The sequence below is a fragment of the Brachionichthys hirsutus genome, chromosome 8 (genome assembly GCF_040956055.1).
Source record: "Brachionichthys hirsutus isolate HB-005 chromosome 8, CSIRO-AGI_Bhir_v1, whole genome shotgun sequence".
Taxonomy (NCBI): domain Eukaryota; kingdom Metazoa; phylum Chordata; class Actinopteri; order Lophiiformes; family Brachionichthyidae; genus Brachionichthys; species Brachionichthys hirsutus.
Window position 1 is genome coordinate 9,942,999 of NC_090904.1, and position 65,028 is coordinate 10,008,026.

Genomic DNA, 65,028 nt, shown 5'->3' on the forward strand with positions numbered 1-65,028 from the left:
AAAGACTGTGAATGAGGAAGTGTTGGGAACACTCAGTCAACACAAGCCTAACCGTTCACATCCTTCAGCCGCAGAGCACTAGAACACTGAAACACCTGAAATGGTAAAACATCTATTCTTGCCGGGCAGCCACTGCTCTGGGATGTAGCTCGCAATGGTGGTGACTGACGTAATCATTGACAAGCGAGTCCGGTCGCTAGGTTGGGTATTCACGAGGTGGATTGATCAGTTTCTGAAATAGTTTCAAGAAGGAAAACGCTTCTGCTCTGCCTGAGGACAAATGCTTGGGAGACAGTATTTTGTCCACCTACCGTATCTTATCAGTGTTCCCGCCATCTTTATGGTGTTCAGACAGGCTCAAGGTTGCACAATGATGGCTGGACGGGACATCGCCTTCCGCCTTTGTCTGGCTGATTCATTGGCTTTACCGACTGCAGGCAGGAGAATTTTTCAAGAGCTGCGCAGAATCTACCCGGCGTGCGGCGATTTAATGCTTGGGTGCGAGGCAAGGCTGCTTATCTCGGACGAGTTTGTGAGACTGAATGCAGGTGTATCAGCAAAAGCTGAGGTTGCTCAAGCTTCCACAAGGAACCCGAACCCGAACCCATTTCCTGTCAGAGAGGAAACAGCGGCACAATGGGCCGCTCATACCGCTTCCTCCTCATTTGCTTTGAGCCCATCTGTAAAATACTAGCGGACACTGACTGCTGTTGTTGGTTTAATCCACTTCCACAATTGCAAATTCAAAAACAAAAGCTTTAGCAAGCAGAGGTAAAAATACAGCACTACTACTACTACTGTATTTTCGCTTATCCCGTGAGGGGTTGCCACAGCAAATCAACCTTCTCCGCTTCACCCTGTCCTTTGTGAAAGAGATAACCTTTACAGATTAAGCTGTTTATCAGACAGCTTGGTCGTGAATTATCGATAGCTTAGTGTATGATTACTTACTCTGAGCTGTCGCTATCTCAACAGAGTATTTACAGTGCAAGAAAGGATGCTCTTTGACATCTTCCATAATTACCCAAGAATTGAAAAAGCGGCGTCAAATTTGGAACACTACAATACCTTTGTGGAGGGTAGGACCCATTAAATTTGGGTGGGACATGAGCTAGGAAAGCTAAACGGACATGCTGTTTGGCCTTGGTGGTGCTATTCTTATAGAAGAAGCGGCCTGAGAATTGTGAAGAGCCCATTTTGAAGGCCTTGGTTCAAGGATCATTTCGGTTCGCTCTGGATTGTACCGTCTCAAGTTATAACAGCATGTGGCATATCCTGGCTCCACAACACACAAGTCCAATTACATGTTCTGGGAAATCGGCTTCGTGTGAATGAGGCTCTCAGCTGCATCTTGTCCTGTGTGGTTTTCTTTTGCTGTGAAGACTTGACTTGATATCCTCCTCTGCGAGGGCAGAGCATCTGTGGACCATTAAGACCAAATGGTTCTGTGTGTTGAAACGTTCGCAAAGTCTTCTTCCTAACTACCGGTAAGACGAGGCTAAATCAAGGCTAGCAGCATTCTACCGGCGCTACCTCCCAAGAAATATCATTCATATATTTGGTTTTACAATGTAAAAACACGGCGAAGGAAATCATTTCTAACTCGAGAGGATTGAAGCCTCATTTCACAGCAGTTTGAATCAACGTAGGGAAATAAAACTGCTGCTAAGCAGAAACTTCTGACAAACTCATGAAGTTGTCAAGAGACATTACACTCTGACAATTTAGCAATTGTCCCAGCATGGGCAAGCTGTGTTTATCATATCATTATCTTCATCCTAAAGTTTATCATCTTCATCATGATCATTGTCACGTTTACACCATCTTCATGTTTAAACTCATTATCATCATCGTGTTTATTACATCATCAACCTCATTATCATGAACCTAATTTAGTTGGACCTCATCTCATCTCCACAACATGACTTTTTACATTGAATCACAAAATCACGTGACTTTTATTGTGAAAGAGTTGCGCTTCCTGCTTTATTTTGTCTCTTCGGTTTGTTGGAACAAGGTGCTCAGGCCTCTGTAAGTAGCTGCTCCCGGGATGTGACCTCCGATTCCTGCTTGTCCAGTCGGTGAACAAAATCCGATCGGGAAACGCTCGTGAATCCGTAATAAATAAATAAAAGTTATTTGCTTTTATTGCACAAGAGTCCTAGAAGTCGATTGCTGTGTGTTTTAGCGCAATCCATATCTTTGCTGTCTTTCTACAAAACGTTTTCTCTGTCTATCCCAGACTCCTCCACAAATATGCCAGGAGGATTTCATGCTGAGACAGACACACTGGACTGAAATTTACTGATGGCTACTGGCACATAAAGTACACGGGAGTCAAAGTACTGCAAGAGAACACCAATAAAAATACATGTAGAATAAACTAGGTGACTGAGGTATTGGTGATTAGACTGAGATTGAGGAAGGTTTTTGGCAACGGAATGTTCAAATATATATTATTATTAACTAAATCATTATCTAGTTTACAAATTTCCTACATTTCCCAGAAGCTTTTGATTCATTTCAAGTTTTTGCTTCTACAAGGAACAACTCTTTATGTCTAAACCCAGATGATTTTAGCCTGATAAAACTCAAAAATCAATTGCTATTTGGAGATTTCAGGCGTAGGACGCTCGAAAATCTTTGATCATTGCTCAGAAGTCTTGAGGGAAAACTGGAGGGCTTTCCCCAATGGCAGCTTCAAACTATAACACATGCTCCAGCAGGGATCACCACGCTTTAAAGCAACCCCTCGTCCACATGAGGATTCTGAGCAGAGCAATTTATGTATTCAATTACATTTAAAAGAAAACAACAAGGGCCGGACTGATGATAAAGGTTTCCATATGAGGAATGTACGTTTTGCAGGATACGATCCGAGATATTCTCCGGACAGCAGTCGTCCAAAAAGCAGAGAGTTACGCAACAAACGAAAATAACAAAGGGAGTTTTCATGATGAGAAAGTAAAGATTGATTGAAAGGAACCAAGAGAACAAACAATCAGTCAGTGTTTAGCAAAGACAATGATTTGAGACAATTATTAGTCGAGTTTTAAATAAATTTTTTAAAGCGCTTAATAATTTGAATAGCAAAAAGTCGTGAATAGATGTGAATGATAAGAATAAAAAAAGTGGCCAGTGGCTCAAAAGCTCAAACTGAACGATTATTTGTAGATTGTAATTCTTCTGCTGCGTTTAAGGTCTGTAGGCTATAAGACCGCTCCTGCAGCCATAACTTTCTGAACTTCTCCACTGTTTTTTTTTTTGTAAATCTTTATCAGATTCTCTCTCACTCACATTACCAGCTAAAAAAGTGCCTTGAGACAACGTCCCACGAAACAGTAAAAAGGTTCTGCCTGCTGTTCTACTGAAGTCTGACGCGTTATAAAACGATGTCCGACAGCAGTGGAGGGAACGCTATCGCTCGGTTCTGTCGCTGGTTATCAGCGTGTCAACACAGGCTTTACGACACGCCGCCTCTTCGCTTAGATCTGCTCGGTGAACCTCGTACCGCTGACCTGCCTGCACCCGATGACGACAGCGGCGGTGCACTCGGGTCAATATTTGTACACCACGGCGTGTACCGCTGGACCCGCCAGAACCCATCAGGACCTGCCAGGACCAATCTGGACCCATCAGGATCGTGATTCCGTTCACCAACCTAAAGCCGTTGGACTGACAGACCTGCCGGTTTCAGATCAGCCCAGCTCCGTAGAACGGATCATCATCATCTTCATCGTTTCATCTGAAGTAGAAATGAAAGTATAAAAACTGTTTTTCCTTTAATTTTCTGTGAAACTTTCTCAACCAGGAGGAACAAACGAAGCAGAGGACACTCATCGGTTTTAGGCCGGCGGTATTCCTTAATCCCAGGTCTGCCCCGTCACGATGAAGGATCAGAGCGACCCGGCGGCGCCTTCCTCCATCGCTCTTCAGGAATGGGCGTCATCTCACCCCGACTGGATAAGACGGGAATGCACCAAGCTGTTCCCGATCATGAGCCGGTCTCCACGCTCCACGCAATGGGTGATCGGAACAAGATGCCCGTCAGCCAGGAGGGGTCGGGTTTTCTGTGGAATGAAAAGATGAACATTATTAACAGTGATAACATTCACCTCTGAGTTAAACCAGCGTTATCCTACTTGCAGCCACGAATCCTTCCGGTAAAGACGTGTCTGTTGTTTCACATCACTAATGAGGAGAATATTTCATATTCTGGCAGGTGATATTTACATATTTCCCTGTTGCACCTCCTCCTCCTCCATCACACGCTCCATGATCCCAGTGTCCCGAACTCAGGCCAGGCTGCATTCCCTTTCCCACAGGTCAGTGTAAACAGTACGGCATGCACCCCGGCATCATCCAGCTGGGAGAAGGAACCAATTCCAATGTGGGATTCAAGGATCATTTCAGTTCTCCTCTGCTTTTAGTTCATTTCAATTTGACACCAACGAACAGAAATAAGTTAGCAGCTTTGTTAGCCTGAGTTCGCTAATTAGCCTAACACAAAGCAGAGCCGACGGATATGTCGCTAAGGGGGGGAAATGGACACTCCTCAAGCTCCCGCTGGACGACATCATCGTTTTCTTCTTTCTTACTGTGGATGTTTTTCAAAATACCTGAGCTGCAGCGCGGGGGGGTGGGGACAGGCGGGCGTGTTCACACCCAGCAGGCCACCTAAGATAATGCCGTCATTCAAAGCGGATGTCATTTTCGCTTCGGGAAACGGTCACGGTTTGGACTGAAATCCAAACCAAACACAACAATCGGCAGGAAAGTGAAAACTGATCGCGGCGGCTCACAGCGTAGCCAGATCCTTCTGTTCCCCGCCGGTTTGAGCAGCAGAGGTCAAACCCTCAGGATTCTGTCATCCGCAGCAGCAGCTGCTCCGTCCAGGACGCATGTTGATCTTTCAGATCTCAGGAAGCATTCATATGAGCATACAGCAGTCAGTAAACACGTTACATAACGCGTCGTCCACAGGGCTCTATTTCAGTAGCGCCGATAAATCTTCTCCATTACAAGCATTAAGATGAGTAAACAGGCGATGTGCTAACTGCTAACCGCAGGCTGCCTGCTGTACATTAAACACAGAAGAAAACGCTTTCTGCTCAGAACAGGTGACTGTGCAGGAGGCGGGGTTTACTTTGGACTAGACAACATTCATTTCTACAATCCGTTTAGAATCAGCCGTTCTCCCCGCTGCTGTAGGATTTTGGTGGTGAGAGGAGTGATTCTTTCATAAACCTTTAAACGATAAATAAACACACACACTCACACAGAGGAAACAATCCTCCTCTCTTTTCCTTACATAACTGCTGGCTCAGTTTCACCACAGCTTGTGAGAACTGTGCCAAACCCTGCAGACGAGGATTAACACCACAACAATATCCTTACACAACATGATGGATGACGCCAATCAGGAAACGTGGAGTAAAACCAGGAGATGACAGGTGATTAGAACCTGAATAAAATGCACTCTGCTTCGAACGAGCTGACCGTCAATCCAGTTCGATCAGACGCAGAGTAAGCCAAAGGCACCGGTGGTGCTGGGAGCGCTGGGAGCTGTGGTGGGTATCGTGTTGCGGGTTCACTGCTCTGGCACTGCAGAGCCACTGGATATCATATTCACTGTACATGGAAATACAGACCGATGGAAAAGTCATGTTGGAGCGGTTGCTTTTCATTATAGCGAGCGATGCGTTCAAAGACCTGGGACTATTCTATCACAACGCTGTGAACCAACTCAGAACAGTTATTGTGCCGCTAATCAGTGACTGGAACCCAGACGGCCTCCCCAGGACTGTGGACCGGCCCTGTTAATCAGTGCTGAATATAAAACCCGTTTAAATGTGGGTCAGCTCAGAACAACGAACCGGCAGGCAGATCTATGATTCCTACATAAATCTAAGAGCACGACAAATCCACAGCCGAGTATAAAGATCCCACACGAAAGGTCATTGGTCAGCACGACTTTAAGGCTAACCCTGAACCAGAAGTCTTTTTAGAATGTTTTTTAACATTTAAATTTAAACACTTTCATACGTTAAAGTGGTTTCTTATTGTATTCCTAAAATTCAATGTGAGGCTTCATCTCCGTCCAGATTCCCAGGCCCGGTTGGACCAGGAACACTCAGAGCCGGGCTTGTCGGGACTCCGGGTCGGCCTCTGAAGGATGGTCGGTGACCTGGAGAGTGGGAGCAAAGCGGGAATCAATGGAGGTTTATTCTAGGAATGACTTTTTCTCCGCCTGCCTGAAGCAGCGGCTTGGGAAGCAAGCGCCTCATTCTGTCCTATCAGCACAGCTGAGAGAGCCTTAATGAGGCCTCATGGGAGATGTAGTGTTTTTATTAATGTGATAGTGTGTCAGGCTGTACAGATATGCTATGTCAGCCAAGGTTAGCTCCTGTGTGTGTTCCGGGACGGCCTTAATTTGTACTTGCGGCGTAAGCGGGGCAGGAAGATGTTGGGCAGGCAGATGCGGGGCAACAGCGCTCAGGGAACACGGGTGCTGAAGACGTGTCTTAATGGACGCACGTGCGTTTATGTCTGATGATCAGAACAGGGTTTGGGACGCCAATGAGAAGAATCCGGTGTTCCTCGCGCAGCTTTTGGGCTGCTTTGAGGATGTCATCCAGGTAGGAATTTTTCTTTTTTTTTTAGCAAGTCGGTGTTTTACAGGTGCAGAAAAATATCGGAGTGTAGCGGATCACACAGATCACAATCGGGCTGCTGCTTCGATGTCGTCCCTTTTTCCACTGGTCTAACAAAACAACTATATTATCAATAGAATGATGTCACACAGGTAATAAATCCAGCTGAGTCATTTATTAAGTCTTTACGTATTGAAAGTAGTAATGAGAAATCCTAAAAAAGTGCTATATAAATAAAGCTTATTCTTATTCTTATTATTATCCTGGAAAATAAAGACTCATTAAAGAGGATTCTTCTTTTTGCTGCTGCAGCGGGAAGATTCTGTCACGTGTCCTGATTAATGAGCAAATTGAGAAGGACAGAAACTACTAAACGAATCCTCTTTTATTTGAAGGTCATGACTACGAAGCTTCAGTGGAGCAATTTCATTTCACCCCTGCTGCTCCGGCCGTCCCACGGCCGTCACGCCTGGTGTGTGTTCGCTGATGGAGATTCATCTCACAAAGGTAAACAAACTGAATGTTCATTTTCTAATATGGAACATACTCACGCACGCACGCACACACACACACATGCACCCTTATGTGAGTCCAATGACGTGAAACAGAACACTGACTCATTCACAGAACAGAAACAAACAATGACATAAATCTGGCAGGCCTACAAGAATGAATGTGTGTTTGTGTGTGTGTGCGTGTGTGTGTGTGTGTGTGTTTGAACACATTAAAACTCAGGAAGTAGGGCACGACAACTCCTCCTGTAAAAAAAATAATTTGGTACATTTTTCAAAATAAAAGCATTGCATTTCATAGTGATCTCCTTTTCATGTACCGGATGTCAATTACAGAAACAGAATGGAACCGTTTGAACTGAATGCCAGCAATAATTAGCATCACATTCTGTTTCATGAAGGTTTTACAGAGCATCCCAGCTGTTCTGGAATGCAGGCTGTAAAAAGATTTGATGAGCCATATCCCCTTTATCGTTGCCCAAGCTTCCCAGGAACACGCTGTCGTGTTCAGTAATTCCGTCTCGTGATATTGTAAAATTGTGGGTCATTCCAGTGAAAGTAGTGCGAGTGTGGCTGGATTCAAAGAGGAAACAGAAATAAAAGCACATAGTTCTGTGCTGTTATTCTAGAGAGAAATCTTGGGAATATCTCCGCGTAAACTTGTGTCGTGATGATGGAGAATCCAGTAGGTTGATATTTTCATTCATAATATCTAATATCTCACTGTTTAGCATAATAAGTAAAAGGTAATCTTCTTAAACTGAAAGCAGTTGGACTTAAATAATAATTTAAATGGATCTGATGAAACCCTTTGATCTGCCATCCACCAGACTAGACTCTTAGCAACAACAATGTATTAAAACTTCATTCAGAGCATCTTCTCAGGTTTTTAGTCGGGTTTGACTTTTGGTGCGGAACCAACTCGCTAACGGAACATAAGTTCTGACTGAAATCATTACTAATGTCTGGATGATCAAGATGAACCTGGAATTCTTGAGGTACTGAAACAGGAAGTTGATGTGCCTGTCTTTTGCCTTGGCATTCAGAGGACACTGTGATCCTTGGAGCCTGGACGCCGGTGGAGGTGAGGACGATGACGTCTTTGTTACGTCCCTTGTGTACCGGCATGCCGAACATAAGCTGCTGTTTTGTTTGTGTCGGCCTCACAGCGAAGTCCAAGGTGAAATTCCTGCCGCGTGGCGTGAAGGGTGGCAGCTGATCCGCCGGTCACACGATAAAAGAGACTTCACAAATACACTCGGCCATTTACGGGACAATAAAACTGCAGGCAGAGACATTCTGAGGTCGACTCATCACAACGGCCACTAAATGGCCAGCGCTTTGGAAACATTGCCTCCCATTCTTAAAGAACGTGAAAGAATATTTCCTGAATGAGCTGCATCGTAATGTGATGGAGTATTCCATCCATCCAACAAGTTTCTCAGAAGTCCATCCAGTGGGTTTTGGATAATTTGCAGACAAACATGAACACAATTGTCCTGTTGGAGGACATTAGACATTGATTAGATGAAGATATTAAACTTCTGGATGATGTGAGGGATCAGGTTTCCTGTCCTAGGTTGCTGCCCGGCCTGTTACCCTGCAGTGCCCCCTGCTCTGGTCTGATTGGGGGGGTTTAATCCCAAACCCCTGTTAGCCCCACTGTCCCTCACAACAGACTTAAAATAGCCCCAGTCACACAAAGAGGCTTTCTTTGGAGGGCCCGTTCCCTTTTTAATCCAGTATAAAAGAACGAGCTGAGAAAAAAGTGATGTTGTGGAACAAACAGGAGCTGGAGGAGCTGATGGGAAGGGTAGAAGAGCTGATGGAAACATGAGAGGAGCCGATGGGAAGAGCTGAGGAACAGATGGGAGCACATCTGCTGCATGTTCAGAGGAAAATCAGAGACTGATATCATTCCAGGACAGCCTCCCCGTCCACATCGGATCGGAATGTGGAGGAAGGCTTTGGAAATCATTTGTCTTTTATGACATTGATGGAAATGTCAAAAAAAAGATGCAGAATGTAAAAGGTTTGAATGAGATGTTCATTTTTTTATTATCTTAAACTGTAGAAAATTTTCACAAAAAAGTTTTTTTTTTAAACAGCACTCACAAAAACAAAAAGTTGTGTATCAAGCTTATAAAACCACGGTAACAAAAAGATACAGAGCTCCTGACGGCCGCCAAGATCACTATGTGCACCATGTGACCCCCCCCCCCCAATGTAGAGTGACATTATCCACAGGAGACACACACATTTTTACCATTTGTCTCGTCTCATTCTGGATGACTTTCACATTCACATTGAAAACACGTCTGCAGCTCATAGAAAAGCCCGAAATAGAAGTGAGGGGGGGGGAAAGTTGATCACGCTGAAATGTGTGTGTGTAGCGCGTGACTCTGTTATTGTTGTCACCATCCACTTCATACACACACAAGGGCATTTGGAGATCATAACAACTATGACGTTAGAAGATCTAGGTCACGACATGTGCGTTTGGGGGGGGGGGGGGGGGACACAGAACATTTATGTTCTGTGTGTGTCGTCAAGTGTGTGAAGAAACAAACCACAGAATATTGTGTCTTCCTTCCGGGAAAATTACACACACTCACACACAGTCCCTCCACGCACATGTGTGACACGTATGTGTGTTACGTGTCAAGATGAGTGACGGTGCTGCTGGGGAAGAGGGACCCCCCTGCCCCCCCCCCCCACACACACACACACACTTTAAAAGTCTCTGATAATGGAGTTTTGGTTATGTAACAAAAATATTTGTGTGTGTGCGGTGCGGGCTGGATCGCGGCTCGTGGGGACCAAGCGGGGGTTTCTTCTCAGCGGCGCGTGAAGGAATGTCCATAAATCCGAAAACATTACATTTGAGTCCGGTTAACACGCCGTAAAACACAGACTTCCTCTCTGACGTGTCGTCATAACTTTCTAGCCTCGGGCTTTTTATTTCATTTTCAAATCCATTTAAACGACACCAAGCTCCCTTATCTGAAAATAGACTTGCTCGCTGATATTGCGCCTTATAATCAGGTACATAACATCAGGCCTAAACGTGGGGTGTTTGAGCTCTGCAGGATTCGAGAGTGGTGTTTTATTCACATTGGATGCAAAGGGAATTGTCTGCATTGCATGATTAAATAATAATTCGATGCCGGTTTGAGCCGGGAGATGCAAACGTCATGTTATTCACATCTTTGTGTCACCTGGAAACCTTCAAACATCAAAGATTCTCAAGACATCATCTGTCCGAAGGTCCGGAAAAGATAGGCTTCGTCATCAGATAGTCTGAACAGAGTCATCAGCCACCACCACCACCGATATCTAGGCTCCAAGGGAGGACTAATTCATCTTGTGGAATAAGGGGAATTCCTTTTGCCGTTTAGGAAGGATGCGTGACATGACCTACAGTAGGGATCTAATCCAGATGTTTTAAGCAGGTTTGTGAGGATTACTTGTGTGCCGTTCCACAAGTCAACAAGGATCGGGCATTCCACAGCGCCGACCTCTGGGAAGCGAGGAAGTGTGTGGGAGTTCTGTTTGGAAGAGGCAGACAAGCAATCTGCCCCTTGATACACCCGTTTATCAGCGTTCGGCCGGACCTCGCTAACGCTAACCTGCTGAGGTCAGACGGTGGCCTGTTCTGTCCAAATCTCATGAGAATGAGTTGTAATTTTTTTTTAAGTTTTTAAAATTGTGTTTTAAACAAAATAAATCTGTCGGGTCAATCGTAAGGCGATAAACCGTGCAGAGGTTTCACTTCTTTTATTTCAGTTCAAACAAAGTTTGGGACTCTGTGTGTCCCGTTTCTCCGGGGAAGCTAACGCAACTATGGCCGACACAATATGGGTTTGCGTTTTACCTGGAACAACAAGGACTCTGCTCTCACATGACGGCCTCAGGTAATGTTTTCAACCGGGCCAGACTAAAACAAACAGCGTGATGGAGTTTATCAGATGAAGGATAAATAGCAAGTGCAGACTTTGAACTTCAGAGTGGATACAGCTAGATGGACGTCCATCATCTACCCTCCAAAGAGGACAGAGTCCAGGGACACCAGGGGGGCCAAGCTCAATTTAAGGGGCTCAACAGCTCACCGTTTGGGACGTCCCTGTAGAATGAAAGCTTACCAAAGATTAGCCTATTAGCTTTCAGTCTGGGCATCTCTGACAACAAGCAGGTACATCATACTTGTTAAATATTAACATGTTGGGATTTCCTTCAATGCAACTATTAATAAGGTAAACAGCCCAAACTCTGGGCTGCTAGCACTTAAAAACTTAAATTCATTATTCCGTTATTCATAAAGACATCCTTGCGCTTATGTTAGTTTCATTTTTGTACATCGTGAGCAGCTGAGTCCATCATTCAAACATTCTTCTCTGCTAAATGTTCCGAAGGCCAATAATTCTTGCTGGATCTGTGAAAGCGCTGCAGAAAGCAAACACCTACGTAGCGGCGAAGCTACGCCGAGGCAACGGTTCAGCTTTCAGCAGCTTTTGCATGATTTAGAGAATCAAAGACTCGCACTAAAAGAGACAAACAATGAAAGTGTCAAACAAAAGAGGCCGATCTTCTGCCAGCTTTGACTCACAGCTGAGGACAATCACATGTTTGGATGCATTCCTTAACAGCTAGCCCTCAGTGACACAGAGAATTCAAGTCATACTAAAAAGTTTTTCTATTCAGTATTCTTATAGATGAAACCCATGATTTATGTGATTATATGTTGTTGCTTTCCAGACATTTTCATCCACCGTGTCACAAAGCTGTAAATCAGACCAGATCAATAGTTCCAAGCAGCAGCAGAGACGTAAATCTTCCTTCCTTAGCATGATATTTTAGATAATATGCATGTAATATTTTCTTGCAGGAGTTTTCTTCATTCATCTGCAGACATGGAGCTGAGATCAACAGAAAGGAAGAGAGGCCAGGAAGTACCGAGACAATAAAAGCATGAGAACATATTGATGATCTTTCAAAGTCGTATTTCTTCCAAGTTAACCTAGCATTGCAGTAACCTTTGCAGTAATTATTTTGTTATTTTACTAATATGCTGATTACTCTCACGATTAACAGAGTAATAAATATTGTGTGTGTGTGTGTGTGTGTGTGTAGTCTTCTTGGATTTAGAGAAAAATGCAAATACATAAAAATGCATAAAATAAAATGCAAATCATTTTTCAAATTACCTCCAAAATTGTAGGTGTAAATGCTTCAAATTTGGTTTATCTGGCTTCTTCTGTCATTCAGTGTTCCCTGTCAAAACATAGGAAGTTGGAGGCGCTAATATTTGACCACAGAAGCTTCAGTTAGTTACCTTGAAACTAAAAGATAAATAAAAAGCACACATTTCTGTTTGCCTCCATTCGTGCAGCTGAATGCAACAGTCATAGCGAACATGAGCAGCGGAAAAACAAGGACGCTGAGAGCAGTGGGAATAACAAGGTTATGTAACACCCAATAAAAAAAAGGCCCAGGCTGAAGGAGCAGAGGAGCGAGGGAGGAGGAAGGAGGAGGGAGACAAGGAAAATGTTATTACACCTATCAGGGGATTCAGGGTGAAAGGTGATGGACTTTCACCCTGATCGTCACTCACCTTGAGCTAACGCTCCACATTGAAGCTGACTTCACCGGGTGGTCGTCACTCACCCGGTGACCTCGCAGGACGGCCCGCCACGAGGGAGCGATAGGTCGGGCGGGAATGATCTTCAGTTAATTCAACTTCAAACAGAGAAGGAAACATCCTGAAGGCAATGTGTGGAATGTTTGTCGGTATGTACAGCCCACACCTGATTGGTTAATAGTTCAGTGACATCATTAATCTCCACTTGACTTCACCTGCAGGCTAAACTACACCAACACCCAAATGGGAAATTGGGAGTCAGGATTCCAGTCTGAATGCCTGAACCTGACCTGCTCCGGATAAGGTTAGGCGTGCAGCATATGTTGCCACGGTGAGTTATCCCGGGAGGAAACCGCTGCGTTTGCACAAAATAAAGATGTGTTTCCTGGAAATAAAGTGCAAACATCGACGTACACGGATCGGATGAACGAAATTCACATCCGAGTCAGCTTCAATGTGGAGCTTTAGCTTAAGGTTATTCAATCTCAGGTGGAGGCGCTCGTAGCTTAGCTGGCATTAGCAGCATCCACCTTTTTTGTCCATTATTGGATGTTTTTAGGTGAAATCTGGTTAAGGTATTTGCCTAACGACTTCCCTTCATTGCACCAACAGCTCCAAGCTTTCATCCTCTCTTACTCCGATGATTACATGCTAACATTAGCATTCAGGGTTCAAGCCTGAAATTTGTTTTCTGAAGTCTGACCTTTGCTCTGTGCAAACAACGACGGCTTCAGGATCCGTAGTCGTTCACTGATTGGACAGCAGATGGAAACCAGAAAGAAAAGGAACTTTTATTTAGAACACATAATATCTCCAAGGTTTCCGATTGTGCAGTCAAAACACTGTTCTGCTTAACGGCAACATAGAACCGACAACAGCCAACCAGAGAGGCTTAACCTGCTTTTAGTCTCAACGCATGTCCAGGAACGTCACCAGAGAGCAAACGTTCCAGATGTCATTACAGTCCTTGAACTCGTCGGCGGGTGTCACACGCCACTGATCTTTAAACGCCAACAACGGACAAGGACATCTTCCTTTTATGGCTTTTGCCTTTCATTTATTCATCCTCCTAACCGCTTTGTCTGTTACCGGGTCGTGCTGGACCTTTCCCACGTGCGAGAGGCGGGGCACACCCTGGACAAGCCGCCAGTTCATTGCTGGGCCACACACAGACAGACAATCATTAACGCACACACTCACACTGTATGGACAATTTAGTGTAACCATGTGGCCTAATTTGCATGTTTTCGGAGGCAGGAGGAAGCGGGAGAACACGGAGAGAACCCATGTAGACACGGGGAGAACATACAAACTCCACACAGAAAAGCCGCAAGTTGGATTCGAACCTGCAACCTTCTTGCCTTGATCCCATTGATTTCTCCAGTTTGAGCACAAGCAAATTAACATTTATGTTTATTTTAGATTCATGCTGGTTAACGTCACAATACGCTTCAACATGCGAATCGGTTCCGTACCGTGCATTTATATGGCCCGCCGTGGTTATTTGATTTAAACGCTCCCAGGAAACAGATGGATGTTTGTTATGCAGCTCCCAGTTCGAGCCAATGTTTGTTTGAGCCCGGGCGGCGGGACGGTCCAGGATACCGCTGATATCAAACCCCTCGGAGCTGTCCTTCATCCCAGACTGGACCCTCTGTCCTGGCAGAGAACCGCTCTCCTGTTCCCCCCTTTATCCAGCCATCTAGAGCATGAGACGGGGGCCGGGGTCGGGGGGGGGGGGGGGGCTACCACTAAACCCAACAAGCCCCAGGACCGTGATGAATCGCCGCTTTAAAAAACACGGCTAAAGCAGGCTGATGTTGGTCTGTGGCGTCGTCGCGAGAGACAGACAGGCCGGCTTGTCAGAGTCCGTTTGACAGGAAACAGTGTGCGTACTGTTGGTGTGCTGCCTTTCACCATGGCAACCCCATGTATGATGTCACGTCTCGTTGACAACTGTGAAAGGCTGGTTTTACTAGTGAAACTGAGTTTGGACCCACTTAGTAATGGATGGTAAACACTTTGACATGTGAGCGACCCACACGAGACGGATCTTTGACGCCGTGAACAATAAGAGCTGTGTGTCCTTTTCCAAGGCTGGAAACAACAAGTCTAAGGGTGGCAGATGTGTGTTTACAGTCAGCGCCCTTTTCCGTCCCTTTCCATTCTTCACGATGTGTGGTGGAGGTTCTTGGATAAAGGTCCGGGTAACTCTCCTCCGAGGAATCGATTTACATCGGTTCCACCCGGCGAGCTGGCAGGGGCGGGTCGTGCTTTTTTTTTTTTTATTCCTCTGCCTTCCGTGTCACCAGAACGAGAATTAAACCAGCTCAGACTAATGTCACCACAGCATAACAACTGGATGCTGCGTCAAAGCCCAAATCAATGCTGTTACCATAGAAACAATAGAACGCTCCAAACAGACACATTTGCACACGACCGCCAAGCGAATCAAAACGCTTTCCATCAGCGGCTCGTCCCAACCCGGTAGCAACAGCAATGAAAAATAAAATGCATCCTGAAAGTAAGTGGCAGAAGAAGAGAGTCCAATAAATAAAGGAGTGAACAGAGAATAGACATTACGCAGTAATTCAATAAGAGCGAGGAGAAACAGCCGAGACAGGCGACAGGGAAAGTCAGCACCTCATTTTCAAGCGGAGTTAGCACTTTAGCATGCGAGCTCACCGGAGATTATCGAGTTTGTTGTAAAAATTGGGACGGGAAATTCTTGGTCGGGAGTTTCAGCATGAGCCGGAGTGTGTTTTATCCCCCAACCGGACCCGACCGGTCCCCATCACAGCATCGCGCCGCAGGGGCTAAAGTAAATCAATGAAATTGTAAAAAATAAATAATGTTATTCTCTTCACTGGGCTGCTTCTCTCCTCCCCTTGTCCTTTTCCTCTAGTTATTCCGTGCTTTGTCTTATCCTGTCTCTGCGACACGCTCATCTCAATCCCAGTAATGTTCTCCAGCGCCACCTGGAGGATCCCTGGAGGTTTTAGCTTCCTAAACCTCACCAAGTGGCTGCCTTTGCTCTTTGCGTAGTTAGGGTTAGGGCGTCGGAAGAGTTTGTGTTGAAACTCTTTGAGATGCTACCTGGCTCAGACCTGGCTCAGATCCATCACACACGAAGCTGCAGCAGCATTAGCCTGCTCGCCGTCCACATCCTCGTGGTGGAGCATACCTCCGGCACATGGCTTCCCGGGCTGGAGTGCAATAAATCCATCGGCTCGCTTTCATCTGAGAGCTGAGCTAAATTGCCAGCAAATGTTGCCTCGCTCTTCCTCTGCCGTTTTCTGACAAAGTGTTTCCAGAGAAATGCCACAAATGGCCTTGTGTCCCGAAGGTTCATATTTATGTGCAGAGACATCAAATGAACGGACGCCTGTTCAGAACCAAAATGCGGGACTCTGCAGGCCCAATAGTTGAAGGTTTGAATCCCTTCCCATCGGCCAATGGCCTGGTATTAAATCTCTTTTCTCAAACATAAGGGTAAACCATGCCTGGCTCAATAAAATGTGTTCCTCCCCACTTCAAACAACTTTTTTTTTTTTACCATCAGAGACCTGTTTTTAGCCCGGCAAATAATGAACACGTTCTAAGAGTGTGGTGGAGTACTGGGTCAGAAAACAAGCTGAAGGTGAGTTGGAGAAACATCGCTGGGTAAATCTGGAGCGTGGAAAACGAGGTTGGTTTAATGAGCTTAGCCAAGCAAAGAACACATCACAGCAGCGAGGCTCGATTCACTGCATTTTTGGGGGGATGAATTTCCATTCCAAAAAGGACTCAGTGTCCACAGATATGTGCGCTGAAACCATTCGCCAACTGACCGCAGTCCAACTGTGTTATTTAAGGCTTCCCACCAGGCATGTGGGGCATCATTTACTAAGCTGTCCTGTCTCTACACTTCAAAAAACAACACAGGAGGGACATTGTGAGGACTTGATTGATGAAAGTGTATTTAAACATCGTGAGGGAAAGCGAAAGGACATTTATTTTAACATGGTTAAAAATGCTAGTTTATGCAAAAATAGCTGCAGTGATCAACACAGATAGAGCCAACAGCCATGTTGCCGTTGGTAACGTATGTTGTGCGAGTGTGACAGGTGATACTTTTGCATTTTTACGACTTTCTTATTTCGTAAAATTACATTGATAAAACAAAGTTTGCTTTATTTTGGAGAACTTTTTGGGAAAATCTACTTAATTTGCTTTTTTTTATTTTTAAAGATAATGAAATTGACTTGTACGAAATTCCCCAAACTACAGGGAGAGCATTTTTACTGTCTCAAAACGCCTTTCTTGCACACAAAAAGTTGCACAACATCGATTTGGAGCAATCCCGGGTCAGTCAACAACAGCCCAGTCAAAGTCAAAACACACACACACGCCACTTAAAAAAAGGGATAGTTTTCCCCCAAAACGCAATGTTCTCCTGCCAAGCAGTGAGAGCAGGACAAAAAAGACTAGAACACTTTGTCCAGGGATTCAGAACCGAATCGATGCTGCAGAGCCTTTGGGTTCAACCCTGAGATGTCGGTGGCACATCGTCTACACATCCCTCGATGTCGTAATGTTTGATACCAAATATACATATATTTGAACAAATATAAATGACATGTTAAAGCCATCATATGAAAGGATTTGGTCTTTTGCAGGTAGCAAAGCATGAATATGCAAGGCTCATTGTACAAATTACAGGAAAAAGGTCAAATGAATGAGGTTTAATTATGATAAATTTTAATTAAATTATATAATTTGGACAAATTTGGCGAGCTGGATTAAAAAAGCCCAACGTAGTTTGCCCATGCCTGGATTAGGGTCTATCCAGCAGCGGTTCTAGCTCTGTGACGTGCAGGAGGAAGTGAAAATAGAGAAGAGGTATTTTCTAAAGCCAAGTATTTCATCAGCAGCAGTCGTCCAGGCCAGCGGGCTTGGCTGCCATTGCTTCAGGCATGAGGCTCTGGCCGAGATGTAACGCCCCCCCCCGGGAGCTTCAGCAGAAAGGAGAGGGAGAAAACACACAATCCACTCGACAGACGTGAGTCAGACCAAAGAGATTTCTGAGGGAACATCTCATAATTGCGTGTACCGAGAATTCCTCGCTCCTTGGTGGAGGATTCAGAGGATCTACAGTCGAATCCGACGGCCTCCCGGAACCACAATCATCTTAAATAATGGATGGTGTGTAATCCACTTTCTCTGCTCTGACATTTGGCATTCAGGTTTCTTAAATCTTTCTGCCACAATATGGCCAAACAGCAACTACGCATTCTTTATGTTACTGGGGCTTTTCAGCGTCGTCACTTCGACCAAGCAATTCAGCCACTGGTTAACCACCGGAATCCACCATAACTGCTACATTCACGATGGCCGCCATCCTCCACAGACGGCTAAGCTGCAATTTCTGCCGAGCCACAATTCAAGACAGCGAAATGATGGCTGTTTGGATTGTTTGTTGAGCGACACCTCCAGTCTGGAATATTTTGGGTAACTTGGCATCTTCGCTGCCTTTTTGGCGCCCTTATCAAGTTTGTTAGCAAAGCAAAGCCGAGACAACCCAAGTACCAACCCCATCTCTTCCCTCAACACTTAAGTTAATGAAATCAAATTGTAGCTAAAAGCACAAAAGACAAACATCTCCTTGTTCCTTCTTTCTATTCTTTGGCAACTTCACTCGTCCAGGTTTGGCTTCCTACGCGTTATCATTTACTCCTCATGTTCCCAGCTACCTTTGTGCTTCCTGTAAATTGGAATCTGCTTATGTCCTCTTAGTAAAAGGTTATTTTTGGATCGTACATTTAGGAAAATTGACCAAACATTACCCTAATGAAGGGAGTGACAGCAAACCCAGACGACTGCACGTTCTTGTGATAATAAACCAATCATCCTAAACCCCTGGGTTTTCCCTGAGGTGCACCTTCTGCCTCTGTATCAGGTGTCGTTTTTGGACCTAGCTATTTCCAATAGTCCAACTTTGACGCATTGAATGGTGACATTTAACAGTCTTTCCAAAGCGTCATCCTTTATTGGCCCGTTGTTTAATGCATCTGGAATTTCCATTACTTGACAACAAACCAATAATAAAAATTCCAATACCAGATGATGTCATTCCATCAGGCTGCTAGATATGTAAAAATAATATTGTTGTTCAAAAGACACGGTTTCGCTAAAGCACTGACTTGCAGATAGCATAGCGACTTTCTGCTAACACATAAAGCACGTCATGCAGGGACCCTGAACGCAGCGCTGTGTGTGATGTAATGCATCTCTGCTTTACAAACAGCATCTTAAAAATGCTCTGTATGCAGGAGCAGCTCCTCCAGTACATTTTTCCCTCATTGCATTCCAGGACTAATGGTTTTTCTTGGCTCGGCCCTTTAGGAATAACTGAATTGTCTCTGTCTCCCCTAAAACAGCCGACGCAAGAACTTTCTGATTTATTCTCCAATCTAAAATAAATTGCGTTGCTCCAGAGGCTTTGACTAACCTTGTTTCCTGACTCCTCGTGGTGCGAGTATGACGGTAAGATGTCTCCATGCGCGACAAACAGCTGATTAAAGCACATTTACCGACTGTTTCTTCACTCTCAACCACTTGCACAGTGTGATGCAGGTGGAGACTAATGGGACCAGCAGCTGTGAGATGGTGGGAACACTGGGAAGGGAAACATCTGCTGCCAAATGGAGGTGAAATCAAATCTGAACAATCATGCAAAATGTCTTCTGGATCTGATGCAGAATGACGTCAGGAAAAAGTATTACCGGTAAATTTTAACATTAAAACCCATTTATGCATTAAAAAACCAGTTGAAAATACGCATCAACTCTGATTCACTTTGACTTTTCATGGTTGGTGTATAAAGATACTAAAGAACAATCTAGAACCTTTTGTTGCTGATCCAGATCACCATGTGAATCCAGTTAGGAGGGGAATGAGCTGCTTGGGGCAGGTTTGAGCTTGCAGAAGGATTGTCTAGTTTTTTATTATCATGACTCTAAGGTTCGACTTTTATCCTCAGGTTTAGAAAGTTTAATTTTTAAACCTTCCTGTCTCTGCTCCCTTTGGGACTTGATTACATAAGTCTGAACTCCTGGCAGCTTCCTGGGAGTTTTAGTAACTGGGCTATTTATTATATTGGGCCTCCTGGTTCTGCCCGCCGTGCCATCCCATTGCCAAAGTCAGCATGGACGGCCTGGACTGGGCAGAAAGTCACTAAAGGCAAATGAAATATACAAACGTTGGAGCTGACAAGCAAGAGTTTGATCACCTGCAGCCGACAGAGGTGGAAATGATGCTTTTACTCCAACCTCCTCTGGTCCAGACTTCCAAGTCCAAAGTTCCAGACACAGACCCGGATCAATCATTCAGAGAGAGGCGGGGAACGGTTTATTTTATTCTATCGCTATCATTTTCAGTTCCTCTATTTTCACTTGAATTGACGTCAGATTCCGGAGACGCAGCAACGGAGTTTGTTGTCAAAAAATATTTTTCATGTTTTGGAAAAGTTACCTGTTAGAGTGTGTGTGTGTGAGGGTGTGTGTGTGTGTTTGTGAAGGGGGCCAGGTGTTTCAGTTTTTTCCAGGATGCGGTATGGGGTGTATTTTTAGCCGGCGATTCTCCAGCTGTTTGGAATTTGGTTTGGAAACACACTCAGACGTCCCGACGCACGACGACCCCAACGGAGACGCGCTAATGACAGACAGGCGCAGGTTCTAATTCTAATGTGGATGATGGGTGTGAGGCCAGAGCACAGAGCATCCGCTTCACTGCCAGGAGCCTGTTCACACCACAAACACATTTAGATACAGATGCACTCGTCTGCGGAGAGAGGCGAGGCAAACACAAGCGACCGGCCTCAGTTTCGACGGTTTAAGAGATGATTGAGCTGTTAGAAGCTCCGGAATGATCCGAGGTTCACCAAGACTTCTGAATGTATTATGTCTTCACAGAAAAAGTACTACTACTCTGAGGATTAGTACAATTAACACAGCTTTGGACCTTTAAAGTGTGCAAAGATTGACTTTCTCTGAAATGAAACGGTTGCTATGACGGCCTTTCCTCCAAACAACATCATTAAATTCTCACTTTTACGCGAAACCCCACCAGCAACTCCTCTGGCCAGATGACAGAAACAGCCGAGTCATCAGTTTGATGTTCTTGACCTTTGACCTTTCAAGGTATCACAGGACAGCTACAGGGAGAGGGTCAAAGAGATGAACTAAAATACCTTCATGAGTTATATCCTCCTGAGACCCAGCCAGTTAGCATTTGTTCATTACAGATGACATGCTAACTGGCCTGCTGAGTCCCAGGAAGATATAAAAACTGTCGTTATGGCTCCATTATTATTATTATAACGGATACGTTTTATGATGTGGTGCTGCCCTCTGGTGGATAAATGCAGGAACGACAGTACAATGATTAAAATTTATTCTGTCATTCTGCTGATGAGATTCTATTTGTTAAAATAAATAACCAGGCAACCAGCTAAAATAGTATTCTAAAAATATATAAACATGCATTTAAAATTTTATGTCTAACTTTAAAAATTGTATCAACATGCCATTATGCGCTGCCATTTTATCTTTGTGCAGTTGTGTAAATTCAGCTTCCGGGTCCATTTATTGTTTATAATGCATATATTGTCACTATGGTTACTATTCCACCTGTTTAAATTGTGTTTTTCCTCTTGTTTACTGATTTATTGTTTTATTGATCTGCAGGATAGATGTTTTACGGATTACTGTGTTCTGAGTGGATCATTCACAGGACTGATAACCAGGAATCAGAGTTTACGCAAATTCCAATCCTGGTTCAAGATCAATCTGGAGAGAGAAGCTCGTTGGAGAGGAGGAAGAGGAGACAGAAGAAATGCGATTTGTCCCTGGTGAGGTTTTCTCATGCACTGGAGATGTATTCTAACATTTTAGGGAATTTTAATCTTTCTCTTTCTTTCTTTTTTTATTTTGAATATTGAATATTAACAGGAATTACAATAAACAATCACAAATGAGTTGTGCAAACCACAGTTTTCAGTTCTCTTTCTGCTCAGTAAGCAAAATCGCATTGCTGGGAAGAAAAAAAAACACCTGTCTTACTAAATAGTGAGCTATGGTGACGTCATATCTCCCGCGTTCATTGGAAGCTGATTGGCCGCCCCTTGCAGCCTTATGGCCGGTCCCGTCCAATCACTCTGCGTTTCTAATGTTATGTAATTGGACAGCCTGCAAGTGTGACCGGTGGGAGCAAATTAAAGCAACCGGATCCGTGCGGTCTCTCTTTCCAGGCGGCGGAGAAGCACCGGTAAGGAGTCGCGCTTTATTTTACCTTTACTTGTTTCACACCTGTTTGCGTGATCGTAAATGGAAGCGAACGATGCAACGCGAGTCGTTTGTATTTACGTGAACCCGTTTTAAAATTAAAACCCGCATTGTGTTTACACAGCCTCGTAGAAACCCCGACTCAAAGCTTGCTGCGTGAGTTGCGGGTCAAAGTCGTTCACGCTCTCCTCTTGTGTGATTGGTCAACACCGAAGGAAAGGTCCCGCCCCCTCAGGTCAATAAACAGGCCAACAGACTGCTCATAGGAAAAAAGAACAATGTCTGAATATATTCCATGAATGTATATGTTAAATCATGTGAGGCCGAAACTTCCCATGATTTATAAAACCTCTTAATCCTGAGCCTGAATGAAGTGAAGATCGGGTTCCGTCTGTTCATAGCGTTTCATTTACAGAGCATGACTCAAAAACTCTTAAATATTTGTTCATCCAGCTTTGTGCAGGTTAATCGTGACAAAGTCGAGCCTTTCTGATTCTTTGTTTTTCAGTTAAATTCTTTCCAATGGTTGTTGGTTAGAAGTTAGACTGAGGCTCATTTTGGAGGCTGGTTTTATTATTACAGCTATAGTTTTATACTTTTCTCCTCACAGAAGAGATTTGTTTTGCCATTTGGGGAGTTTTTAGTATTTAACTAATTTTCTTAAGAACTAGCACTTAACCGAATCGATGCGAATCAGGCGTTCTGGCTACCCAAAACTTTTCCTGCTTTTAATAGTCAGTCGTTTTTAACCCTTCATGTATCTGGTTTTTAATGCCAAATTGTTGGTTGTGTTACAGTTCATATTATCTAAAGCATGTTAATTGTTTTAAACTTTACTTAAATTACATATTATTATTATTAATTCACTTATTTACAGGTTGTTATTTTGTGGTAAGGGTATTTATATTTTATTTCAGATTTTTTTTTTAGCATTTGTGATTTGTTCAGTAAGTAAATTTGGTGACATGTTACCTTATAAATTAAAGACAAAGATAAAAGCAATGCTATTCGATTTCTTTTGTAAGTGCATATGAATCGCAGATGGAGGGGGGTGCAATCTGAAATCTCACCTAGGGCGCCACGTTGGGTAGAGCCGGTTCTGGTGGACCTGCAGACGGAGCGCAGACACAACGTCAACCCGGGGGAGATTTCTTCCAGACGTGATTACAGACCTACGCAGGATCGACTGGATGGTTTATGTAGCTGTTTTGGGGTTGATGGTGACCCAAACTCACCATAATAGTGTAGAAGCATGGGAAAAGTGAGTTTTTCATAATATGGGACCTTTAAATTTAATTGTACAGGGACTTAATGAAGTTCTTTCTGCATATTTCTATCTCCTGCTTTCCCATATTCTTTGCGATTCTTACCCTTTGATCGCCTGGACTTATATTTTATTGATTTATGGCTCTCATTGTTGCCTCTCCAGAACTCAGGTGTGAGGATGAAGATTGCTCTGATTGGTCAGCATCTGTTCGGCCAGGAGGTTTACAAGGAGCTGCGGAAGGACGGCCATGACATCGTGGGAGTTTTCACTATCCCTGACAAAGACGGCAAGGCCGACCTCCTGGGTGAGAACCTCGCTGGGACTGGAACCTCCAAACTCCAGCTTTGCTACGAGTTCATGACGATTGAAATATTAATAGTAGGATCGATTTGTTTCCGAACAAAACGAGTCGGTAAATGAGTGGGGATGGTGTGAAATGGACGTCATCTCATGTCTGTGTTTGTGACTTTCATCATCTTTATATCACAGAAACAGCCCGCAGTAAACGCCCATATTTGGGTTTACAGCACTGTAAAGAACTTACTGGATTATAGACCTGAAAAGGAACATTTGGATTCTTGAATTCTGCACATTGCTCAACTTTGTGGGTAATTAGGTGTGGCCTGATGAGGTCAGCTGTTCAGGCACAATGTGAACTTTTAACCCCTGAATGCCAGTGCTATGCTAGCTAGCGCTTCACTGCTGTTTCTTAATTGTGTTGATTCCCTTTCACCGGTGAATTCTTTTGTTGCGATTGATTTAGCAGTTTTGTCTTTTGTCCCTTCAGCGGTTGAGGCGGAGAAGGATGGTGTTGCCGTCTTCAAGTTCCCCCGCTGGCGTCTGAAGGGCCAGGCCATCCCAGAGGTGGTGGCTCAGTATAAAGCCACCGGTGCCGAGCTCAACGTCCTCCCCTTCTGCTCCCAGTTCATTCCCATGGAGGTCATCAACCACCCCAAGCACAGGTCAATCATCTACCACCCCTCCCTGCTGCCTCGCCACAGGGGAGCCTCCGCCATCAACTGGTAAGGGACGTTCATCTGGTTGGCGTGGGCGTGGTGGCGGGTCGTTCACCTGCTGTCTCTGACACGCAGGACACTGATCCATGGTGACAAAAAGGCCGGCTTCACCGTGTTCTGGGCCGACGACGGCCTGGACACCGGACCGATCCTGCTGCAGAGGGAGTGCGACGTGGAACCCGATGACACGGTCAACACGATCTACAAGAGGTTTCTCTTCCCAGAGGGCGTCAAAGGAACAGTAAGCGACTTGACGTGTGGGTGGCGGGTACAGCATGGAGGAGGTAGGACTGGACCCCCTCCATGCTAACACGGGGGTTCCTCACTTAACGACAGATCGAGTTACGTTCCGAAGACCCAGTCGCTAAACTATTTTCTCGTTAACGAAACCCCCGTTGACCGACAACTTGGCCCACATTTTGTGTGGTCAAAATGTTTGACCACACAAAATGTTTTAAATATTCGTCTCAAGTCGCTTCTCACGTCCTAAACAGTAACCTGCTTTTATTTTAATAAATCTCCATTATTTTCCAGATCAGTAGAAACACTGAGGGTGATGTCAGTGAAGCTCTTTTAGATTTAGTTCTATTTTAATATATATGTCGCCATATAACAGAGTATCATCAGCATAATGGGGAAACGAATCCATAAATTGCTAATATTAAATCAAAAGTGTTGAAACGGTATCATAAAATATATCCAAGTAATGATATTTTAATATAAATATTTAACCATCAATAATTTGATGCAGTTTAAGTACAAAATACACAGATCATTTTCTCTCATCAAAGCTAACTGGAGATTCCAGGTTGGAGCCACGACCTTTTCATTTGTAAAGCCTTTACGAGTCAGAATGTTTAGATAAACAAAACCAAGAATTCATGTATCAGGTTAAGGATGTTTTTGCTCGTCTACTTTCAAACGCCTGCAGTCTAAGACTAACAGACTCGTAACGATGATGAAGTTGACGTTCTTCTGGTTCCAGGTTGACGCCGTGAGGCTAATCGCCGAAGGGAAGGCCCCGGAGATCATCCAGCCACAGGAGGGAGCCACATACGAGGGGATCCAGAAGAAGGACAATGCAAAGGTGAAAATAAAGACTTTCAGATCGCAGTGTTTGAGAAACCAGTGTTTAACTCGTGGGTGGTTGGATGTGAAGTGACTCGCACCGAATGCAAAGTGAAAGTAATTTTCAGCCTGGTTCATGATGACTCAGGGCTGTGAGGTTTCGTTTGACCCAACTTAACCATGTTGTCGAACAACCGGATGCGTACATTTCCGTCATCGTCTTTTCTTTTGCTCGGCATTAAATGCGTTGAGGCTTTAAAATGCTGGCGGCGACTTAGTTCAGATTATGTAAAAAGCTGTTTTAAAAATAAATGTCCCTGACTCTACAGGTCAGGCCAGCAGAGACCCGGACCCCGGTGACCTTTAGACCGGCAGTGCAGTTTTTAGGATAACTTGACAAAAGGGAATGTTTCTGGCACGTTGGATGATTCTGTGCTAGGAATACCTTGGACTAATACCTGACCAGCTTATTTAGCTAAAAGAATGATGAGTAATTACTTCACGAGTCTTTAATCTAAATTAACTCATTCCTGTCTGCAGATTGACTGGAACCAGCCTGCCGATGGTCTTCATAACTGGATCAGAGGAAACGACAAAGTCCCCGGTGCCTGGGCAGAGGTTGACGGACAGGTAAATCATTCACCTGCAGCATTTGTTGATGAATGAATTTGTTACAGCATTGAGTTTCAGACCCTGTCTTTATTTTGCTCATGATCTTGGTGCAAAATGGAAATAATATTTACATTCCTTAATTATCCACAGTAGATTGACGCCACCCACATCCACACTAGTTTACAGGTGTTATGAACAGCGTACCTGCATCTGATAAATAGCAGTTTAACAGTGGCCCATTATGAGCTTTTTAAGGCCAGAAACTTTACAGTCTAATCACTTCTTTCCTTATTGCATCATCGTGCATCGTTAAATCACATCCAATGCTATTGTATTTTTTATATATATATATATATATATATATATATATATACATATTATATTTCAGATAGAAATGCGCTGTCAGATACCCTTCGTGATTCTGATGGTCCGTTATTGAAGACGAGAAAGCATCACGAGTCATTTGTGAAGCCACAGATGTGGCTGAACTTCTTGCAGTTCACACAGCAGCCCTGTTGAATGAATTATTAATGCATATCCATCAAGTCCCAAAGAAGAGCAGCTCACTGCCGTGGTTTTCAGCAGACGCCTGCTGGAGTACAGGTAAAAGGTCCACGTGTTTGGATGTGGCTTGAATCCGCAGGTATCTCAGGAAGGTGGCGCTTCATGTAACTTCACCCGGATGAGGTATTCAGTTGGAGATGAGTCGGTTTACCACCGGTAAGCTTCAGCTGGGTGTTTTTTTTTGTTCGTCTTCCTGTAGAAAGTCACTTTCTACGGCTCCAGTCTGGTGGACAACGGCCCCGCAGTTCACGGTCAACCCCTTGAGATTCCAGGAGCCAGCCGGCATGGCATCATCACCAAGGCCGGACTGGTGCTGTTTGGCTCCGATGGCAAGACTGTAAGTCAACTGATCACATCCTTTAGTGTGATTTTTAACAAATTCTGAAAGATGTTCTAAATAAACACATAATAATGGAGGGAAATTTGAGATGGCCACATTAAAAAACATTTTTTAGAAGAATTTTGATATTAGATAATGCTTAAAATACAATAAAGACGTCTGTTTATACTATTGCACGTAAAAGCAACCATCCCATGAAACTGACTCCTATATTACAACCTGTCCATAAAATCTTTTATGTCTTTTTATTAATTCAATCTCTGTTCAAGTGTGACAGGACTTTTTATATGCAGCTTCTGTAGAGTTGGTGCATCTGCAATCGAAAGGATCTTCCAGTTTCCTCTCTGGAACGATTCCTGGCTTTGTTTCCAACGAGCCACGTCCAGGTGTCTGTGACGTCAATGCTGTTAAAGTTTACTTTCTTTTCGTACTTTAAGACAAAGAAAACGTCACAACGGTCAGCATTTTGGTGTCTTTCCCATTACTGTCCCACTACTGTGCCATAAATTCAAATTTCACAGGAACCAAACCATTTAAATATCGCTGTATTTGCATACATGGGACCAAAGGGTTACGACAATGAGTGCAGGTGATGCAGCAGTTCTGAAAAACAAACATGCATGAGTATTTCAGAGGAATGCAGAAGGGAATAGGTGATTTATTCATTACTTTATTTCACGTTACACCCAAAACACACCTCAGAATGATAAAGGGACTGAACACTAATCCCATTGTGGTGTTTAACTGCAAAAGGAAGCGCACCCATGTGAACCTGAAGCGTGTCTTACAAATCAGGTTTTTTCTATAGCGACACAATCTGCCATCACGGTGGAATGTTAACAAGAATTCTATTTTTACCCTTGTCATTTAGGGTCAGGTAGACAGACGATTACTGTAAATCTAGTCTCGTTAACCTGTCAATAATCCCTATTCTCCAGAACAAATAGACGATGACATGGATTTTCACCTAACACTTTCTCACCCTGTGGGGTTTCTCAAACTTCCTATTTATGTTCACGTGGTTCGTCCACAACAAGTTTATAATACAAAAAAATACTGACATGTACAACAAACATAAAACCGTGAAACATAGTTATTTCCAGTTGTAAATACTGTTACAGTAACACATTGATTGTAATAAAACTTCAGATTAAAAGCAGAATATTTCATTAATGTGGGCTGCGGGGTGGCGCAGTGAGTAGCACTGTCACCTAACAATAAAAAGGTCTCGGGTTTAGTTCCTTTCTGTGCGGAGTTTGTATGTTCTCCCCGTGTCTGTGTGGCTTCTCTCCGGGTTCTCCTGCTTCTTCCCAGCTCCAACAGGTTGGGTGAATTGATCTACCCTAAATTGACCGTAGTCAGCTGGGATAAGCTCCAGCATCCACAGCTGTTCAATCACTAGCACCTGATTTAAACTTTAAATAAGTGGAGTAAAAGATGGGAAAATGTTATCCTAGCTTTGCAAATGGTGTAGATGTACAAGCAAACAGCTCGGCTAGCTCAGTGCAAAGTTCAATAACACAACTATAAGCACCTTTTATTTGTGTTGTGCATATTTATATTTAAAACGGTTCTATTTCTTTACAACGTGCAGCATATTTCTCAATAGACCACGAAGTCCAGCCGCCGACAGCCGATGGCTTAGCCAAGAAATAGTGACAGCACCTGGCTTTGTAAAAAAACACGTTTCGTTTTGTTCTTGAACTGTGAGCAGGATGAGGCTAGCAGTTTCCATAGGTTTTCAGTCTTTATGCTAAGCTAACCACCTCCCGGTTCTGACTACATACGGCTTGTATTCAAGCCCTCGACATCGTTAAACTTTTGAAATGTGCGGCCTTGTACTGAAGATAAAAGGATTTTGTCATCGTTGTGAAGAACGGATCGTTCTGGTATTTATCCGCTCCCAGGACGGACGCCTCGTCGCCGTCTGCTACACGGGACTTTGACTCGTGGACAGTTTGACGCCGTGAACTTTACGCATGTGCCTCTTCATCAGCAACCTCTCGGTGAACAGCTCTTTGCAGTCCTCACATTTGTACGGCCTCTCCTCTTTGTGTTTGGCCAGAACGTGCTTCCTCAGGGTCGACCCTCTGTTGAAGGATTTGCCGCAGACGTGGCAGCTGAAGGGTTTCTCTCCTGTGTGGGTCCGGATGTGTTCGGTCATGTGCCCCTTCAGTTTAAAACACTTGCCACAGAAATGGCAGCTGTAGGGTCTCTCTCCCGTGTGAACCCGCATGTGGTTCTGCAGATTGCTCTGACAGGGGATTTGCTTACCGCATATGTGACAGTCGAAGTTCCCCCTGCTGTCGTGCGGCTTGCTTTCGTGCGTCTTCAGGTGCCACGTCAGCACAGTTTTTTTGGTGAATATGAAGTTGCATATGTGGCAGCGGTATAAGGTGGTGCTCATCTTTTCTCCCGAGTGCTTTTCATCCTCCTCGGGGTTCTCCGTTGGGTTCTTGCCCTCCTCTGCCGCTCTGGAATCTTCCAACTGCTGCACTGTTTTGATGAGTTCCTTCGTTAAGGAGTCCCCGCCGTCGCTGTCCTCCTCTGAAAGTTGCTCCTCGCTCCCGTTGATCCAGAGTTCTGCCTTCTGCTGCTCATCTCTGATCTGGGATGGTCCCGGCTCTTCCTTGCGCTCGTCTCGGCACCAGTCCGGCTCTTGGTTGTGAACTTTCACCTCAGGCATTGGTGTGTTTGGCCTCTCGGCATCTGCAAAGACGGAATTTGAAATGCGTTAGCCTCGCGGTAAACGCAGGCCTCCCACCAGTCCACACCAGTCAGCAGTTTTAACACCGACAGTTCCCATTGGCTGCATGACTCAGCTATAAATGCAGACGTCGCTGTCCTATGCAGAGATTCATTGATCCTGGGCGATGGCTGCACGCAGTCCCATTAATATTTACACCATTAAAGATGCATTATTTGAACCATACCCATGCAAGCCGATATTAAGTTCATTTTTGTGACCCGAGCGGCGCAGGCTAGCAGCTGGAATAGGTGCCTTTGCTCGTGTAGAGTCAGACAGATCGGCAGAGGCTCCGTCGGCCGAGTTAAAAGAGCAGCAGCTTAAGTATGAGACGGAAGAACTCGACTTCGAAAAGAGAGAAAAACGCCTCCGGCTTCATTGTGTTTGTCGATGAAAATACCAATGAATGATTGCAGGATTAAATAGGTCCTCCTCATGCCAGCGCCTTTAAGCTAATTACACACGCCTACTGCTTTATGTACTCGCCACGAAAATCCAGTGCTGCCGGTCATCTGTCTGTAGGCGGTTTCGAAGTCATGACTGCAGCTCCGGCTTCCACATGCATTGCTCACAAACACACAATGAACACACCCCATTTAACGCAACTTTATTGGCATTTCCATAGGAAGACATCGGTCCTTACAGAATGCTGCAAGTCAATAGAAGCACAAATTAAAAGAAATTCCAGCTATCAAAGTGATTAAACGCATTGGAAAAAAACAAGTTGGTCTAATTATGAAAATCGAGCAGGTGATCAACAATATTCTCAGCACATCAAGTGCTTCAGCATGTTCGACTTCAAGCAGAGTGCAACTCAAGCAGTTGGAAAGAGAAGAAACTAATTTGTGCAAATCCACTGGAAGTTCGGTGATCATATAATCAAAGCATAAAGTAAATGACCCCTCTCACTGATTCACTAGATTAGGTATTCTGATTTAGAGTCAGAAGTGAAACGGCAGTCTGCGTGGCTCCGCCGTCGTCTCACTCGCCGTGATCGTGGACGGCCTTCTTGTGGCGTTTCATCAGCAGCAGCTGAGCGAAGCACTGGTTGCAGTGCGAGCACTTGAAGGGCGTGTTCTCCCGGTGGCGGTTCCGGGCGTGTTTGCTCATGGTGGAGGATCTGTTGAAGGTCCTGCCGCAGACGTAGCAGGTGTACGGCCTCTCCCCGGTGTGCGTCCTCAGGTGCTCTTTGACGTGTCCTTTCAGTCTGTACCTGTTTCCACAGACGGGACATGAAAATGGTTTCTCCCCGGTGTGTGACCTCATGTGGCAGATCATTTGACTCTGGGAGCACGTCTTTTTACCGCAGATGGCGCAGCTGTAGCCTTTTTCCGGGGACGACGGGGAACGTGTTGCCGCATGATCTTCGAGGTGCAATTTTAAATCCACTTCTCTCAGAAAAGGCCGACGGCAAATACGGCAAAACAAAAAGCTTGTCCTTTGTCCGAAGGACGGCAACGCTTGATCGGGCTGCGATGCCGTGATGCGATGGGATGTTGGGTTGTATTCCAAGTGATCGCCAACTGTTGCGACTCGAGCCTGGCCGTCGGGGACTTCGAACTCGTCGTGATGCTCAGCGCTCACAGTGCGAGTTGTATTTTCTTCATGCTCTCCAGCGTGAGTGACGTCTGCGGCGCCGCTGTAAGAGGACTGTGCAGCCGCCTCCACCGACCCGCTCCAGGGTTCAATCCACTCCTCTTTACAGGCCGGGACGACTGGCTCCTCCCGGACCTCAGTTGGAATACATTTCGTCTTTACACCCAGCTCCTGCTGAACACAAACCTCCTGTGTCGGTGTGGACAAATCGAACTGGATTGAATCTGTAACAGTGGATAGGAAAATGTTTTTGGTTGCAGCTGATAAAGGCACGTCTTTGATCGCATATGAACTAGATGTCGGGGAAACTGGAACGATCTCCGGCGGTGATGCGCGTCCGAGCGGCGGCAGAGAAATCGAGCGCGAGGTTGTCGAGCCTTGAATAAAAATGCACTCATGTCAAACGATAGAAAACACAATGAAGTACAAACAAGAGTCCCAGATAAACGCGACTACTGCACACATATGCATTATAATATATTCATAATCGAGCTTCAACATTATCTAAGAGGAAGACAGGACACGCATTTAAACCTGCGGCCCACAAGATACCTGAACAAGTGGCTCCTAAGTGTGATTGCCAAAAGCTACACAACATCTTAACATCGACTCTGAACGGTCTTTACTGTAACTACAAGTGTTTGAAAGCTGAATTCAGCATTTCCTCCTTGGTGTCACAAACTGCAGGGAAAGATGTCCAGGTGGGAGAAGGATCCAGCGCACCGGCTGTTACGTAATGTAATGCTACGACACCCGGTGGCTTGATTGCACTCAATACCCAAAATTATAGCCAAATTCTGCGAATGTTGCGACACAGAATCACGAGTCTCCCTGGATCACAATAGGAAATCTGCATGTTGGGGTCGCAGCGCCTAAACACAGAACAGCCGTTCAGCCTGGCTGCGACACCCTGGGCAGAAGATTCAGCAACGCTTGAGATATTAACCACTTATGTAAGATGTTTGTGCGATTATTGGGTTCGTAGCGACGCCGCAGACATAAAAACTGGGATTAAATATACGGAAGGAAAGCGATTGCATCACGTGCTTCCAGAGTCTATCAGAATCGGATGTTGTGGATAGTTATCAGATCTGGATTAACGCTGTGGCACAGAGTGAACCCTCCACTCCAACAGAAACGGCAGCGTGCGCGGCGTGACGTCACTTCCTGTGAGCCCATTGGTTGAACGCTGGTTAAACACGGAAGCAGCTTGAAGTGAGTCCCGGTATGTCTGCAGTGTGGAAGCATTCTGAGGTGGAAGACAAAAACCTGCCGATTGAGGTGTTCATTTCATTTTAAATATATTCGCATTTAATATTTCCTTTCGCAGTCGTCCAAGTCTAAAGTGGAAAAAGTATTTTATTTATTACTTGGCTGTTCAAGCTACGCCACAGAAGTGCTCTGTTTAAGAGTTAAATGTTGAAATAAGATGAATAAAATAAAAAATAGGGTCCTGGCATCCTGGATCCATTTTTTCACTCTCTATTTTATTTTTTTATGTATCGGAATCGGTTCAAAATCAAATGACCCGGAGGCAAAAGAAACCTGATCGGGACATCCGTAGTTTGTGAGATATGGCATCTTCTTTTGTTTGATTTACACAAGTGTGAATCACGGATCAGAGCGCGTAGAACCACAAGGAACATTCATGCCTGAAAAACAGCAAAATGCCAGAGGGACAATCACGACACATTCCTCACACACAAAGACAAATAAACTTCAGTGTGTGAAGGTGAACGTAGTTTACACGAATGTGGCACTGAACTCGTTTCAGGTTCTGCTAGTATTTAGCAAACCATTGAATTTTGGTGTGACGAGATGCTGTGCAGCTCGGTTTCATCCCTCCTTCATTCTCTCGCCATCCCCATCGTGCTTTTTTTGTAATATTTAAAATCCATGTTTCCTGGCATGATGTACAATTGATCCAAGTCACTCAATGCGGTGACTAATAAATTCTGTACATTTATTTTAATCATCGTTTCAGGAATAAGGAAAAATGGCATTCATTCATAAACCTCACAGGAAATGGAAATAATTTTTTCTATAAAATTGGGTGCAGATAATTCAGTTAAACAGATGCCGAATTTACCGTACTATGTTTAAATATATAGCTTCTTTAAATATATGCATTTTATCCATGCATTTAAATTTATTGTCTTGACATTTTCACAGACAGCGAAATGAACATGAGTCGTTAAATTTGACGCACGTAATATATATTAACGTTAAGCATATAAAGCTATACCCCATAATTAGATGTTATTTAACATAAATTAAAATCATATTTTTTTTTTTATACCTGACCCCCAGGGTCTCTCTCTACAGGGAAAATTATCATATTTATTGCACAACTGCGTAATGTTTGTCACAAACCTCACAAATAAAACATTTTCCTACATTTTGAACTCCGACCAAATAACCAAGCAAATTACCGTGTAATCTTAAATAACCCCCCGTCACCAGCTGGCGTTAGCTAAGGCTGCTAACGTTAGCAGGCTGTAGCATCTTTTCAGTGGTTTTCCTACGGGACTGAGGGCACGGCTAGCCGGAACGCACGGGAGGCTAAAGTGCAGCGTCATCGTGAGGGAGCGTACCTGCCCTGCGGAGCCTGATCTGGGGGTTGTAGACCATGTCGAGCAGCCGCTGCAGTCTCTGGTTCTCCAGCTTGGTTCGGTACACCTCCTCCTGGTAGTCGAGGACTGCCTTCTCAAAGAACCCGTAGATGTCGACCGCAGCTGCGGTCAGTCTTTCCGTCAGAAAGACATTGAAGGACTGCAGCGTGACGTTAGCCATTTCCGAAGCTCGTCCGTCCGTCGGCCGCCTCCGGACGAGTTGTTGTGTACAGCGGGAGCCCTGCACCGTTTACTGGGTATATGAATTAATCACACCGCCCCCTGCTGGAGGCGACCGTGTATGACACCCACATGGAGCACAGACAGACAGGCAGATAAATAGATAGATAGATAGTCATTCACACACACACACACACACACACACAGTCTACTGACACTTTGGAGAAATCATTTCACCCAAATTGCATGTTTTTGGAAGTGGGAGAAAACTGGAGAAAACCCACATAGACCACGTGGAAAGCGTACAAACTCCACACACACACACACTTTATATATAATATTGTACATACGTGCATTTGACGTGTCTGAGGACACATCTAGCATCATTGATCAGCTTATTTTAGAGCCCGATGACTGATTATCTTAAGTTTTCTGTGAGCTAATTTATTCTCCATGTTTTTTTTGAGTGCTTCTTAAACTCTCCCTCTCTGCAGCTGCTGGTGAAGAATCTACAGTTTGAGGATGGAAAGATGATCGCTGCAGCTCAGTACTTCAGCTCAGGGAGCAGCGCCGCTGTGGAGCTCACAGAGGAGGAGAAAGCCTTTGCTGAGCAGATGAGGGTCGGGTCTCCCATCCTTAAGAAAGTTTAAATGTATGTTCCTCCACTAAAAACGAGCCTCGCTTTCTGTTGACGATGCTTCCTCGCAGGCTGTGTGGCAGAGTATTCTGTCCAATGTGGCTCAGGTTGAAGACTCGACCGACTTCTTCAAGTCTGGCGCTGCGTCCATGGATGTAGTCAGGTAATTGGGCCGTTACTGTCTCATGGTATTTCTCTGTGGAATGTACCGTGGACACAGGACCAGAACTTTATCTGGTCCAAACTCAAGTACCGGTATCTTGACAATACCCTGGAAGTGTACCGATGTTCATGCTCAGCAGAGGATGAACCCTGCTGGCAGTTTCTCCGTCTACAATATGCCGTTGACTCCATCCTCTCCTCCCCGTCGTCGTCTTCAGGCTCGTGGAGGAGGCGAAGCTCCGGGCGAGTACCTGCCAGCTGCAGAACGAGGACGTCTACATGAACACCACCTTTCAGGATTTCATTCAGATGTGTGTCAGGAAGCTCAGAGGGGAGGACGATGAAGAGGAGCTGGTTGTTGATTACGTGAGTGTAAACCGCTGCGCTAAAAATCGACAGTCCTAAAGTTAGTGTTGAAGACTTGCTGCCCGGGTAAGCTGTCGTGTTGACGGCCTGACTTTCTTTTAATACCAAGGTGGAGAAGAACGTCAACAGTATGACCATAAAGATGCCGCATCAGCTTTTCATTAACGGAGAGTTTGTCGACGCAGGAGCAGGAAAGACCTACAAGACCATCAACCCCACCGACGGCGAGGTACGAACAAAGCCCAGACAAAATGGCACGACTAACGAAAGACGCTTTTCATTCTATGGGTTCTGTCGTGAACGACTATTGAATATCGTGATGTTGTTTATCTTTTGATGAACGTGCGTCCCCGTCCCCCCCCCCCGTCCCCCCGCAGGCCATCTGCGACGTGTCGCTGGCCCAGATAAGTGACGTGGACAAGGCAGTGGCGGCCGCCAAAGAGGCCTTCGAAGAGGGAGCGTGGGGCAAGATGAACCCCAGAGACAGAGGGAGACTCATCTACAAGTCAGTTGCTCTTCAGTTGGACGTGTAGGACGACTGTTTGCTGTTTAGGGCTCGACCTAAAGGCAGCTGTAAAATCATAGCTAGTGCACCTCCTAGTGTCAGCTTGACATAGTCCGAAAACTCAATATTCCTGTGGGTCTTGGAATATCAGTGAAAATGCTGGAAAACGGCTGGCACTGAAGGAGTTAAGCAGCAAAAGCTCTGTGACCCGGTGCACCAGGTGAGACGGCGCGACATAACATGAATATTTCGTTCCACCTGCCAGATTCTGCGTCTGCATTTATCAGCAGTTGCTCAAAAAAACATGTCCCCGGACGAGTTTCGCTGTGGATGTGTGGAACACAGATGATTATCCTGTTATAATGACTGATACTTTATTTATTAATTTTTTTACCTGCCCTGTCTAACGTGGGGAGCGAGATTTGAAGTTCAACAGCATTGAGATAAAGTGCTTTTGGCTAGCGACGCGGCGTGGAAGGCGCCTGAAATGCACCTGGACCATTGATTTTCGATCATTTCAACTAATCGCTAAAACTGCACCGGCAGAATTACTGATGTCTTTACGCCACTGTGTTTGTTAACGAGAGCTAATTATAGTCAGTATTATCCCAAACTGCCGTATTTCCGATCCCTGACGTCAGTGACGCCGTGTCCCACCCGCAGGCTGGCTGACCTGATGGAGGAGCACCAGGAGGAGCTGGCCACCATCGAATCCATCGATTCGGGAGCCGTCTACACTCTGGCCCTGAAGACTCACGTGGGAATGTCCATCCAGACATTCCGATACTTCGCTGGCTGGTGCGACAAGATCCAGGTAAGATGGCGCGGCTGTGACTACGTCAAACATGGACATTAAATAACTGCTATGAATGAATAATAAATGTCATCGACAGGGCAGCACCATCCCCATCAATCAAGCCAGGCCCAATCGGAACCTCACCTTCACAAAGAAGGAACCAATAGGGTGAGAGATGACTGAGTGGGATACAAGTATCTACATAAACGCCTTAAGTTGTTGTCTTTTCCAGAATCGCATATGTAAGTAACTTCCAGCTGCATTAAGATTCCCACTTTACTTATTTTTAAATCAGAGTCTGCGCTATAGTGATTCCCTGGAACTACCCCCTGATGATGCTGGCATGGAAGACGGCAGCCTGCCTGGCAGCTGGAAACACCGTCGTCCTCAAACCGGCGCAGGTCGGCCTCTCTCGAGAACGTGTTCTGTTAAAAATGTCATATCGGCATTCTTTAAACAAACAAACTGCAGCACAGAAAGAAGAACATTTCATTTAAAAAACATTATCATGGTCTCGTCTTTGCTTGTAAATGAAGTTCATGTGCTGCTGCACTTGACATGCTAGCTGCAACTTGCTTTGTCGTGGACGAGTCACATGTAGAATCCCAGTCATCACAGCGCCCCCTATCGAGATGCAGGAAAACTGCATGAGTTTTTTCAGCTGTTTTATGATCGCTCAGCACAAAAAACATGTCACGCATATAGAGTTGTTGACAAAAAAGAAACGCCACTACATTATATACATCTGCGGAACTATGGTTCATATAGCTGTAGTAAATAACAACATACAGAGAGACATCAATACCTGCCGCTCCCAATCACTGCTTGATAATTACATGCTTTAAAGGGATTAAATAGTTTCTGTAACATGACTCATCATCATGAAACTACATCTCCCAATTGGACGTTGACTTGTCGAACCTGTTCATGAGAGCACAACCGGATCTACTAATCTTTCAGCTTTTACTGATGATGCTACACTAACATGAGTGAATTACAAAATCTTTTCCTGTAGTTTAATTTTGACAATCAGTAAATGCTCCAGACCCAATTTAAATTTGAGGCATTTAAATTATGAAAAAAAAAAAACTGTTTTTTTTTACGCACTTATAACTTTATTATTTAAACAGCCTTGACAGTGCAAGAGACAAGTTATTGAGGTATATCCTCTGGAGAACATGTCTCATAGCGGTTGAGCTGATTCAGTCTGGACCAACGTGGGTCCGGTAATGGCTAATCTGACAGACTAGCATTGTCCTGCTAGACTGGATAAAAATAAGATGCGTGTTTCCAGGTGACGCCACTGACGGCGCTGAAGTTTGCAGAGTTGGCTGCAAGAGCAGGACTACCCAAAGGAGTGGTTAACATCCTGCCTGGATCTGGTAGTTGGACACATTGGGACTCACTTCCTCGTCAAGCATCACATTAGCCTGACCTCGGCCAATGATGTGTAATTGTACTTTTCCTCCAGGTGCTCTGGTGGGTCAGCGTCTATCCGACCATCCGGACGTCCGTAAACTTGGCTTCACGGGCTCCACTGAGATTGGCAAACACATCATGAAGAGGTAAAACACAGGTATAAATACAACCTCTAAACTCAACGTGATATCGCTGCTCAACGTTGTCCTGCCGTGCTCTTGGACATATTCAGCTGTGCTGTCAGCAACGTGAAGAAAGTTTCTCTGGAGCTCGGAGGAAAGTCTCCCCTCATCGTCTTCGGTGACTGTGACATGGACAAGGCTGTCCGAATGGTAAATTCCATAATGGACGCTCATCTCCTGGTCGTTTAGCACACTTTTAAAGAGTCACGGATTCAAATCGCCGTGTTGTTTTTGAATTTCAGGGCATGAGCTCAGTGTTCTTCAACAAAGGAGAGAACTGCATTGCGGCCGGAAGACTTTTTGTGGAAGACACGATTCATGACGGCTTTGTGAAGAAAGTGGTATGTCTAAGATTTTATTCACACCACTCTACAACCACAAGCGCCTTGATTCTCATGTTGGTCACAAAACCCTTTGCATATTGAATCCAGTGGTTTTGTGTATCTCCACATTCGTGGTCGTCTTGCGCTGATTCTTTATCTCTCAGGTCGAGGAGGTCAAGAAGATGAAGATCGGTGACCCGCTGGACCGTTCCACTGATCACGGTCCTCAGAACCACAAAGCCCACCTCGACAAGCTGGTGGAGTATTGTCAGACCGGCGTCAAGGAGGGAGCTACTTTGGTCTGTGGGGGCAAACAGGTGCAGCGGCCCGGTGAGCGAATGTATCTGCACCGCAGCTGATGGTTTAGCGAGTCCAGGGCGTGTCCCACCTCCGATATGAAGCAGTTTGACTTCTGCTACGTCTGCTTTAAGGTTTCTTCTTCGAACCCACGATCTTCACCGATGTCCAAGACAACATGTACATCGCTATCGAGGAATCATTCGGTCCGATCATGATCATTTCCAAGTTCGAGGATGGGTACGACTAACTCAAGACGACGCCTTGAAAAGACTTGTGTACCTTTTGAACCACATTGAGCTGAATTTTTGTTCCTTTGCTCTTCCTCCCTCACGTGTCCCTCCGTCCCTCAGCGAGGTGGACGACGTCCTGAGAAGAGCCAACGCTACAGAGTATGGCCTGGCGTCCGGCGTCTTCACGCGGGACATCGGTAAAGCTTTGTACGTCAGTGAAAAGCTGAACGCCGGTACGGTTTTCGTCAACACCTACAACAAGACTGACGTGGCCGCGCCTTTCGGAGGCTTCAAACAGTCTGGCTTTGGAAAAGACCTGGGTAAGAAAAAAACAATAAAATATATATAATATAAAAAGTGCTTTTGCTATACTGACCAGCAGCAGGCTATTTAACTATATTTCGTTGTTTATTCTGGGTAAAGCTTTTGTTATTTTGCACAGTTTTGAAAAACCTCTGTCTCTAAGTGTAACAAGTTTATAGTGATGAAATTGTTTCCGTCCCTCCGACAGGACAAGAGGCTCTCAACGAATACCTGAAAACGAAGGCTGTAACCATCGAGTATTAAGTCCCGTGACGGCGGAAAGAAAAGTCGAGGCATCAGCTCAGAAAGATGACATTGTGTCAGATTGTTATTTCTCTATCGTCTACTGACCAGAACACTGTAATCACTTTAACATGCTAATCGATCACTACTATGGTGTAATGGGCAAACGTGCATCTTTCATTTTCTTCAACGGTGACGTCCTTCCCCATCAGGATCTAACCGGACCTAATTTCAGAAGAAATATGTTAGTTATTAACAAGCACTTGTTCTATTTGCCATTAACTACTGCAAGATCATGTTAATCAATAAAAGTGCCTTTTGAGTCATTCCAGGAAACCTAGAAAATGGTCTTTATTGTATTCCACTCACAGTCCCTTTTACTTAAACCTTAACATGTGGATGGATCAAAGGCGCCTTTTACCTGCGCAGATATGATCAGAGGCTAATCCCATTGAGGCACCTGGCTCAGGAAAATGTTAGCTCCGCCTCTGGTCGCCTCTCTCCAGGATGGAGTGATCTGTGCTGCCCTCTGCTGGTCGCCGGCTTACCGCACAGCAGGGCGCATGACGGGTGTCCGTCCCCCCCCCCCCCCTCATTATGATCCCTCCTCCGCCGTGGTTCTCCTGAGCAGCCCACTCGCCCCGAGTCCAAGAGCCGGGATGGGTACAATTCTACAAGAGCGAGAGCCACAGCAACACCCGGGGAGGGTTTCCATCACGGGGCCGGAGTGGAAGAAGAAGAAGGCGTCGTGGAACAGCAGCAGGCCCGACGTGGACAGGTAGCGTGTTCATCAGGGAGAAATGGAGGAGCGGCGGCGACGCGTAAATGCGCGCTTCTTGCATCCGCTTGTGATCTCAGAGACTCTTAATCTATTAATCGATATGTCAAGGAATCCATTCTTCTTCGCGCGATTAATTTTATCTTCTGACGCGTGCATTCGTTTAATAGTTTCATTCTTTATTTTTTTCTCTCTCCAAGCAATAAAATGGGTAGGCGGCATTCACAAAGGAGTGCGCTGCAGAACCAGTACGCGCTCCCAAGACAGGAAAACACCGAGGAGAAGGTAACTGGGACGAGCCGATGGTTTTACAATCCAAGAAAATTCACCTATTGATTAATATTTTTCATGTTTGATGCAACCAGAATGAGGAGTCCTGTTTTCATCCAGGTTTAATGTACTGATGTAATGTAATGTTATTGTTATTTTGTTGTTATTTAGCTTACATATATGTTACATATTTCTGAATATATTTTATTTATCATGTCTTTGTAATTATTACCCACAGGGAGATTTAATTTTTTAGTGCTGCCCATATTTGCTATTTGGAAATGTTTTATTTTATTTTTTTGCATTTACACGGCAACAGATTATACCTATACTTAAGGAAAGAATGAAGTTTGTGTTTGAAGTACTTTCATTGACAAATGGCATGTATGTTTACCAGGAATTATATTTTATCAAAATTGAATAGGATCCACTGAGATTCGGTAGCTATTGCATAATCCTGCTCACCCGAACACAGGTGAAAGCACGACGTCAACGTGTATTAATGATAAGTGGTAAATATGTGTCTGTTTTTTATCACAGAAGCTGCAGCAAAGACTAAAACACAAACCGAACGCCACCAAGGACAACGGCTCTCCACAAAAGTGAGATTGATGTTTGCAAAAGAATTCTTGTCATCCTTTGCCACCCGGAGGCCATGATAATATCCATCACTTTCTCCCTCTAGTGTTCAGGGACTCTCTGAGTCTGGTCCGGTGCATCCTGTAAAGGACAGGAAGGAAGTTCAGGCGCATCCACCTGCTCAGCGCTGCAGCCGCGGAGAACATCAGCTAACGCCGTTCAGAGAGAACAAAGACGCACCGGCCCTCCCCTGCTTCGCCTTGACTGATTCACGTCCCGATCTCCTGGACGGAATCTCGTCGATAGGGAGTCTGAGCAGTCACGGAGAAAGTGACAGCGACACGGACTTGTCCGAGTCAGAGAGACTTCCTGTATTGCGCACCGGTGGGGTTCTTCCACAGCTGGAGCTCAGGCCAGAGGTCATCAAGCCTGAAGAAGCCTCCTCTCGCAGCCACAGGCCCAGAGGACGTAGCCACGGCGGTTTCGACTTCCCGGATTTCCTCCCTCCGCCTTTCAACTCCTGGAGCCTCAGTCAGCTGGCTGTCTTTTACGACACGGAGGGCCGGGGCGCGTCCCGTCCGAGGCCCACGGGTCCTTTGGAACGGTACCTGGAGAGGCTGCTTCAAATGGAGTGGCACCAGATTCAGACCTGTCAGGAAAAGAACGGAAAGTCAGATGTTACAACCGGCTGCCACAGATCCTCCGCCTCTGCCTCGTCGCGCCTCAGCTCCCCGAAACGCATCCTCCGGTGTCAGCGTGCCTTCCCCTTCACCTTCCTCTCCTCTCTGGCGAGTCACTCCGTCCCGCTCCCCGGCTGCGCATGTGCTTCCTGCTGTAGCCGCTACACCACCAGGAGCAAGACGTCCTGCCGCTCCACCCACACTCACACCCGCCAGTCCGGATTGGGCCCCCTGATGCTGCACAGGGGGCCAGGGTCGCTCCCGAAGAGGAGCTACAGCGAGAGCCGGGTCCGCTCCTCAGACCGGCGCTCTGCATCCCAAACTCAGAGGCCCCACAGTCCCGTTAGGACCGCCAGTCACCTGAGGAGGATGCAAGCATCAGGCAACATCCGCAACCTCGTTCAAGACGCTAACGCAAAGCCTCTCTCCGCTGCCAGAGACGCTAGCGCCGGTGCTACCGGAGACTGTTTCCCATGGCGGGGGGACGTGTTGGATTACAGGACAGGGGGTTTTAGGAGGCGGAGCGGATCCGAGCAGAGAACAGGTAGATTAGAAAGACGGGGCGCACTGGAGAAAAGACAAAGTGGTTCCGAGTGCAAAAGAGGAGGAGGAGGAGCTGATCAGAGGAGAGCAGCTGAGATCAAGGAGCAGGAAATCAAACCAGATGCTGTCACTGCAATAATGGACAATTTACCCGGGTCCAAAGATTCCCCTGTAAACCGACTAAGCAAAGTGAAACAGGTTGAGTTTGTTACTTCAGCTAACCTCTGTGCCGCGACTCGTCGCCGCGTTTAAGAGCTGATTCAAAGCTTGTAAATGAAATGTTTTCACAAGTGAATGTTATTTTTTAAGAAGATAGATTGTTTAATCCAATGCTGGGATTGTAGTCGAACAGGCTAATGCAACAGTGGACGTTCACATGCACTATTGATTACTGTACACACTGATCAGTTGGGAAGGTGGATATTTATAAATGTGGGATTTTTTTTTAAATCAACTTTTCAACGTGTTTTTCTCGTGCAGGATTTTTGCCGTACTGAGGTGAGATTCTGTAAAAATAATTTGGATGTAATTCCATTGTGTGTAGGCCTAGTACTCTGTGGCTGATTGATTTATGAAGATGGGAATATATGCACAAAACATATAACATCTTATATTTTTGTCACCTTATACGGCCAATATAACGTTATAGCTGTATAGTTTATTTAATTTCAATATAATAAAGTTCTGATTTTGCAAGACTGTTAACAGAAGGAGTGTTTTATTTTCCAAAAAATGAACTGTGAGGCAACTATGGTACTGATGTACATATCATATCATGATCATTTAAGAAATGTAAATAAAATCTGAAGGTTTAACAGAGAACATAATTAATGAAAATGAAAATAATTTTACATCAGATGACTTTAGGTTTTGTCTTTTTTCACTCAACACCAGTGCTGACTTTTTGACGTCTGAATATATAAGACGGGGGCGGCCACCTTTTCATCCAGTCGTTGTTTCTATCCGGACGTGTTTTTGTAACGGCACAGCCAACATGGACCCTGTATCCCAGCGGATTTTGGAATATTTGACCGAAGTGGAAGCGGCCGCTGAAGAAGTTCTCACCACTAAACAACAGGTTATTGAATATTTGAGTCTACTCGGTAATAAAAAGCTGTCAAATGCACCGGAGGCTTTTGGATAAACCGACTAACTAATGAGACTGTTAGCCGCCAAGCTAACTAGCTAACGTGTCTGTAAAGAAGAATCCTACTTGTGGGATTGGTTTGATATCTCTCCGATGATACTGATGAAAGTACATAATACACCGGCCGGGATGGGACAGTAAATATAATATAAAGTAAATATAATTTTACATGTCAATAGCCACCGGATAACGTTTCATCAAATGCTGTCCGTGTTGAGAAATAATGTCTTGTGTTGTTTCAGATAGTTGACCTGGACACAAAGAGAAACAGGAACAGAGAGGCGCTGAATGCACTGAAACATGAAATGTCAGATTCAGGTATTTATAATAACATAGAACAATTAGCTAATGATTGTGGTGTTTTTATGGGTCAATTCTGTCGCTTTAAGTCTAGTTTTCTGTGTTGCTGCACTTCAAAATAAGACTTGAAACAATGTTTCCATTTGCAGAAAAAGTCATGGTATGCTTTGGAAACATGTTCATCAAATTACCCAAATTGAAGACGAGTGAGATGATTCAGAAAGGTAACGAAATGACAGAATCCCACGCCGTGCATCCTTATATTCCCACTGTGAATATAGGTAGATTTGTTATAATTGTGGTTAGGGTTAGCATCATGACATCATCTTAACATATGTTTTTATTTTTATGCTAATGTGTAGATCAAGAGCAGCTGGACAAGGAGATAAACGACCTTCGCAAAGTGCTGAAAGCAAAAGTAAATCATCTCAATGAGATTCAAGGTACTTTGACAAAGAAGTATTACTGCACACAAGTACTATGAGAGTAGCGTGACAGATAACACGATGTGTTGATGGATCTGTATTCATCAAAGTTCTTACTAAATATTCATTTATGATTGTTGGAACATTTAATTTCTCTGAATATGGAGAGGAAAAGTGTGTCAGCACGTCAGAAATGTGTCTCCGGTGTCTTATCGCAAGAAATTTTGTTCAGATAGTAAACTTGATTTCTGACAATTGTTAAACTCCCAGCAGTTCCATTATTGGACGAGGGAGTGGAAACAGTAAGATAGCTCAGCAGTTATTCCTCTGTGGAACGCCGAGGTTTTAGGAGGGTGAAATCCACGGTATTTATTCCCAGTGGCCAAAATCCAAAGCAAGTGGAAACATTTCTTTTGCTACCATTTTGTGTCCAATGCTGCTGGAGACAGAAATGGATGTCCCACGGTGAATAACCGATCACTGATTATGGCACGTCTTTCTGCTTGATTGCAGGAAAACCGGAGCTGAGAGGCTACAACCTTTCCCCTCTGTCGTCGGATGAACTCAAAGCTATTAGCAGCCTATTCAAAACATGACATCTGACGAGGTGAGGACAAAGGCTCGTCTTTCTGACGAGATGGAAAATGTCCACCTGATCGTTTGTTCCTGACACGCTGCCGTCTGGATGATCTGATCAAACCACATTCGTCTCCTGGATCTTTCTGATGTTTAATCTACAAAATCACATTTGAGACAGGAAGTGAGTTCGGTCGTTCCCGCTTTCCTGTCTTGATGAGCTGTTGGGAGACCTGCTCTGTGTTTTGTAAGCAAACTGAAACGGACCTGTTTATAACTGCGCTGTGGCTGGTGTTAGGATTAGCTTTTTGCTAGCCACAAATAAACATTTCAACTGACAGGTAAGTTTCAGAGGTTTTTCTGTTAAATTTTTTATTTTATTTTTTTAAATGCATCCAACAATGGAAATATGGAAATAAATAAAATATAAACTAGACTAGCTGTGCTTTTCATTTAGTGAGAAAACGTGTCAGCCCTGTCCAGCGCCACCAAGGTCACCTTTAGGCGGTCCGCTGGGGAGATATGCAGCAGGAAGACTAAAGGACAAAATGGGAAAATGATCCCACACGACGTGGGACCTGAGGCCACAAAGATGTTGATTGGCCACTAGGTGGCAGTGTGCAGCCAAGAAGGCACACCTTGTTGCAGACCTGCTGCTGATGCTCCGCGTTATAACAGGCTTATAATGAACACCAGAACTCCAACACGGCATCTGTCATGTTGTTTTGCCTTGAACTGATCCAATGTTTAATATTTAATTCACGTCTCGTGAGTAATTGAATGTGTTATTAGTTTGTATGAGCTGCATTTGTGTACTCTGAGATGTCAGCTTTCCACACTGTGCGTGCAGATGCTAGTTTGTTGTTGCTTTCTCATCTGACCAGATGTGTTTCTCGCCCCTTGTCACAACTGGAGTGTTACCCTGCTTTTCCTGAAGGGGATGAAATATAGGTATTTTGCGTAATAACACATTCTGACATGCCACAGAGCATGAGAAGACAAGGACAGCCTGGGGCTGACGGGAAACATGGACAGTTTCAGAGGCGGTTTGAGTAAATCGCAGCAGTAATTGTAATCTTCAACGTGAGTTGCGTGCCAGATCTGAGAGTAAAAAAGTGTTGGAACCCTCTCGGTGATTCAAGAAGTTCAATAATGGCAGCAATCGAGACACACCGATGCTCCACGTTTGTCTTCTGCCGGCGGAACAAATCAAAAGTGAGCTGATGAATGATGCTATAATGAGGTTTACCTCCATTGGATCACGAGCACCGGCTGATGAGTGCCTCTGAGGAAAAAACCCCATCGATCTGTACTTGATGGTGGAAAAAAGCCCAAAGATCTCGAGGTTAGCTGTCCCTCAGCTTGATTGATCCGCCGTGATGACAGCCAGAAAGCTCGATCCAAACAGATTGCACTATTTGAAAGGGAACTTTGAGCCAGTAGTAATTACAAAAACAGACTCCCGTCTCCTTGTGTGCAGAGATTTAAGTGGAGAGGTGAGATTTCTTTGTGTGTGTGTGCGTGTGCGTGTGCAGGCCTTCGCCTCCATCTCGGCGGGAGACCGAATCGTTTCATGTCTGTTTAGAAAAGCCTTCTCATGTCTCATTCCACCTCGCTGGACGGCTGCTTTGGTGTCAAAGGCAATAGCCTCGGATTACGGACCGTGACGGAGCAAAGCGTGACGCCCAGAGATTGAGGAAACAAGTTCATGGTCATGTTTCACATCTGCGGCGGGAGCGTTTATTTCACCAGATGTAGCTGAAGGTTAGCATGCGTGTTTAGCTCTCGCTATAACGTGCGTCCCACATGCATAGCTTGTAGTGTTGCTTTGCCCCATGATGACCTACCAACGGCTGGGAGGAGTCTTGGCCTGCAGACATGTTGTATGCAGGCCCCTCGGCGCACGGACACGCCCTGGTACACGTGAACCGAGTCCCCAGGGGAAATATGAACTGGTGTTTCCCAGGAAGAAGCTAAGACTCTGCCCACGTCTGTTTGGGGTTGCATGAAGTCGCTTGGAATGACTAGCTTTTGTAAAGCTTCAACATGAGCTCAACCGAAACTACAAATCCAATATCTCCATTTCAATTTATCCTATTTTTGGACAATGCAATAAAAGGACCTATAGTACTATAGGGGACAGAGAAAATAAGCTGGGCTTTGCCATCAGACCTAGAGTTTGCTGAAGATGTAGCACTGTTACTAGACGAAACGGTTCAAGCGCAGGAATTCCTCAGTAGAGTTCAGCAGTCTCGTAAAAGAAAATAAAAGTATGACGTGTGTCTCAATGCTAAGTTCAGGGTCCTGCACCACTGAGGAGCCATGGAAGACACAATGAAAGCTGGACCATTACCCCTCGGCTAGAAGCGGTGCAACCGCCAGGATGTTGGTGATGTCACAACCGATGGGAAAACGTGGTAAGTAAGTACATCGTGTGTGGACCGGTCCGCGTCAGATCTCCAAGCCGAGCAGTCGAGACAAGCGGGAGTTAAATTCCAGCGCGGGTTTTATCTAGAGAAGTAATGAAGAACCTGCAGCCGCTCATTTAGAAGCACATAGACGGCGTGCCTTTGATGCTGCTGCTGGGTTTATGTCGTCCAAAAAGGAAAATGCATTACAGCAGTTTAGCTTCACTGCGACTCGTTTTGTCACTTCCTGCATTAAATAAATAAATATATAAACCTGAATTTCATCTGTAAAGTTTCGAGTTATCCCGGATCAGGTCCTGTTATACAGCAGGAAAAATGTTCCCCTTGATTTTTCTTGGCTTTTACGCATAAGCGCTGGGATTCTGTTTAGTTTACAGCAATTCACTTTGTGTGAGGCGGCGCTCGTGTTTGGGAAATGGGAATAAATGAGCAGAAGGAAGAACGACGGCACAGAGCGGTTTAGACAAAAACAAAAAAGGTGAAAATGTTAATTATGAAGGTGAACCAGTTGATTTTTATCATCCATCCATTTTCTTGTCGACCTCAGCCACACACTCACCAAAGCTGCAACCCAGGACAGAACACACAAACTGCACAGAAAGCAATTTCACACAATACTTAAAAATGACAGAGCCAACATTTGGTCGTGCGACTTTCAAAGATTCAGGTTTTTATTTATTTATTTGTTTTTCATCAGGCATCAGGGACAGCTGTTGAAAAGTCAAACATTTATCATTTGTGGCTTCCAGTGTGACATCTTTTATGTCTTCTGCCTCACATGTTTACTATTAACATTCCCCAATGTGATTTATTTGTGACGCCCTTTCAACTCTGTGTTTGAAAAGTGATTTTAAAATAGTTTTAGCGTTGCCCTTTGTTTTCCTGGCTCCCAGCAGGAGATGAGATAATGATCTGGGGTTGCTTTGTGTGGTTCACCCTTAAGCTCCGTGGTTACGATCATGCACAGATTAGATTTAGACAGTAATATGTTTTGAATTTTTTTGCGAAACAGGGTTGGGGTATTACTGTTTCGACATAAAAGAAATAGATTCACTCTCTCTCGCATCTTCCCTCCAAGATGGATGACTTTATTAAACATCTAACTGAGTCTCAGAAAAATCCACCCGGCAGTTGTTCCCCCCCCCAATACTCTTTATGCTTCCCTCCTCTGTTCCTCGCGGCCTCCTCTCTGCTTAAGCCGCTCTTGGATGGATCCTCCTCCACGCTGATTTCTCTCGAGTTCTTCTGTGCTTGTATTGGCTTGATTTCCAGACAAATCTCGATGCAACATAGCAGATGTAGATTCCCCACCACTCTCTAGCCTCTTACACTCGTTCAATGTAATCCCATCCACACTATAAATCCCTCCGTCCACGACGCCCTTTACTGGAACTCTCATGTTGACTGGGAAACACGACAACCTCCTAACTCGGTTGCTTCCTTTGGATCGAATACACGGCCAACAATCAGAAATACACTGGTTTACACTAAAAAAGCACTCGGAGAGCACAAACCTCCCCCAAGCAGCTCGTTCCCCTCCTATCTGGATCTTCACCGTCCACATGGTGATCTGGATCAGCACCAAAAGGTTCTAGATTGTTCTTGGTGTCTTTATACACCGACCATGAAAAGTAAAAGTGAGTCAGAGTTGATGTGTATTTTTAACTGATTCTGGAATCCGTAAATGGAGTTTTAATGTTAAAATGTAAAACATTTTCCTGACTCCATTCTGGACCGCCACAAACGATCAAGAGAGACTTGATGACATCATCGTAAACCATTTGTTCAATATAACTAACAGCAGAGGACAATGGAACTTACATCTCCGCCATTGTCATAAAACCCGCAGCAAATGTTTATCAGAACCAGTGTAAGTGGACATTGAACGGCTGTGGAGTGGTTTGGATCTCGGGTTCCATCTGCCTTCTGTTAAAGACTAATGTGAACATAAAGTGTGCACTTTCACATCCAATCAGCTTTTTGCGGTTTTGAATTGGGAAGGAGAAAAGGCAGAATCGCCTCATCAATTTGATCATGAGAAATGTTTGATACAAGCCAGAAGAAACAAATGCAGCATTAAGCCGATAATCGTTTATCAGCATTCGGCCGATGGGAGCTGCTCAGTGTCGGTATTGAGAAGGCCGATAAAACCTTCTCCTCTGCCGCGGTCTTCATCAGGACGCAGGTGTGATCCAGATGATCCAGACAGAACTGGCTGGAGATTCTTTTTATTCTCTTTCATCATCCTACAATGAGAAACTTTGGGGATGTTGTAATCAATGTTGGAAAGATTTTCTTTTTACATGAAGGAAATGAAAAGGAGGGTCTTTGGCTTTAGTGATGATGCTGTCTGTGATTTGGCTTTAGTGACGAGGCTGTCTGTGATTTGGCTTTAGTGACGAGGCTGTCTGTGATTTGGCTTTAGTGATTAAGCTGTCTGTGATTTGGCTTTAGTGATTAAGCTGTCTGTGATTTGGCTTTAGTGACGAGGCTGTCTGTGATTTGGCTTTAGTGACGAGGCTGTCTGTGATTTGGCTTTAGTGATTAAGCTGTCTGTGATTTGGCTTTAGTGACGAGGCTGTCTGTGATTTGGCTTTAGTGATTAAGCTGTCTGTTATTTGGTTTTAGTGATGAGGCTGTCTGTGATTTGGCTTAAGTGATGAAGTTGTCTGTGATTTGGCTTTAGTGATGATGCTGTCTGTGATTTGGTTTTAGTGATTAAGCTGTCTGTTATTTGGTTTTAGTGATGAGGCTGTCTGTGATTTGGCTTTAGTGATTAAGCTGTCTGTGATTTGGCTTAAGTGATGAAGTTGTCTGTGATTTGGTTTTAGTGATTAAGCTGTCTGTTATTTGGTTTTAGTGATGAGGCTGTCTGTGATTTGGTTTTAGTGATTAAGTTGTCTGTGATTTGGTTTTAGTGATTAAGCTGTCTGTTATTTGGTTTTAGTGATGAGGCTGTCTGTGATTTGGCTTTAGTGATTAAGCTGTCTGTGATTTGGCTTAAGTGATGAAGTTGTCTGTGATTTGGCTTAAGTGATTAAGCTGTCTGTGATTTGGTTTTAGTGATGAGGCTGTCTGTGATTTGGCTTTAGTGATTAAGCTGTCTGTGATTTGGCTTAAGTGATGAAGTTGTCTGTGATTTGGTTTTAGTGATTAAGCTGTCTGTTATTTGGTTTTAGTGATGAGGCTGTCTGTGATTTGGTTTTAGTGATTAAGTTGTCTGTGATTTGGTTTTAGTGATTAAGCTGTCTGTGATTTGGTTTTAGTGATGATGCTGTCTGTGATTTGGTTTTAGTGATGAGGCTGTCTGTGATTTGGCTTAAGTGATGAAGTTGTCTGTGATTTGGTTTTAGTGATTAAGCTGTCTGTGATTTGGCTTAAGTGATGAAGTTGTCTGTGATTTGGTTTTAGTGATTAAGCTGTCTGTTATTTGGTTTTAGTGATGAGGCTGTCTGTGATTTGGTTTTAGTGATTAAGTTGTCTGTGATTTGGTTTTAGTGATTAAGCTGTCTGTGATTTGGCTTAAGTGATGAAGTTGTCTGTGATTTGGCTTAAGTGATTAAGCTGTCTGTGATTTGGTTTTAGTGATGAGGCTGTCTGTGATTTGGCTTAAGTGATGAAGTTGTCTGTGATTTGGTTTTAGTGATTAAGCTGTCTGTGATTTGGTTTTAGTGATGAGGCTGTCTGTGATTTGGCTTAAGTGATGAAGTTGTCTGTGATTTGGCTTTAGTGATGATGCTGTCTGTGATTTGGTTTTAGTGATTAAGCTGTCTGTGATTTGGCTTAAGTGATGAGGCTGTCTGTGATTTGGCTTAAGTGATGAGGCTGTCATTATGTGGCCAGGCGCAGAGCGCTCTGTGATCCCAGCGGTCACGCTGTGCAGAATTCACTCTTGTAGCTGCCGTGGCCTTTGCTTCACCTTACTCCCGCGCCACAGTGGAGAACAAGTTCTGACTGTTTGCAGGTGATCCGAGGTGAGAACTAACGTGAAGTTTTCAATGCCACCTTTTTTTTTAAATATTTTTTTTATTATGCATCTGGAAGATATTACCTGCGAAGGACAGGACATGTCTAAGTGTTTAAGCTTCCCCTTTAACCCTGGGGTCATTCTGTCTGGAGCTTCTATGTACTCCCTGTGTCTGTGCGGTTTCCCTCCGGATTCTCCGCCGTCCTCCCACCTCCACATTGTCCATAGGTGCGGGTGTGATTGTGTGCTTGTCTTTCTTTATGGCTGAAATTTCACCTGATGGCTCCAGCATAGACTCGTGACCCCTATTTTAACTCCTGGTTTTGAATACAAGGATGATTGCTGCAAGGATACTTGCAGCTTCTGTTGATGTGACTGGGGGGACAGCTGCCGACGGCAGGCCTCACACCTCGGATCGATGTTATCGCAATCCTGGGCTGCTCTTCCATGTTTCTTCACGCCTGAATTTTTCAGTGTCGGCTGGATCTCTCTCACCTTTTGTGATTGATGGTGCAAAGCAGGCGGAACCTCTGAGGATGAGATCAACGTTTGATATTTAAAGCTTCGCAGCCTCGGGACAGTGCAGGACTCAGGATAAAAGGAGAGAACGCTGTAAAATATCTATCCACAAACTCGTCTCAGCTCACGGCAGCAGCTTTGTGACGCTTTTCCCACAGTCAGGAATGATGATTCGGCAGATGGAATGAACAATAGTTGCGTTGTGTGTGCCCCCCCCCCCCCCCCCCCCAGCAGATTTCACGTCGAGTCGGTTAAAATGTTAAACAAGCAAAGTGAAATCCAGCCGGCGTAAATCAGCACAATAAAGAAACTGCCTCACCAATATAAGGGGGGGGGGGGGGGGGGTCAGTTGAGACGGAACCAAAGTGTTGGAGCATTCTTTAAGCAATCCATTTGAACCAAATGAGAGGAAATGATCGTACAAGACAGTGTGGGGTCCTTCAGAGTCGGACTTTATTGGTTCTGCTCGTTCACAGCCGTCCCACCAAACAGGTAGCAGGCAGCAGGCTGAAGAAAACCTTCTGACCTCCGTGTTGAACAGCCCGCTCCAGTAAAAACAGAGATTATGAACATAAAGGGTGGGGGGGGGGGGGGGGGTGTTGCAGGACCAAAATGCAGCAGTGGGACTCGAAGAGACTGGAAGGAAGAATATTCCAATCTGAAGAGTCAGCCAACGCCAGACTCTTTCCCAGAGTCTCAGACGTGAGTCAGATTCCCAGTCGGTTTACAGCTGAACTCACCTTCCACCTGTAAAAGGTGACTAACAGCTGAAATGCTGAGCCCAGGTCACTCTCAGCACTTAGTCCAGCCCGTGTTTTATATTTCATGAGCTCCCTGTCAGAGAGCGAGTAAATAATTGGTAGAATTTGCATTGTAAAGATTATTAGAGTTTGACAGGTGTTTTATATTAAACAAATAACCAGACCGGGTTTTCTCCAAAGTAACGTTGTGAATATTCACATGTCCCGATGCTTTTCGATACGTTACTCAAAAAAGTATACCTGTAAGCGAAAATGAGTAAAAAACAAACGTCTCATACACAAAGTCACAAACTGCAAAATAAGTCAGTCTATTTTTTTCTTTAGAGTTTTAGAAACGGATATAAAATAAGTATTTAAGCTTTTGTCCTAAATGTGTGCCTTTATTTTTAAAATATAATAACACACAGATTGTAAGGCAACACCGCTTCATTAGAATACTGCCCACTTGGAATATAACCACTATGATGTTTTAATTGTATTTAATCTTAACTAGTGTGCTGATTTTTTTTTTAGCACACACACAATAACTCTTACAGTCTTTTTTCCCCCACTTTTATTTGAGTACAAAAATACATACGGTACAGAGATTAAAAAACAAAACACACTCATAAAATAATTTTGTATATCTACAGCATAAAAATATAGAATATATATTTTATGTATAAATAATACATCTAAGTTTGGCAGACAGACTGTTTCATATTATTTTTAATATAGCGTCATTCCCAGCTCGTCTATTGAAGCAGTTTTCCTGAAGTATCTGTGAGTTTTTTTCCTGCACATTCCCTACCAAAACCAATCCCTTTCGTTCTACCTTTAAACACACATTCCAGCTGTTATTAGAAGATGAAAAAGAACGCCAGGTCAATTACATTTAATCCAGTACTTATTTTTTCCCAGGAGTCTCAATGTCGTATAGTTCAGCACAGGATGTTCATTCTGCATGGGCCGGGATTCAAACTCACACCCTCAGACCAAAGGCCAGGTCACAGATTAGTTGAGCCACAGGGTGCATGAAAAAGAAATTCAACTATCAAGACAGAATTCTGAATTTTTTGTTCTATTAAAGACAGTTCTCCTGGGACCATAGGGTTCCATGAACAAAGAAAATCAGAATGTATTATAAACCACTTCCTGTTATATGTCTAGAACTCTTAACACAAAACCTGATAAAATTTTGTGGCAGGGCATTAAAGGGGTTTTAATCTTACTTAACGGACAGGGACAACATTTTGTCCATAGGTATACTGCACATCTGTGAGAACAAAAATGATGCGTGGAGTTCCACAAGGATCAAATCTGGGGCCCTTTCTGTTCAAAATTTCCATGGTCCAATCACCTCAGATGATAGAAAACAATCAAATAGATTGCCGTAGTTATGTAGATGATACTCATCACCAGGGGATTATGATCCCATAATTTTATCCACTGCGAAATAAAAATAAAATAAAAAAAAATATATATATTTTTTTTTTTGTGTGAACTGCTCAGTTTACTGATTTTAAATGTGTCTTTTGACTCAACCTTTATCTACAAATTTAATTTGCATGAATAGAATAGATTTGATGGTGGAAACAGTGATAATATTTTTATTATTGATATTATAATTATTAGTGGTAGTAGCAGTAGTTGTAGCAATAGTAGCAGTAATAATAATAATCATAATATTAAAGAAACAACAATAGTGCAGAGCTGCATAGAATGATTTATTGTGAAACATTCTAAATTGGTTCCAAAAGGATTTCTGTTTATTTAATTATTGATTTTTTTCCATAATGATTTTGGACATCAAACATCTCTCCAGGAAGAGTTTAAAGCCATGATTCATCTTATTCTGCCCATTTAAAGTATATTTAAAACTCTTTCTGCACATAAAAACCCTGGGATGGATAAAGAAAGGTAAGAATGGAGTAAAAGTATGCAAGGACAATCAGGACAATGTACTACTACTAATGTATTTGGTTACCATGGAGCTCATTTAATTGATTTCATAATTAAAGGTTGTTTTGTCCAACCAAAGGTCCTCAACATTAGCACACACAAACAATAAGTTAAGATTGTTAAAATAATTCAAAGGAAAGAAAATCCCCATTTGAGAACTTGTGGTTTTTTTGCATGAAATATAAACACACAATATATTAATATTGTTGTAGTCGTTAATGTATTTTATAATCCTTTACAGTATTAACTTTATGCTTCAGCAAAACTTTTATATGCATCTTTAATTAGATAATCAATTAACTAGTTTAGTAAAAAGTACAATATTTCCCTCTGAAATATAGATGTATTATCTGAAAGTCTTCCAGTCACATTAAATGGGTTTAAATATGCTTAAATAAAGTCAGAATATTTAGGATATAAGACTAAAAACAGAATAATTGATGCCGCTTTTCTGAGGAAACTGAGATTCCCAATCATGTGAGGGCAGAAGAATATGAGGGATGAGTACTACATCTATTTCCTGTCTGTAAAAGTCTCTGTGGAGAAAACCAGCCATGTAAAATATGAAGAGGCGTCGGCAGCTCGTGAAGTAGCCCCCACATTTAGGGTCACGGACATGAGTCAATGACTTTTTCTCCCACGTGTCTTTTTATGGTCAAAGCGACCACAATTCGAACATCATCTGCAGTTGTGACGAAAAGATTAAAAACATTATCCACACCTGCCAAACAGATGTGGGCAGAGTGCCGGCATCCTCTGGCGTTCCTGTCTTCCGGTAATTTATCCATCAATCGCGCGACGTGAAACGCGTGGATCTTGCAGAACCATGTTTCCAAGTGAGGAGATTCCTTATGCAAAGTCCACGTGTGTCTACCTTCCAGTACATGATGTTCATTCCATAGCGGGAACGCTGGGCAGAGCTGCTGTCCTTTTGTCGGCTTCGGATACTGCCGTGTGGGGTCTCCTCGGCCTGCTGGGAAAAAACACACAGAGATGCTGCAGATCAGATGCTCCCTTCAGGCCATCTAAATCCACCTGGAATTCACAATGGAGGAGTGACCGCCACGGATGGCTTTTCCTCTCTAGTTTCTAGGTGTATTTATGCTGGTACAGTTGGCCTACCGATGCAGATCACCATGCGGATGGTGTAAACCCAATTAGAAGGGGAATGAGCTGCTTGGTGGAGGTTTGTGCTCTCTGAGTGCTTCTCTAGTCTATAATATTACTCCTGGTTTCATTATAAGTTTGGCAAGTTAAGTTGTAAACATACAAAGAAATGCCTGCATTCCCGTTTGTCTGTATCCATTCCACCGTGCTGCCCGTGTTGCCTTTCCCAGCACAGTGGCGCAGTGGGTTGCGCTGTTGCCTCACAGCAAGAGGTTTCCAGGTGTCTCGTCTATGAGAAAGTGGATGGATGGATGGATGTTGCCTTTTCGTCAAGCGATAACTCACCTTTTCATGCAGAATCTGCTGCAGTTGGAATCTCTCTTTACGGCACAGGCACAGCGCTGGGACGTCCCGGCGGAGCGCCTCGCACGCAGAGAACCCTGGTAGCTGGACATTCCGTACGGAACCGTGCGCCTAGAAGAGCAAATTATACAAGAAAGGGTTGAATAAAAGGTAAATGAACCTCTTTCCTCCGACCAGTGCGTAATTCTATCCGTGTCATGACGGACTGACCATCGCTAGCATCATGGATCCACTCCATAATGATCTGGGTCCTTATTTGCCATGCCTGCCTCTCGGGGAAATGTGTAGATTATTAATCCTATTGCATAAAATTGTGTGCGATGAAGCCTCGGGAGTTTGTTGATTGTTTTCTGGCGGAATGCCTCCTAAACATGTGACTTGACGGTCGTATTGTTTTGCTGCTCTCTGTGCATCTTGAACTCACCACATTGGCGTCTGGACATCTTCTCTTTACTCAGCTGAAAAACGGCAATCTGAAAAATGCAGCCTCGTATGTTGTCTTTGAACTATACAAATCTCCGAACCGCAGCCAGTCGCCTCAACTCCTTTTGCTCCAGCCCACAGTTTAACATGCTTGAACCTTAGTCCTTCTGTTCCCCCCTCCGATCCCAGATTTCTGGAATAGAAACTCTCATTTTCTTCACTCGCCTCCCAAAGCGACTTCAGTTGTTTTTTTTACCCTCAGGAAGCAGCAGTTCATGACTTCCAGGTGAAGTTGACAGGAAACAGAAATCCAACAAACCAGGAGGTCTCCAACCCGGTAACGTCCGTCCAACTTCTGGACAGTTGTGAAGTGTTTTAGAAAGAAACCATTTCTCCAACTAAATAATAAATGCTTACAAGTTCAGCTGTAGAAAACAATTATACACTCTAATGGTGTCATCAGTATGTATGATTGTTGTAGAGGAGGCTACAACATCTGGCAAAGCACTGATTTAACATGTTTTCGATTGTTCCTGACAAGTAAAACGTTTTCTTAGGACACCCTGCTGTGTTACAATGGTTCTTGGATCGAGCAAAGGAAATGAAGACAGGCAGAAGTCAACTCACTGCAATGAAGCTTATTTCAAGCAGACAAAGCAAATGCAAGCAAAAAAGTTCTTCTCATAAATCTGGACTGTGCAGTTGAGGGATTCGGCCTCCACCCCTTCACCACCTCAACCCGGGAGACCTGGTACCTCCAACCAAATCTCCTCCATCTGAAATCTCTTTCATGGAGTCATCAGACGGCTTCCCTTATTGGTGTACTTCCTGTTGGGGTCCAAACACCAAATAATACAGTCTTTTACTCTCTCCAGTCTCTCCTGGTTGAAATAGTTGTTGTTTGAAACTCCTTTGGGAAACCGGTTTCTGCAACGCTGTGAGATGGAAGCCAGGTTCTGTCGAGGCGAAGCTCAAAAATCAAAAGACGGCAGCCGTCATTAGCATGCTCTGACATGAGCACGACTCACAATGGCTTATTTGGCACGAATAAGTACAAAGACTTACTTAACCAACATAGAAGAATGGAAAATCAGATGAAAGAACTTGAACCATTTCCTTGTGAGCAAAATGAAGTCCAGATTCAAAATACTTGATCTCAGGACATTTGGAAGATCATCTGAAAAAAACTCATTATTCTCATTATTAAACTCATTATTAAAAAAACTCAATATTCCTAGGAAGATGATCCATCTTCCTAGGAATAATGAGTTGGGTTTTTTTAAATGCCGCTTTGGACAAGCATGCCTTAATACCTATTCTTGACCAGATGGCCGAGGAAGGAACAGAAAAGTCTCACGGCTCAAACTCGTCTCCGTGGGGGCGGCGTTCTTCGGAAGATCGGCGGTTTGAAACGTGACACAAGCACCAGTCCTGAGTCCATCGTTCAAAATTAAAGTGCAGATGCAGGCTGGCTTCTTTAATTTTGAGAACCTGTTCTTTCAGCATATATGTCAACTTTGCGTAGACTACTTGGACGTGACGTTCCAAACCACAATGACGGAGTCCATGTGTCGGCCAAAGTCGTCCCCGTCTGCACGTTTTCTCAGTCTCATTTTACTGTTGCTTAAGTGCAACGGACTGATGGCCGGAGGTGCAGCAGTTAGTGTACAGAGAGAAGAGCCACACAGCGCTGGGGGGGATCCGGTGCTGAGAGCCCGTGTCCGAGACCGCTGTTCCTAACCGCACATGCTGCCTCCGGTCCATCAGGAAGTCAGTGATCCACCTACAGAGGGAGTCCAGTCTAGAAGTCTAGCTGGAGCAGTCCCGGGACGATGGTGTTGAACACAGAGCTGAAGTCCACAAACAGGATCTTGGCATCGGTTCCTGGGGAGTCCAGATGCTGCAGGATGAAGTGGAGGGCTGCGTCGTCCACAGATATGTTGGCTCGGTAGGCAAACTGCAGCGGGTCCAGGAGGGGGGTCGGTGAGGGTCTTAAGGAGGTGTGGGACCAGGCGCTCAAAAGACTTCATGACTGCAGATGTCGGCGCCACCGGTCTGTAGTCACTAAGTACTGCGATCCTTGGCTTCTTGGGGACAGGAACTATGGCGGAGGATTTGAAGCAGGCTGGCACATGACAGTATATATGGAGGCCTGCTGGCTGATGGAGGTGCAGAAACCTCTGAAACTGCAAGCGGGAAAATAAAGAGAATAGTGCAGCCTCAAACCCACGACCATTGGGTTGCAAGACGAGCACAAATTAACCACAGGCGCATCGCTGAACCTCGCAATTTGGGCCTGGCTGGTCAGAAACTAATAAGGGCCTCGTAACGGACACTTCTACCCTGAAGTTGGGTAAAAAAAAAAGCGATATTCGGCTCTCTGGGCTCAATGGCGAGTTTCAAATAACAATCATGAAAGCATCCCGGATTTGAGCAGAGCAAATCACCTCACTCCGGGTTTGTCTGAGAGGAGGCCGGCGGTCTGAGACTTGGGAAAGCCCTGGAATTAGGTGTACCGGATTTAAGGAGAGACAGCATTAGCGCACGCTATCTTCATCATAAACATGCTTAATGGCTTTGAATGGTCAATAACCATGCGGAGTCATTTTAAACACTTTCCCTGGGGATTTCTGCACGTCTTTGCAGAAGCAGGAAGCAGAGGCTGCATCGTTCTGCAGGCTGGAAACTTTACCTTTGGCCACACCCTTGTCAAAGCTTTTATAATTAAAGAATAGATAGAAGAGATTATCCAACAGCGTGCTGCCCAGAGGCTGGTGGACACAAAAGAGTGCGAAACTCTATTCATATTAATGCGATGCTGAAGACAGTTGAATGTTTCAAAGGCAAATGCTTACTTTTTTCATTCCAGAGATCAAAAATGAATTTCAAAGGAAAGGTTTTTCAACTTCTGGCAAACCACGTTCCAACATTTCACAGCTTCATGTTTGATAGTCACGCAGCTTTAAATGCAATAATTGTCCTGGAGGCGACTGCAGGAAGAGCTCTGTTTTTACATCCCGAGGATTCCATTGTTTTAAGTGGTCTGGCCTTTCATTAATAAACAGTTTAGTTTTTTTCCGTAGCCAATCGGCCACCGGCAGAAGTCAACTTAATGTTCTTGAGAGCTCAGGGTCTAGACAAGTCCAAATTACAACAACTCTTTACAGTTCCGTTTAAAAAGTCCGGATTCTTTGGTAGCTTTGTGTTTCCAAATCCTTTCATAGCACAAATATGAGGAGTTTTCCTTCAACACACAGCTTAGGGCTCGTTTATTTAGGGCGTATACCTGAACTCACGCGGTAAAGACTTATTAAATGCCGCTGGGACTGCTTTGAGCGGGCTGTTTCTGATACCAGATTGCTTTTGTCTTCTTTGACCCCGTTTTGAATCCTTCACATGTGAGCTGAGGACATTTGGAGGGAAAAGACGCTTACTCGGGTGTGTTGATCCAAATGATGTCCAAATGGCAGTAATACACACACTCCTTGTCTTTGTACGTGTAACACGTGCATCTCTTTGTGCGCCTCCTGGCTCCCGGAGGGTCGCAGGTGACGCCCGGCTGCGCCATCCCGGAGAGGTTCTCCTCACAGCCCGCCCGCACCCCCCGCCTCTGGGTGGCATCCGCACCAGACGAGGAACCTGCAGGGTCGGTGCGAGAACAGGTAAAAGTTCCTCCTCTGCATTTTGTTGAAGTAAGTTACAACAGTTGGTGCAAATCTCCGAGCCGACCTGATTGGCGGATTTGTCGACGAGCAATTAATTAGCGACAGCTTTAATTATACGTTTAATAGTAATAATAATAATAATAATAATAATAATAATAATATATTATTATTTATAATTTATAATAATAGACGTTTGCAGCTCATGAAATGATTTGCTTTTATTCTCTGCATGCGTGTCTAGCCGTTTTGGGAAAAGCGCGAATCCGAATCATCTGAATTCAGTGATCAATAATCATCAATCAACACCAAAAACTCTACACTTGTAATGTTAGGTTTGTCATATTCATGTTTACCCACATGCAAAGTTTTGTAATCTCATCCCCAATTTATACGGGATATCATTAACAGTATCCCGTTACAAATCGATTAACCGATCATTCTTATTGCATTGATTGATAAATCGGTAACAATAAACTGCTTGCATGGCTTCATCATTTATTTAAATTAGCTGTCACTTTTGCAGCATTAATATTTTAGCAACAATTAAAGCTCTATAATTAAGGGAGTCCCACTCACCGTTCGCCAGAGACGCCGTCACCACGACCAGAAACAGAATTCCCACATCAAGCGATGACGCAAGAGCCATCACGCACGAATGCAGCGCAACATACGGACCCGCTGCTGGACAGGTGTGCAGCGACGCCTCTGCGTCCCCTTCCCTCAGCCGGACGGTTTTAATACGCGCTGCAAGTCAGAGGAAATGACGCCAATCACTTCCTGTCGCAGCTTTCAGAATAAAAGTAAACACAGGACAAAATTAAATCAGCAGAAAAGTTATACAAATATATTTTTATAATCTTTTTAATTTTTATGTCTGTGCCTCTTTTGTTCCCTTCCTTAATTAGAATATTAAGGGGGGGGGGCACACATAGATAGACAATCATTCACAAACACATTAATACATTACGGACAATTTAGACTCAATTCACCTAAATTGCGTGTCTTTGGAGGTGGGAGGAAACCAGAAAATCCGCACAGACAGAATTCAAAAACGGAATCTTCTTGATGTGAGGCAACAGTGCTAACCACTGCACCACCGTGTCACTATTAATGCTTTAAGTTAGAGTTCCACTCAAATGATAGAGTAAAAGTGGCAAAATTCTGCCTTTTAGAGCAATAATCTCAATTTACAATATGTCCAGCCCCAACCAGTGTTTAAAGTCCCACACCTTTAATGATCACCATGTTCACCATGATGGATGATGAACGAAGCCACAGAACAAACGCTGCTCTTCCCAGAGGACGACCCTTCACGACCAAGACAACAATTCTAACAGGGATTCTTAGTAAATTGTCTTCACAGTTTCACGAGACAGCGTTCAGAAGTCATCCGTCCTTCTTCTGCTCATTCCAGGGGATCTTGAGGCCTTTTCAAACCAGATTTGTTATCCCTTCACTGAGGTCCATGCTCTCATTCTTTATACTGTATACAATCCCTTTGGATTGGGTTTGATGCCACGGAGCTGCAAGTTCCATGCCTAGAAGGATTTTAATTTGAAACACAAACAGGAAGTGCTGAGTAAAGACACATGTAGCAAACGTTTTTTGTAAAACATTTTTAATAAGATACTCAATGCAGAGTGAAAACTTATGCTTGAAATGAGAAAGGTGCTATTGATTTAGAGTACCTTAAACAGCAGTGTCCCGACTCTAGACTCTGCTGTCTTTGCAACACAGGTTATTAAATTGCAAAGAATTTAAATGCCCTTGCATCAAAGAGAAAATAGCAAAGTAATAATAAATAACAAAGACGTTTTTATTTTATTCTGGGTGTGGAATCCTGTTGCTCATACAAGCAGGTGCCTGACTGCATGAGTCATTAACCATGACTCGTTTTATGAGTCCTGTGCATCATCCATGACTCGTCCAAAAATTTTAAAAAAAAGTCATATTTGTGAGACAACTCATGGAAACAACGCTGTCCGCTGTCTTTTGGCACATTTTGGGAAGACATTGTTGCCAGAAAAATCTTTTCTAAGCCTGTACTATTACTGGTAATCTTTATGCAAAGCAAAAGTCTGGAATTTATGAGTTGCAGTCTGTGTGGTCACTTGATAATTGAGAACTAATTCTCATTTCCAAAGACGACCTGGACCTATGTTACAGGTTTTGGTGGTGGGAGGAAGCTGGAGAACCCGGGAGAGAACCCACGCAGACACGGGGAGAACATGCAAACTTCTGACAGAAAGACCCCAAGCCGGATTCAAACCTATGACCTTGCAACAGCGCCACCCACTGTGCCACCGTGCTGCCCACAATGCTGTACTTAGATTTCTTTTGAGATACATTTTGTTGCTTTTAAAAATGACTAATTTAGAAAAACTTAAGAAAACCTCTGAATACAGAACCGACCACAAAAAGAGCAGCATCAGGAGTGGATCCAGCAGCAGTAAAAACTAACACAATCAAGCAGTGCAATAAAACAGTGCAAGTTAGCAGTTGAAACGTGTTTATGGATCCAATACAGAATTATCAAGTGTTCACGAGTCTTATAGCCAAGGGGAAGAAGCTGTTGTTGTGGCGGGAGGTTCTGGTCCGGATGGACCGTAGCCTCCAGCCCGAGGGGAGCGGGTCAAACAGTCCGTGTCCAGGGTGAGAAGGGTCCGCTGTGATCCAACCTGCACAGCCTCCGGGTCCTGGAGAGATGGCAACTTACAGCTTACAACCTCGTCAGCAGCAATTACAATGCGCACATTTTCTCAAAGACGACCTTTTAATAATATCCCTCTTATATCTCTTACTATCTCAAAGTGTGTTTTTTTGTAAATAACTTCTAAACTAATCATGATATCAACGTGAATCCAATTGCCAAAGGTTTGTTTTCATGTTTAAGGAATCTAAAAATCTTGATAAAATCAATGTTGGGCCGCACTTTGATATTTTTTGGTGTAAATCACGATGAGGGACTGAGGTGTTTGGCGGAGGTTTGCGCTCTCCCATTTTATTATTTTTTAGATTTAGATTTTATTATTATTATTATGATTATTATCCATTTACATAAATCGGCTGTTTTATTGATCTCTTTTTTAAGACAGACCTGTGCGCAAAAAAACGAAATGACCGTTAAATCTAATTATTTTTGTATCATTTCATGATAAAGAAAACCGTCACAGGTTTAGCGGCAATAACTGTAAATATTAATGTAAACAGAATGTAAGACATGAGAGATAAACCCTCTGGATAGACACTCTTCTCATAAATCACAGCTTCACGTGCCATCTGCTCGAACACTCGACACCGATTTACCAGGTTCTCCGGGATCAAGTCAATAAAATTCGCCCCTCCCCCCCACAGAGAGCGAGCAGGTAATCAGATGGAGCCCCCCCCCCCCCTCCTGCTCACGGCCATCGCAGCATTGCTTTATATTTGAATCAATGTGAGTTTTTCCCATTTTAAGATTTAATCTTAATAACTTTTAATTATATTATAATTATATTTCAGGTACCTCCCGCTTTTGTGGCGCCCCCTGGAGACCAGGGTGCCCTTAGCATTTATATTGCCTATTGAACTCAAGGTAGGTAAGTCTTGCTCAGGCATGCTCCGAGATTAGTTTTCATGTGATGCCGTCATGTGATGCTTAAAAATAAGACTTACTCGCAAGTAAAGAACATTTTTCAACAATCATGAATCATGTCGAACTCATAAAGTTTGCTGTCAAAGAAATTTCAAAGTGCTCAGGGCCAGAGCAGTATATTCTGATATGTTGACGGGTGCCCAAGTAAAATCCAAGAAATCCTCACCTGCAAAGAGACTCTTCATCCGTCCATTTCCATCCAATTTGCTTGTCTTTGCAGGGTTGGGGTGGGAGATGGAACACATCCCGGGTGATGTTGGGAAAGAGGCAGGATGCTCCCTGGACAGGGCTGCATATTTGCCTGTAGATTAGCCTACTTCGTAACATGATTAGAGATTGACACTATGAAAATGAGTGTTTTATGTCAATCTCTAATCATGTTATGAAGCAGGCTAATATGCAGCCTTGTAACGTCTACAATTAAATAAACATTGCGTAATGTGTACAGTGATATAAACATATTTATATCACATATTCTACATTATATATTATATAACATATTCATTTGATGAATTTAATTTGATTCATCTCCTATCATGATATCACATGATAGGAGAGGATGAAGGGAAAGGTCTACAAGACATTGGTGAGGCCAGCCATGATGGACGGCTTAGAGACGGTGGCTCTGAGGAAAAGACAGGAGGCGGAGCTAGAAGTGGTGGAGATGAAGATGCTGAGGTTCTCCTTGGGAGTGACCAGGTTGGATAGGATTAGAAACGAGACAATAAGAGGGACAGTGAAGGTTAGACGTTTTGGAGACAAGGTCAGAGAGACCAGACTTCGGCGGTTTGGACAGAGGAGGACGGGGACTACATCGGTAGAAGACACATGGACGTATCGAGGGAGGACGTGTTATTGATGTATGGCTTGTGCTATGCATGGAACAGTCCCAACAAGGAACCTGAGTTCCCGAGCCAATGCAGTAAAACGCTGGGCTAAATCATGTCAGTTTTTAATATGGTGCCGCCTGAAGGGGATTGTTCTGGATTCTCTGAATCCTTTGTTTGGATTCTCGGCTGCAGCTCTTGAAATGTTATAATTACTTGTAATTCCATATTCAGTAACATTGTTCTCTAGATTTCCACAAAGTGGAGATCACGTTGAACTCTGATGCTCATCCAGGAAGCTCCTGTTTACCTGTCCAACGGACCGATTTTTGAGGGGACCATGGTTGAAAGATATTGGGAAGATTTCGCACGTAGAAATTTGATCAATGAGATGAGATTACAAATGATAAAGTTTTACTGCTTTAAGGTCTAAAACATAACGAGACATTAAACTATCCATCATCGTGGATTTACCAGGATAAAGAGGATGTTTGTCAAGCG

The 65,028-nt window shown here is 44.2% G+C and overlaps 5 protein-coding genes across 6 annotated transcripts; 3 read left to right on the forward strand and 2 right to left on the reverse strand.

The window, feature by feature from the left end:
• Nucleotides 1-23,567: 23,567 nt before the first annotated feature.
• aldh1l1 (aldehyde dehydrogenase 1 family, member L1) lies at nucleotides 23,568-39,923 on the forward strand. Its single transcript, XM_068742907.1, has 22 exons — nucleotides 23,568-23,697; nucleotides 24,181-24,415; nucleotides 24,485-24,650; nucleotides 25,395-25,496; nucleotides 26,018-26,107; nucleotides 26,853-26,990; nucleotides 34,622-34,747; nucleotides 34,836-34,927; nucleotides 35,145-35,292; nucleotides 35,402-35,521; nucleotides 35,670-35,797; nucleotides 36,461-36,611; nucleotides 36,691-36,761; nucleotides 36,889-36,994; nucleotides 37,888-37,975; nucleotides 38,065-38,158; nucleotides 38,245-38,344; nucleotides 38,437-38,535; nucleotides 38,682-38,847; nucleotides 38,949-39,054; nucleotides 39,168-39,367; nucleotides 39,559-39,923. The coding sequence occupies exons 1-22, from the start codon at nucleotides 23,571-23,573 to the stop codon at nucleotides 39,612-39,614; spliced, it is 2,709 nt and encodes a 902-aa protein (XP_068599008.1). The 5' UTR covers nucleotides 23,568-23,570; the 3' UTR covers nucleotides 39,615-39,923.
• Nucleotides 27,552-34,167, reverse strand: LOC137897967 (zinc finger protein ZFP2-like). The gene is made up of 3 exons (XM_068741965.1): nucleotides 33,930-34,167; nucleotides 30,729-31,559; nucleotides 27,552-29,702 (listed from the first exon to the last, which is right to left on the reverse strand). Exons 1-3 carry the CDS (start codon nucleotides 34,126-34,128, stop codon nucleotides 28,924-28,926), a joined length of 1,809 nt encoding a protein of 602 aa, XP_068598066.1. The 5' UTR covers nucleotides 34,129-34,167; the 3' UTR covers nucleotides 27,552-28,923.
• Nucleotides 39,924-40,252: 329 nt separating the features above from the next.
• LOC137898123 (protein FAM217B-like) lies at nucleotides 40,253-42,695 on the forward strand. The gene is made up of 2 exons (XM_068742118.1): nucleotides 40,253-40,371; nucleotides 41,327-42,695. The coding sequence occupies exons 1-2, from the start codon at nucleotides 40,253-40,255 to the stop codon at nucleotides 42,693-42,695; spliced, it is 1,488 nt and encodes a 495-aa protein (XP_068598219.1).
• A 730-nt stretch (nucleotides 42,696-43,425) lies between these two features.
• On the forward strand, nucleotides 43,426-45,327 carry pdrg1 (p53 and DNA-damage regulated 1). Of its 2 annotated transcripts, none has more exons than XM_068742824.1 (5): nucleotides 43,426-43,521; nucleotides 43,833-43,908; nucleotides 44,040-44,114; nucleotides 44,253-44,333; nucleotides 44,829-45,327. In XM_068742824.1, exons 1-5 carry the CDS (start codon nucleotides 43,438-43,440, stop codon nucleotides 44,909-44,911), a joined length of 399 nt encoding a protein of 132 aa, XP_068598925.1. In that variant the 5' UTR covers nucleotides 43,426-43,437; the 3' UTR covers nucleotides 44,912-45,327. The 2 variants fall into 2 exon arrangements, with proteins under 2 accessions (XP_068598925.1, XP_068598926.1); XM_068742825.1 differs by having other exon boundaries at nucleotides 44,046-44,114.
• A 10,072-nt stretch (nucleotides 45,328-55,399) lies between these two features.
• Nucleotides 55,400-60,712, reverse strand: LOC137898787 (endothelin-3). Its single transcript, XM_068742834.1, has 4 exons — nucleotides 60,643-60,712; nucleotides 59,836-60,040; nucleotides 55,961-56,089; nucleotides 55,400-55,481 (listed from the first exon to the last, which is right to left on the reverse strand). Exons 1-4 carry the CDS (start codon nucleotides 60,710-60,712, stop codon nucleotides 55,400-55,402), a joined length of 486 nt encoding a protein of 161 aa, XP_068598935.1.
• Between the last annotated feature and the right edge of the window lie 4,316 nt (nucleotides 60,713-65,028).

Bases quoted from the DNA above. Each gene is read 5' to 3' on its own strand.
- LOC137898123 (XM_068742118.1), top strand. From the start codon at position 40,253: ATGGGTACAATTCTACAAGAGCGAGAGCCACAGCAACACCCGGGGAGG. The intron at 40,372-41,326 runs GTAGCGTGTTCA...TTCTCCCTCTAG, and splicing joins AGCAGGCCCGACGTGGACAG to TGTTCAGGGACTCTCTGAGT.
- LOC137898787 (XM_068742834.1), bottom strand. From the start codon at position 60,712: ATGGCTCTTGCGTCATCGCTTGATGTGGGAATTCTGTTTCTGGTCGTG. The intron at 60,041-60,642 runs GTGAGTGGGACT...CCGACCCTGCAG, and splicing joins GACGGCGTCTCTGGCGAACG to GTTCCTCGTCTGGTGCGGAT. The intron at 56,090-59,835 runs GTAAGCGTCTTT...TTGCTCTTCTAG, and splicing joins ATTTGGATCAACACACCCGA to GCGCACGGTTCCGTACGGAA.
- pdrg1 (XM_068742824.1), top strand. From the start codon at position 43,438: ATGGACCCTGTATCCCAGCGGATTTTGGAATATTTGACCGAAGTGGAA. The intron at 43,909-44,039 runs GTATTTATAATA...TTCCATTTGCAG, and splicing joins ACATGAAATGTCAGATTCAG to AAAAAGTCATGGTATGCTTT. The intron at 44,115-44,252 runs GTAACGAAATGA...GCTAATGTGTAG, and splicing joins GAGTGAGATGATTCAGAAAG to ATCAAGAGCAGCTGGACAAG.
- LOC137897967 (XM_068741965.1), bottom strand. From the start codon at position 34,128: ATGGCTAACGTCACGCTGCAGTCCTTCAATGTCTTTCTGACGGAAAGA. The intron at 31,560-33,929 runs GTACGCTCCCTC...CCACTGTTACAG, and splicing joins GATCAGGCTCCGCAGGGCAG to ATTCAATCCAGTTCGATTTG. The intron at 29,703-30,728 runs GCGAGTGAGACG...CCGTCTTTGCAG, and splicing joins GAAGGCCGTCCACGATCACG to ATGCCGAGAGGCCAAACACA.
- aldh1l1 (XM_068742907.1), top strand. From the start codon at position 23,571: ATGAAGATTGCTCTGATTGGTCAGCATCTGTTCGGCCAGGAGGTTTAC. The intron at 34,748-34,835 runs GTCGGGTCTCCC...GCTTCCTCGCAG, and splicing joins CCTTTGCTGAGCAGATGAGG to GCTGTGTGGCAGAGTATTCT. The intron at 38,345-38,436 runs GTAAATTCCATA...TTTGAATTTCAG, and splicing joins TGGACAAGGCTGTCCGAATG to GGCATGAGCTCAGTGTTCTT.